The 72,089-nt window shown below is 41.1% G+C and overlaps 1 long non-coding RNA gene across 1 annotated transcript; it reads right to left on the reverse strand.

The window, feature by feature from the left end:
- Positions 1-469: 469 nt before the first annotated feature.
- On the reverse strand, positions 470-51,649 carry LOC114561027 (uncharacterized). The gene is made up of 2 exons (XR_003693294.1): positions 51,445-51,649; positions 470-751 (listed from the first exon to the last, which is right to left on the reverse strand). It is a non-coding gene; the product is annotated as an uncharacterized LOC114561027 (long non-coding RNA).
- Between the last annotated feature and the right edge of the window lie 20,440 nt (positions 51,650-72,089).

The following is a 72,089-nucleotide window of genomic DNA, read 5'->3' on the forward strand; positions in this document are numbered from 1 at the left end:
CTCTTTTTCTAAAATGCTTGTTGTTATATTGGAAATGTTATAGTTCTGGCTTTCGACAGCCACTTTCCCTTTTAGAATGCTTAATTTGCTCTCTGTGATTAATTCATTACTTCTGTTGTTCCTAGTGCTCTTTCTGTAACAAAACTTTTTATTCTGATTAAACTTGTGTTGATGTTCCTGTGCACCCGAGAGTTATGTTGGACCTGCTCGGAAGAGAGTGGAACGGCAAATAAAAATCTTTTGGACCAGAGTACAAAAATAACACATTTACTGAGGGCCCCTGAGTAAGGCATTAGAGCAATGAAAACAATATGAGTGGGTGTGTCTATATTTGATATCACCTCTACAGCTATGTGCATTGTGCAAGGTATTTGGTCCCTGGTTTTCAAGGTTTCCATTAGTGACCTGAAGGTAAAGCTTCTGCCTCAATATAGACATGTTCTCATAAACCAGCAGACACAACTTAGCCTCTGATTTTTACTTTTTTATTCACTAAACACACAGGTCTTAACCGCGGTTCTGGACTTCTTGACTGTCAAGAAGGAGGGCATTAAGTGGAGGAACTCCTGGCCACTGGAGCTGAAGCCCGAGGCACAGCTGGAATAACGGAGCGGTAGGCCTAGTCTTCATCACAGCAAGAGTCAAGGTTCCTCCTAGGTTCTTTGATGTGGGCGGCTCTGAATAAGCAGGTGGGTGGACTGGAAATATGTTCATTGAACAGCACTGGAATGACTACAGCAACTACTTTGATCTGAAAGAGAGAGAGAGAGAGAGAGAGAGAGAGAGGAAAGAGACATACTGTAGGAAGAGTGGGACTGAGGAAAGAAAATTTTCTTGATCATTAAAACATTTTCATTTTGTTTTGGCGAATTTTCCAGTAGTTATTGCTTGTAATTATTTTAAAGGATTGTAATGCCTTAAATAATCATCATCATTGTGGATTATTCTTCCCTCTTTCCATGTTTACTCTAATAACCAATCAATAATTCAAGACAAAGGATGAAAAGTAACTTTGATAGATTGTCCACATCCAAAATCCCTTGGTTTTCTGCCATTTAAAAATGGACAGTATAACCACTTTGCACATCTTCCCATAACTGTGACACAAATTGAAATCTGAGTCTTTCTCTGCACACTGCACATTAAGGCAGGTTTGTGTAGATATACACCAAATATGTGAATGTAGAGTACAGAAAGAAAGCAAAAAGGCTTCCACTGACTAACTACTGCTCCCTATTTCGTTGCAATCTTCCATCTGATATCCAAGTTTTGCCAAGTTCTAAGTCCCCTGCTCTGTAAAACACAACTAGTGCTCAAGCATCATGTGATGGAAAACTGTGAGAAAGTTAGACTATGAAGTAAGGCAGCAGGATTCGTTGGGTCAATTTATGGATCACTTTAAATCAAATCAAATCAAATTAAAATGTTTAGGAAATCGCAAAGAATAAAAATGCATGTGTGCAGAAATATTTTACAAATTTCATTAGCCATTTGCAAAATTATTTCCCTATGGCACTATTGTTTAAGGGCATTGGTAAGCCTTTGGATGTGTTATACAGTGGGCTCAAGGTGAGAAACAAATGCTCACCAAATTGCACTTAAGTAATGCATGAGTGAAGCATTTTGACCCTTTTTTCAGCTTTCCATCTGGAAATGAGTAGTGTGTTACCACATTACAAATTGCAAATATAGCATAACTCTGTAGGTGTACTGTAAATGATTCTCGTGGTAGTATTTACCAGTTTCTATGAATAGTGTTACAGATAATACTTGGTGCTGGGAGAGGAATGGGAGTATGGAACTGCTGTGGCAGGAAAGTTTGTACAGAGTGTGATGTGTATGCCATTGATGATTGACTTGGATTTTTATTAACCAATGACACACAAACATGACAATATACTAATAGTGTGGAGGAAGTAAATCCATCTGGCAGAAAGTCATCTGTCAGAGATTTCAGTTTCAGATTTTCTTCCCCAGCAGCCCTTCATGCAGTCTATAAGAAGGTGTCCACTACAGACAAACAACTACCCCGACAAAATCTATACCAAAATATAAAACAAATCAACGTATTGTCATGAACGGGTTCGTATGATATTGTACCAAAACCTATGCACAACAATTCATAGGACATCTTAAGAAATTACGGCCACCGTGCCAGTCCGGTGACGAAGTTTAGCTAACCGGCCACATGACTCTTAAGTTAAGTGAGTGTTACAGTTTAGTTCAGCCGACAAAACGGGACTGTGAACCGGGTAGGCTACCAGGCACCCCAAGGTGACGGTCGTTTCAGCAGCCGTTACAGTTATGTTTAGGCACCAAAACAACTAATTAAAATTAGAAAAAGGTTGTGGTTTGGCTTAAAACAGTGGTTCCCAACCTTTGTTCCTTGGCGACCCCCTACTCATGTCCAAGAAAAGCTCAGCCCCGAAACCGAAGTTCAGGTAACTCTCGAGATAGAGCCTTACTTTCTTTTTGGATACAGAGCAGTTATCAGGACATTTACGTTTCTCCGCCATGTTTCATTCATAATTCAGTGATGCCGTGGCAGCAGGAAAATCGAGGATGCTAGCAGCTAACAGCTAGCAGCTAACAGCTGACCTGATGACAGCAGGGTCCCAGGTTAAGAGGTCCCGGAAGTTTGGCCTACTAACTAGCCTGCCTACAATTTTAAGCGAGAACAAAAATGTATAGTTTTCATACAGACTTTTGTATATATTATATATTCTAGTGTATTTTCATAATTTGTTTAACGTACAAATATGCCTCTCCGTGAACCATCACCTTATCGTGGTGGAGAGGTTTGTGTGTCTCTGTGAACCTGAGGGCTGTGTTGTCTGGAGCTTTGTGCTCCTGGTAGGGTCTCCCAAGGCAAAGTGGTCTCAGGTGAGGGGCCAGACAAAGAATGGTTCAAAAACCCCAATGAAAAAGCTAGGCAGAGATGGAGTGACCCTGCCCGGAGGAAGCCCGGGGCCCCCGTCTGGAGCCAGGCCCAGATGGCGGGCTCGTCGGCGAGCGCCTGGTGGCCGGGTTTGCCACGGAGCCCGGCCGGGCACAGCCCGAACAAGCTACGTGGCTCCCATCTCTCCAGCCCATGGGCCCACCACCTGTGGGAGGAACCGTTGGGGTCGGGTGCGATGCCACATGGGTGGCAGTGAAGGTCAGGGGCCTCGACGGACCAGACCCGGGCGGCAGACGCTGGCTCTGGGGACGTGGAATGTCACCTCTCTGTGGCGGAAGGAGCCGGAACTGGTGCGGGAGGTGGAGCGCTACCGGTTACATCTGGTGGGGCTTACCTCTACGCACAGTCTTGGTTCTGGAACCATACTCCTGGATAGGGGTTGGACTCTTTTCTTCTCCGGAGTTGCCCAGGGTGTGAGGCGCCGGGCGGGTGTGGGGATACTCACAAGCCCCCGGCTGAGCGCCGCTGTGTTGGAGTTTACCCCGGTGGACGAGAGGGTCGCCTCCCTACGCCTGCGGGTTGTGGGGGGGAAAACTCTGACTGTTGTTTGTGCATATGCACCAAGCAGGAGTTCGGAGTATTCGGCCTTCTTGGAGACCTTGACTGGAGTCCTGTATGGGGCTCCAGTGGGGGACTCCATTGTTCTGCTGGATGACTTCAACACACACATGGGCAATGATGGAGACACCTGGAGAGGCGTGATTGGGAGGAACGGCCTCCCTGATCTAAACCAGAGTGGTTGTTTGTTGACTTCTGTGCTAGTCATGGATTGTCTATAACGAACACCATGTTCGAACATAGGGATGCTCATAAGTGTACCTGGTACCAGAGCACCCTAGGCCGAAGGTCAATGATCGATTTCATAATCGTTTCATCTGATCTGAGGCCGTATGTTTTGGACACTCGGGTGAAGAGAGGGGCAGAGCTGTCAACCGATCACCATCTGGTGGTGAGTTGGGTCAGAGGGTGGGGGAAGACTCTGGACAGACCTGGTAAGCCAAAAGCGTGTAGTGCGGGTAAATTGGGAACGTCTGGAGGAGGCCCTGTCCGACAGACTTTCAACTCACACCTCCGGGCGGAGCTTTTCGGCATCCCTGTGGAGGCTGGGGGCATTGAACCCGAGTGGACAATGTTCAAAGTTTCCATTGCTGAAGCTGCGGCAAGGAGCTGTGGTCTTAGTGTCTTAGGTGCCTCAAGGGGCGGTAACCCACGAACACCGTGGTGGACACCGGTGGTCAGGGAAGCCGTCCGACTGAAGAAGGAGTCTTTCCGGGATATGTTATCCCGGAGGACTCCGGAGGCAGTTGCAGGGTACCGAAGGGCCCGAAGGGCTGCAGCCTCTGCCGTGAAAGAGGCAAAGCAGCGGATGTGGGAGAAGTTTGGAAAAGACATGGAGAAGGACTTTCGGTCAGCACCAAAGTGCTTCTGGAAAACTGTTCGCCACCTCAGGAGGGGGAAGCGGGGAACCATCCAAGCTGTGTACAGTAAGGATGGGACCTGTTGACCTCAACTGAGGAGGTAATAGGGCGATGGAAGGAGCACTTTGAGGAACTCCTGAATCCGACTAATACGCCCTCTATGTTAGAGGCAGAGCTGGAGGATAATGGGGGATTGTCGTCGATTTCCCAGGCGGAAGTCACTGATGTAGTCAAACAACTACACAGTGGCAAAGCCCCGGGGATTGATGAGATCCGTCCAGAAATGCTCAAGGCACTGGGTGTGGAGGGGCTGTCCTGGTTGACACGCCTCTTCAACATTGCGTGGAAGTCTGGGACGGTGCCAAAGGAGTGGCAAACTGGGGTGGTGGTTCCCCTTTTAAAAAGGGGGAACCACCAATTATAGGGGTATCACACTTCTCAGCCTCCCTGGTAAAGTCTACTCCAAGGTGCTGGAAAGGAGGGTTCGGCCGATAGTCAAACCTCGGGTTGAGGAGGAACAATGCGGATTCCGTCCTGGTCGTGGAACAACGGACCAGCTCTTCACTCTCGCAAGGATCCTGGAGGGAGCCTGGGAGTATGCCCAACCGGTCTACATGTGTTTTGTGGAGTTGGAGAAGGCGTATGACCGGGTCCCCCGGGAGATGCTGTGGGAGGTGCTGCGGGAGTATGGGGTGAGGGGGTCTCTACTCAGGGCCATCCAATCTCTGTATGACCAAAGTGAGAGTGTCCGGGTTCTCGGTAGTAAGTCGGACTCGTTTCAGGTGAGGGTTGGCCTCCGCCAGGGCTGCGCTTTGTCACCAATCCTGTTTGTAATATTTATGGACAGGATATCGAGGCGTAGTCGGGGTGGGGAGGGGTTGCAGTTTGGTGGGCTGGGGATCTCATCGCTGCTCTTTGCAGATGATGTGGTCCTGATGGCATCATTGGCCTGCGACCTTCAGCACTCACTGGATCGGTTCGCAACCGAGTGTGAAGCGGTTGGGATGAGGATCAGCACCTCTAAATCTGAGGCCATGGTTCTCAGCAGGAAACCGATGGAATGCCTTCTCCAGGTAGGGAATGAGTCCTTACCCCAAGTGAAGGAGTTCAAGTACCTTGGGGTTTTGTTCATGAGTGAGGGACAATGGAGCGGGAGATTGGTCGGAGAATCGGGCGCAGCGGGTGCGGTATTGCATTCAATCTATCGCACGTTGTGGACGAAAAGAGAGCTGAGCCAGAAGGCAAAGCTCTCGAACTACCGGTCAGTTTTCGTTCCTACCCTCACCTATGGTCATGAAGGCTGGGTCATGACCGAAAGAACGAGATCCAGGGTACAAGCGGCTGAAATGGGTTTCCTCAGGAGGGTGGCTGGCGTCTCCCTTAGAGATAGGGTGAGAAGCTCAGTCATCCGTGAGGAGCTCGGAGTAGAGCCGCTGCTCCTTTGCGTCGAAAGGAGCCAGTTGAGGTGGTTCGGACATCTGGTAAGGATGCCCCCTGGGCGCCTCCCTAGGGAGGTGTTCCAGGCACGTCCAGCTGGGAGGAGGCCTCGGGGAAGACCCAGGACTAGGTGGAGGGATTATATCTCCAACCTGGCCTGGGAACGCCTCGGGATCCCCCAGTCGGAGCTGGTTAATGTTGCTCGGGAAAGGGAAGTTTGGGGTCCCCTGCTGGAGCTGCTCCCCCCGCGACCCGACACCGGATAAGCGGACGAAGATGGATGGATGGATGGTGCAAATATGTTTTTTTTTTTACCTCAACTTCAAACCAGATAAAGACTTGCGCCCCCTCTGTGATCTTTGTCGCCCCCCTGAGGGGTGCCCGGACCCCAGGTTGGAAACCACTGGCTTAAAACACCGGTCCCCTTAAGGAACACAAACAACCGTTTCCTGGGTGAAAGTCTTTTGTTTTCCACTTCTTCCGCTGCATGAAAGCCCTGTGTTTTAGGATCCAATTATCCACCCAGACCTCCTCCCTATGTGGATCTTTAGGGTCTTATGCAGCTGCAGTCAATTTGGGGCATACAGTAATAAATACGTGAAATAAAAACGAACTACAGTGCATTACTTTTTGTAGCATTATGTACGAATGGTTCATGAGAACAGCCTGAACAAATCAATTATATGTATATAAAATAGCTAGTTCAGTTGAATTCAGTTTAACTGAAAACTGACTGACAGAGAGAAAGAAACACGAGGAGAGGCTAAATGTGACTGACATGGAAACAGGGAGGGAGACAGATAAAGACAGAGAGAGAAGGGGGTGTCTGGCAATGCCTGCATCGCCTGAGCTCCAATTAGAGTAATGCAGAATAGAGGAGAAGGTGCATATGTGTGTGTGTGTGTGTGTGTGTGTATATATATATATATATATATATATATATATATATATATATATATATATATATATATATATATATATATATATATGTGTGTGTGTGTGTGTGTGTGTGTGTGTGTGTGTGTGTGTGTGTGTTTGGGGGAGATCAGGTGGAAATGAGGTCAAACTCTCCTCCTTGAGATATTTACAACCCAGCATTAAAGCTCTGACCAAAGAATTGACGCCGGCGTCAGCCCAGACAAAAAAATCAAAAGCCCCAAAACATCCTCCTGATTTGAGGCCTGCTGACTTGACATAATGAAAAAGCCTGTCTCTGTCCCTTTCCCAAAGTCAGAGAGCAGCAGAGCCCGGATCCATCATTACCTGAGAGGAGGAAGATAATAAGAAGCCTCATCTGCCCTTTACCCATCCTCCGGATCATTATCATAATTCTGTATTAATCAGCACCCGCCTCCGCTACTCAGCCACAGAGATCTAAAAATGGCCCAAAACTTTGACTTTGTCTCCTCCTGCTCCCAGAGCGGGAGATGTAAAGATTTTGGGGACGAAGTAGATGCTGAAATATCCCAAAGATTGTGATCCCACTCCTGCTATAAAAAGGGAAGCCTTTGGTGTGGGGATGGAGTTGTGTTCTAATGAGGCTCGTTACACAGCGATCTGTCCCTGCCAGACTAGAGGTGGCATCACAGAGCGGCAGCCAGCCTGCTAAAACACTCCTGCTGCTCTCGGTTTGTTCAGCCAGGCTCCATCACAGCCAGCCCAGTGCTACACTTTGTGGCTGTACATCCACAGTTTCAATTATTCATCGGCCTACAGCACCTTGCAGCACCACATCAGCTGCTGTTAACACTCAACATCTCTCATTTTTAAAACCAATTTTTTTTGTTGAACCCTGTAGTTAACCCCTTTGCAATTGTAAAAATGCTTGAAAATCTTTCAATCCAGTCAGTGACTCACCGCTGCTATGCACAGTTATATTTTACACCATTATACATTTTCAATCACTGCAGTGTAGCAGTGCCTCTAATGCAGATGTTTAAGCACCGTCTAATTATACAATCAGCATCAGTGATACCTTATCACAGAAAATGCCAAAATTTATATAATAGTGAGGAGTTTTATCTTTCAAATGACATACTTACTAGAGAACACATACACACATACACAATGAGATATAGCATAGTACCTGTCCATTGGCAAGTGCTATTCTTTTTAGGGTTGATTTATGGCCCCAAAGCCAAGGTTTATGAAACTAACATCTCCTTTAAATGTTGATGTGTAATATATATATATATATATATATATATATATATATATATATATATATATATATATATATATAGGGCCGGACTCGATTAAAAAAATAAAAAAATTAATCTAATTAATTACAGGCTTTGTAATTAATTAATCAAAATTAATCGCATTTTAATTCCATAACTATTTGACCTAAGAACAGTGAGAAGTAATTTTTTTCACATGGATTTTTAGTATACCATTGAATAATGACTGAATACATAAGCTTAAGCAACACAATATTGTTTATTTTTGTTCAACCAAGTCCAGCATTGCACCTGTGCAATTTTTGCCATTAAGTGTAGCAATAGCATATTTAGAAATATAGTACATTTCAGAAATTCAGGTAGCCTATAGGTAGGTAGACCTTCTGTAAACTATGTTTTTTTTAAGTAAAACACAATACTTTCAAGTACATTCAGACTTAGTTACCCTGGTCCTTAAACCAGTCATCTGGTGGAGTGTAGGTTGGGTGTGGGTCCTTGTACTCGGAGTCGGGCTAACGTCCACGCTAGCTGCTAAATGTTTAGCGTTGAGGTGATACTTGAGGCTCGATGTGCTGCGGTGATATGCGAATTCCTTGTTGCATAGCTTGCACACAACCATGCTCTAATCAACGCTTCCATCCGTTTTATAACAAAATGTCCCATCCGCGGGGCCAACCAAAGCGGTATCGTCAGCTTCTTTGTTCATGTTCACTGTGGTTTGTTGTTGTCTGAAGCATTGACATATAACACTAGTTGGTGCTCCAGTATAATCGGTCCGCCGAAACTCATCCAGTGAGAAATGTCCCGCGGTGCAAAAATAAGTGTGATTAAAATGCGTAAAAAATGTTTAACGTGTTATTTTTTGTGTAATTAATTAACGCATTAAAGTCTGTAATTAATTAATCTTAATTAACGCGTTAAAGTCCCGGCTCTAATATATATATATATATATATATAGTGAGTAAAATTTCCATTCCATTTAAGATACAGTAATCATATTAAGTGACTGAGCGAATTTGAGTAATAAAGTATCTTATAAATAGCTGATGATCCAAACTGTCGCAAGCCTGAGTCAATAATTGGAACATTGTTTGCTATTCATAGTATAGTATAAGACACATTTTAGTTATAGATGGATATGTCAGAGATATACGGCATAGTGCATCTCTCATGCCATATATTATCTCTTTCCCATACTTCTGTGTAGCCCCTTTTAGACATGAAATTCATTGCATCGCTGGCTTCATTTATCTGTTTAAGTAATGGCGTTTTGTCATTCACACATAGGTAATGTAAATGTTCCTCGCCTCTTTATTCACACATGACAGGGCCATTACAGCAGGAGCCACAATGCTCTCATAATATTTAGCATCTGATGGGAGAGAGGGAGCGGTGGCATTGCTGGACAACATCCGGGAGTTGGATAGTAATGATCAAGAAAAGTGTATTTACTCGATAGGGATATTTGTAATTGAGGCCTTAATTATTGCCCTGCTTATGGTGTGAATCTCTTAAGTGTTGAGAACAATTTCATCATTTTAATTCTATTTTGTAATGTCCGACAGTGCTGTCTGATGGTTAATGTGGTTGTGCTTTTTCTTTTCTTATTCCCCCACACATTTTTAAAGACTGATCTGACATGACAAGAATATCTCATCATCAGCTTCAAGGTACCCTGTGGAGTTTCGGACCAATAGCAGAGCTATAAAGTAATGTTATTATGGATTATTTCTCATTTTGTTGGTATTGTGCATGTGCACAAGCACGTGGGTGTCACAAGTCACATCCTGCCGTCAGTTTCACTGTTCAGGTGTTCGACAGTTGCCAGCAGTAACGCGTAAAGACACAAAGCAGAAGAAGACCACTATTAAGCAAACACACACAATTTAAAATATTTAAAACAAAATCAGCTTCACAAAGGTTTAATGAGGAAGGAAATGTACTCAACGTTTCTAACAGCACAAGGAGACACATGCAATGCATCATGGTGAGAAACACTGACTGTAAACACTTATTTATTTACAAGAACACACAGCGGGGTACCTTTAAAATCATCTCATCTCTTTGTACATACAGTAATGGATGATAATTAAGTTACATTTACTCCAGTGCTCCTAATAAGACAAACTAGTTATGCATTTAATCTTTATTTATGCATATTTAACCTATGTTATGTTAATCTAATGGCAAAATTGTCAAAAGTCTTCATTAAGTAATTGCCATCATGACTTTTACATAAAAAGGTGACTCAGGCGCTAATTTGGTCTAGCATCACTTAAGCTATTCATTCTTGTCAGTAAGATCATCATGCGTCATATCAATTCTGTTAAGACTATCTTGTAGTTTCTAACCAGTTATTTTATTTGGCAAACTGCAACAAACTTGGACCTCCTGTTTACCTCAGTTGATATTTAGTCTTTGAACTGTGCACTCTCTAATTCAGAATTGATTGGTCTGTTTGAGTTGCAATCCCTTGTTTTCTGTTTCTTCACAGCTCTACCACCCCAGACATGGCAGGTTAGTTTACAGTATTTTCCAAAGAGAAACTGTGCTAATAACACCTTGTTACTCCAATTGGCAAAACCACAGTTGGGAATACATTAGTCTCACATTGCCAGACCTGTCTCCACAGCGCTGTGTCAGCACTGGAGTATGGTCTGGGTACACCACTTATCTATCTGAGATAGCGGGGAAAAAATACTTTGGCTTGTTTGTGTTTCTTTAAACCAATCACAACCATCCAGTTCAGAAATCTTTAGAGGGGCAGCTCAATTGGGACCATGGAACAGTAAATGTGTGTGCTGTTTGGTTCAGAGCCTCTGTCTAGCTTTGGGTCCTCAATCATTTATGGGCCTGACCTACCACTTCCCAGGTACAATGTGTCCAAACACTGAACTGAAGACGTTGGGGCTATGAGACCTTGCTCATCTTAACAGTAGTGTTGCAAAAGTATGTTTTGACCAATGCATGCATCAGAAAGGTGAAGTCACTGTTTTATTTGCCTAGTGTTTGAAAAAAAAAAGAAAAGAAAGAAATCACATAATCAACATCATCAATATTTAACATTAAACATTTTTCTGCAAAACATCTGTAGCCTAACATACATATCAGATGAGTAGAATAAAGAACCTGTCAAAGTACTATACATACTTTAGTAAGACATGATACACAGCAATGTAACATGTTCATTCAATCACAGTATTAGTCCAGTCCAGTGTGTGCAGCAGATCCACACTGGAGTGAAGTGCAGCAGTCTGTACTGGAGTTTTCTCATGGCAAATCCCAGACCAATATTATAAGGTGGACCAAAATATCACTTCTCTGTTCAAGACCTGGGTTCAAAAGCAGCTTTCATACTACACCAAATATACTGAGCTCTTAATGTGTCAATATATCCCACGTTAAAGGAACACGCCGACTTATTGGAAATTTAGCTTATTCACCGTAACCCCCAGAGTAAGACAAGTCGATGCATACCCTTCTCATCTCCGTGCATGCTGTAACGCTGTCTGATGGTTCCAGCATTAGCTTAGCCCAGCACAGATCCTGCAGGTTCCAACTAGCCTACTGCTCCCAATTGTGACAAAAGTGACAAAATAACGCCAACATATTTGTTCCATGTTGTGATTTGTAGAGTCACAGCGTGTACAAAAAACAACGTAACATGAGACACAGCCATCTTCTAACAGTAAACAAACCGGGAACTATATTCTCAGACAGGCTTCCTGCGAGCATATCACTCCGCCCAAGTACTATATTCTTCCGCCTGAGAATATAGTTCCTGGTTTGTTTACAGTTAGAAGATGGCGGTGTCTCATGTTACATTGTTTTTTGTACACGCTGTGACTCTATAAATCACAAAATGTAAATAGGAACATGTTGGCGTTATTTTGTCACTTACTCGGAGCAGTAGGATTACTGGAACCATTCACCTGCATGTTCTGTGATGGGCTGATGCCGCTGGAGCCGTCAGACAGCATTACAGCACGCACGGAGATGAGAAGGGTATGTATCGACTTGTCTAACTCTGGGGGTTACGGTGAATAAGCTAAATTCCCAATAAGTCGGCGTGTTCCTTTAAGCTATGAAGCTTCTACAGTTACAAAGCGAACAAGATGGCAGACAGATTTCCTAGTTGTATGATGCCCAATAAATTTGTCCATCCTATTCCCCAAACACTAAACCAGAGGATTAAACATTCAACAATTATTCATAGACATAGACACAGTGCAGTCATTGGGAACTCAAACCTCCAACACAGCATAAGATGTGTGTGTGTGGAACCAACCGGCACATCCAAAACCAGAGCGTTGTTGTTGGCCTCCATTGGTTCCTCTGTTGACACCTGCTAATTGTCTTGCCATCCACTGGTTCGCAATGACTGACAAGAAAATGTACAGTAATCCCCTGATACCACAGCAGGTTGGAGCTATTCCTTTTGACTTGTGTCTCAGCCAATAAGTCTATTCACACTGTGACTAACTTCCACCGAGATGGGCTCAGGAACTGACTGTCCTTTCAGAGGTCAAAAAGAGCAAGCAGAAGAGAATAACATAGCACTGGAGCAAAACTCCTCCGGAGTTGGCTGAGAGACGCTGGGTGGGTGTGGGGATACTCACAAGCCTGCCGCTGAGCGCCGCTGTGTTGGAGTTCTCCCCAAGGAACGAGAGGCACACCTCAATGCAACTACGAGTTGCTGAGAGGAAGGCTCGGACTGTTGTTTGTGCCTACGCACTCCTTAAGAGTTAGGGTTATTTGCTAATTTAATTTACTTTCAGCAAAATGTTTAATATTTGAAAAATAAAACACTGTCTCAAAATGATGAAATAAGCTTACACAGAGTTCAATAATTTGACCCAATTTCAGCTTGGACTCTGTTAGTTGCTGTTTGCCGCATTGTAATGTTTACTCTTTTCTTGTATTGTGTTGTGTGATTAACTCTTGAGTGTTGAACCTGAAGTGGGTCTTGCAATTTAGGTTAAAAGGAGAATGCTGTATGCACTGCAACACAAACACATATTGGGCAAAAACATAATTTGTACATTCATACAGAATGTACATGTTCATTCTAATGGTATGCATGTTTATCTGAACCTTAACATATCTAATATGTCAACCCGCTTGTCTTTGCTATTTATTCTGTTATCTCTGTGTGCATGAATATACAGAAAGCTGTAGCCTGTGTGTGACATTTTATTAACACTGTAAAACACATACATGGACACACTTAGCTGGAAGCTGAGAGGTGATGATAAAGGTGGAAGTGAGAGGTTATAGAGAACAGGATTTACCAGCAGTCCGACGATTACCCCCACCATCACCCCTCTAACACACACACACACACACACACACACACACACACACACACACACACCTCTTTTAATCACGCCCACAACCCCATCTGTACTGACAAACACATAAATAGATGCCAGCTATATGTGTGTTAGTTCATGTGAATTCCTCCATTCCTGTATGTGTGTGTTGGGCCAGATTTATATATGTGTGTGTCAGGGTGTTGCACAGTACAGTACATGCTGAGGCTCCGGCTGATGTGCACCTCCTCAAAGTTCTAACAGCGTTAGGACAACAGAGATGCCATGTAGAGACCACAAAAGTAGTGATTGGGTTGGGTTGCTTACAGTCACGGAGCTGTAGCAGCAAGATCGGGAGAAATCCAGACACGCCGGTAACACCATGAGCCCATCATACACGTCTCTCCCCAGCACAATATCCTGTCAAATTTTGCAGGTGGTTAGACTGGGTAACCCCAGCCCGATCTGCCGGCAATTTGATTTCTCCCTGCAGCTCAGGCTGGAAACCTGTATGTATCTATTCTGCTTCTGTTACAATTTTGCGGGAACCAATCACAAGCTTTTCCACCTGGCGCACTATTGGCGGGTTTAACACGATGACGATAGAGAAGCGACCAAGCAGCTTCTTGTTTACATTCAACATGGCGGCCACCGAAGCGCAGCAACCGGTTGATGCCGCTGTCGCTGCTACATCACCCGGCTCGTTGGTCTGATTGGTTGAAGGACTATCCAATTGCGATACTACTCTAGTGGACAAAGGAGTCTTCAGCCATGCTAGTTGCTCTGTGAGGTTGAATTTAGATAGGCCTACAGCTTTCCCTTGAGCTAAATGCTAACATTGGCATGCTAACATGCTCCTAATACATTTTAGATACAGCGGTCCTATGAGCTAAATCCTAACATTGGCACATTAGATAAGGGTGACCAGATTTCCCGGAGCTAAAACCGGGACACTTTGTGCGTGACCGTAGTGCTCGTGCACGCACACGCTTTTTAACGTGAACATGTGCCAGCCCAGGTCAGACACAGACGGTTACTTCATTATTTTTGATCGTAGGCTCCTCATCTAATAATAGGTGTTTTTTCCTGTAAAATTAACAAAATTGCAGCAACAGCCTTTTTCAGTTTTAGTGTGAGATTTATGTTGAGAAGTGTTATTTATTCCAATAACACCAAAAGAACTAACATGATTTATTGAAAATTTTGAGCATTAAACACTTTCCTGCATTCTAATGAATTTTTATGCACCCATTTCTACCTTTTTCTGAATCAATGTAAGATGCAAATATCTTTATGTGAAGAGAAACATAGATTACAATCCAAATATAAAAACATTATGGAATATATTGAAGTAAGGCTCTCAGGCATTCTGTATTGCTTTCAACTATTTATTCTCCTTTGGATCGACTTTTCTAATTATATCAGAGTCAGCACACATGTAGCCTATCATCATTTACTCTTCCCTCCTGTTTGGCGTCTTTTGTTGGGGAAGTAACCTCCTTAAATGTGCATATGACAATTATTCACCTCAATGATACATTAATTCATTTTAATTTATTAATAAACCCCTGGACAGTAATATTTCAGATGTTTGAGCAAGATTTCTGCTCATGTTCAAAAGTTTGTGAACATTCAAAATATATGTGTTGTCTGTGATTTGGAGGAGTTGTGATATTTTGTGAAAAATAAAGTTATAATAGGCTATTACAAGAATAAAGTCACTTTATTTCAGAAAATAATCTATACCTGCACCATAGTCTGCTGTGCATTACGTGATTGCTCTGCTGATACGGTAGATCTCAGACCTTCTGACAGACACAGAGCCCCGTTTGGGTCTCTGGTCTCTGAATGAGACAAAGAGTTTAGCTATGGAAGTGGCTGTACGCTGCTCTACGTCGGAGGTGGAAACCAGAAACTACTGCAGAAATACAAGGAGCACAAACGCGACACATCTGCCGCAGCATGCCCACAGCGGAGCGCATCCATGAACCAGAAACTGCACAGCTGTTTACAGTGAGAGTGGACACTAAGCGACCCACAGGTCTGCTTCAGAGCTCCGTGTGTCTGAGTCTGAACCGTAGACTGGAAACGTCACATCACAGGAACTTCAAACTAAATCATTAGTATTGCGCTCCTAAACTTTGTGTTGATGGCATCAATGTATTACACTGATTTGGCTATGATTCCTCTGAAAACTTCACCCGGATTTCACAGCTTTCCTCACGTACAGACGGTTGCTAGGTGCTAGCAACAAATACAGCATGGTGGGACCCCGCACGTAGTTGCCCGTTCTATTTGCCTCGGAAAAATAAACTGGACAAAGTTACATTCGGTCTTTCAAGTCAGAACGGGTGTGTGCAGGTTAAAGATCACTGCCTGGATGTGTAAGGCGAGCGTATTGTGTCACTTCCGGTGTTCCTGTGTTAACAAACGCTAGTTTGCTGCTCCGGCAAAAACTTACTGAACTCTGCTTTACTGTTTTAATTTGCGGCTATTTGCCTGGATTGCATTTGAATTACAATTGTTTTACTCAAGCACTTATACTTAGCTTCACTTACAGTGACTGACTCGCTGAATTTACAATTGTTAAAACGCTGTTAGCTACTTTAGCTTAGCCATTAGCAATGGCTAATTCCTCTCCTGCTCTTTCTTGCTCTGTGTGTCAAATGTTTAGCTATTCCTCTGCCTCCTTTAGTGATAACGATACATGTAATAAATGTAGTATATTCGCTGCTCTGGAGGCAAGGCTTAGTGAGTTTGAGTCATGGCTCCGTACCATGGAATCAGAATCGTATGCTTCCGTAGCTAGCCAGCACCATGTAGTTAATGCGGACCACCATACTGTAGCTTCTGTAGCTTCTTTAACTTCTGCTAGCTGTCCCCCGTCAGACCCCGAGCAGCCGGGCGAGTGGGTGACTGTCCGAGGGAAGCGTAGCGTTAGAGGGAAGCGTAGCGTAGCGTTAGAGAGAAGCGTAGCGTTAGAGGGAAGCGTAGCGTCAGAGGGAAGCGTAGCGTTAGAGGGAAGCGTAGCGTAGCGTTAGAGAGAAGCGTAGCGTTAGATCTAGACCAGGGAGTGCACATGATGACAGTCGCTCTAAACCGGAGCGTCTTTGCCTCTGTAACAGTTTCTCCCTACTCAGTGATACACCTGCTGAGAAGCCAGCTCTGGTTATTGGGAGCTCTATACTGCGATATGTGAAGCCGGCGGCCCCGGCGGCTACAGTACCTACGGTCATATGTGTCCCCGGGGCTAGAGCGGGCGATATAGAAACCCACCTAGAGCTGCTGGCTAAAAAGAACCGTAAATACAGTAAGATCATACTTCACGTAGGGGGTAATGGTCGTATATCAGAGATCACTAAATTGAATGTTGAGTCACTTTGTGCATACGCAAAGACAATGTCGGACTCAGTAGTTTTCTCTGGACCCCTGCCAAACCTGACCAATGATGAAATGTACAGCCGTACGTCATCCTTCCACCGATGGTTGTCGGGGGGGTGCCCAGCTAATGATGTGGGCTATGTGAATAACTGGGGGGCGTTCTGGGGAAAGCCTGGTCTGATGGAGAGAGACGGCATTCATCCCACCTGGGACGGAGCCGCTCTCATATCAAAAAATCTGACCGAGTTTATCAGACATAAACCATGACAACCCAAGTTTGATATTAGTAATCAGGGGTGCAGTACTACGCGCCCCCCTGTGCTTCCGTTGGAGCAGTCACCCACTCATAGTCTAATAAGCACGGTGTCTGTCCCCCGACTCAGATCGGTTAAATCAAAGGTAAACAACAGATGCGCTATACTTAACAACCTAATTGGAATTAAAACAACTGCAACGATAGAACAAAATAGGAAAATTAGATGTGGACTATTAAATATTAGATCTCTGTCTTCTAAAGCATTATTGGTAAACGATTTTATATCAGATAATAACATTGATTTATTTTGTCTTACTGAAACCTGACTGGGCCATGAAGACTATGTTAGTCTAAATGAAGCCACTCCTCCCAGTCATATTAATACTCAAATTCCTAGAGGCTCAGGCCGAGTTGCAGCCATCTTTGATGCAAGCCTGTTAATTACTCCTAAACCTAAATTAAATTATAACTCCTTTGAAAGTCTTGTTCTTAATCTTCAACATCCAAAATGGAAAACATTACAGCCAATTATATTCGTTGTTATTTACAGGGCTCCAGGTCCGTATTCTGAATTATCTGAATTCTCAGAGTTTTTATCATGTGTAGTCCTTAAATCAGACCAAGTACTTATTGTAGGTGATTTTAATATCCATGTGGACGTTGACAATGATAGCCTTAGTACTGCTTTCAACTCATTATTGGATTCAATCGGTTTCAGTCAGAGTGTGCACAAGGCGACGCACTGTTTTAACCACACCCTCGACCTTGTGCTGGCATATGGTATTGAAATTGAGGATTTAATAATATTTCCGCAGAATTCGGTATTATCAGATCATTCTTTAATCACTTTCGAATTCTTACTACCTGATTATATTAAATTAGATAAAAGCTTCTACACCAGATGCCTATCTGACAGTGCTATAGCTAAATTTAAAGAAGATATTCCAACAGCATTTGACTCAATGTCATGCCTTAACATAACAGAGGACCTCTATGTTAACCTCAGTCCCTCTCAAATTGATACATTTGTAGACGGTGCTACGACTTGCCTACGGACGACCTTAGACTCCGTTGCTCCCCTGAAAAAGAAGATGATGAAGCAAAGGAAATTAGCACCTTGCTATAACTCCCAAACTCGCAAATTAAAACAAATATCGCGAAACCTCGAATGTAAGTGGCGTTCCACAAAAGTGGAAGAATCCCGTTTGGATTGGCAAGAAAGTCTCAAAACCTATAGGAAGGCCCTAAGAAAGGCCAGATCAGACTATTACTCATTACTAATAGAAGAAAACAAGAACAACCCAAGGTTTCTTTTCAGCACTGTAGCCAGGCTGACAGATAGCCACAGCTCTACTGAGCCATCTATTCCTCTAGCTCTGAGTAGTGATGACTTCATGAGCTTCTTTAATGATAAAATTACAACAATTAGAAATAAAGTCCGTCACCTTTTGCCCTCAACTTCTAACGGTTCACCTTTAAACGCAGAGTCGCTAGAAATAACGACTAGTCTCGACATATACTTAGACTGCTTTTATCCTATAGACCTTCAACAATTAATGTTAAAGATATCCTCAGCTAAGCCATCTACCGGTCTCTTAGACCCCATCCCAACGAGATTACTGATTAATGTTAATGATAAATCCTCCAAGTACGCTAAAGTTAGCCATGGGGTTCCTCAAGGCTCAGTGCTTGGACCAATTCTATTCTCCTTATATATGCTTCCTCTAGGCAATATTATTAGGAAACACTCAATTAACTTTCACTGTTATGCGGATGACACCCAATTATACTTGTAAATCAAACCAGTCAGCTAGCTAAATTTCAAGCGTGCATTAAAGATATAAAATCCTGGATGACCTATAATTTTCTGATGTTAAACCCTAACAAAACTGAAGTTATTGTACTGGGACCTAAACAGAACCTCATTATCTAAAGACATAGCTACTCTGGATGGTATTGCCCTGGCCTCCAGCACTACTGTCAGAAATGTAGTTATTTTTGATCAGGATATATCCTTTAATGCCAATCTAAAACAAACCTCAAGAACAGCCTTTTTTCATCTTCGTAACATTGCCAAAATTAGGAATATCCTGTCTCAAAACGACTCTGAAAAACTAGTCCATGCATTTGTTACGTCCAGGCTGGACTATTGTAATTCCCTACTGTCAGGTTGCTCAAATAAGTCCCTTAAGACACTCCAGCTGATCCAGAATGCTGCAGCACGTGTTCTCACAAGAACTAAGAAAAGAGATCATATTTCTCCTGTATTAGCTTCTCTGCACTGGCTTCCTGTTGAATCCAGGATTGAGTTGAAAATCCTTCTCTTGACCTACAAAGCTCTAAATGGTCTAGCACCATCATATCTAGAAGAGCTCCTAATACCTTATTGTCCCACTAGAGCACTGCGCTCCCAGAATGCAGAGTTACTGGTGGTACCTAGAGTCTCTAAAACTAGAATGGGAGCCAGAGCCTTCAGTTATCAGGCTCCTCTCCTATGGAACCAGCTCCCGATCTGGGTTCGGGGGGCAGAAACTGTAATCGCTTTCAAGAATGAACTTAAAACTCTTCTATTTGATAAAGCTTATAGTTAGGGAGTGAGGAGTTGCAGTGTTCACCTAACTGGCCCACCTGCTTCTCTTCATAATTGTTAGATTAATAATACATAAAGTAGAGGGAGGCAGGCCAGCCAAGCCCGATCCGGCAAGGGGAGAGTTCTAAGCCCGAAAAAGCTTCCTCTCCTTATGACCTGTCTCTCTTAGTTACGCTGTTATAGTTACGCTGTTATAGTTCTAGACTGCCGGGGAACTTCCTTCCTTCCTTTGACACACTGAGCTGCTCTCTCCTGTCCCTTTCTATTACTATTACTATTTGTGTGTATCCCGTCCCAGAAATGCAATGTTACTAATCCTAACTTCTGGGGAGTTTGCTCCCCGGAGTCCTTATGTTTTTTCCCCCAGCGTATTTCCCTGGAGAACGTTGGCACCAAGATCCTGGTTCCAGCTGTCGCCGTGGTCCTGCTGCACTCCCTGCTGAGCTCAGCGGTGCCCTGCAATGTCATGCTGCTTCCTGCTGAACCCTGCTGCTTCCTGTTAAACCCTGCAGCTTCCCGCTACATCCAGTCACTGTTCCATTATTAATGTGACTATTATTGCCACTGTTCATCACACCCCCAACCGGCCCGTCAGACACCGCCTACCAAGAGCCTGGGTCTGTCCGAGGTTTCTTCCCAAGAGCGAGTTTTTCCTCGCCACTGTCGCACTGCTTGCTCTTGAGGGAATTACCGTAATTGTTGGGGCTTTGTAAATTATAGTGTGGTCTGGACCTACTCTATCTGTAAAGTGTCTCGAGATAACCTATGTTATGATTTGATACTATAAATAAAATTGAATTGAATTCGGGACTACACTCACAACATTCGGGGCTGAAGACCCGGCAAAATCGGCTGACGCCGCTCCTTGTGTAAACCGGGACATTTTAGCGTCCCGACAGGCTTTTGTTGGGACTCGGGACAAGCAATTCATAATCGGGACTGTCCCGGTCAAACCGGGATGTCTGGTCACCCTACATTAGATACATCTGTCCTTTGAACTCTAATAGTTGTTAAGATATTTCACCAAAAATGACAATATTATGATGCCACTTGAGGAAAAGTTAAGAGATATGGGGCCCTATTTTAACAATCTAAGGGCACGGCGTAATGCGCCGGGCGCAGGTGCGTTTAGGGCGTGTACAAATCCACTTTTGTTAGTTTAACGGCGGAAAAAAGGGTCTGTGTGCCAAGCGCATAGTTCAAAAGGGTTGTACTTAGTGTCTTCATTAATCATAGGTGTGTTTTGGGCGTAACATGCAATAAACCAATCAGAGGTCATCTCCCATTCTCTTTAAAAGCCAGGCGCGTTTGGACCTTGGTGCATTGCTATTATGATGGAGGATTTGCTAACCAGGAAGGAGAGATTTTCAGGAGACGAAACTGAACTGAAGCTGATCAAATATGGCACGAGCACTACACCACCAAAACTCCATAATACTATTTTTTAGCTGCTGCGCGTCCCTGTGTGTGTGTAACAAGCATAGTGTGCACGTGCATTTTACTAATATGCTGTTAAAATAATGAATTGCTGCATTATTGATTTTAGAACAGGTTTATTTGGTCAATGGTGCAATCACTTTCCGCTGCCTGAAGATAGCAATGCGCCAAGAATGCACCTGAACACAACTCACTGTGAGACCAGCACGCCCATGGGTGCACAGTGCATTTGCTATTTAAATGACTTGGGCGCTGGTCGGGAAATTGACAATTTTCAGTCCGGACTAAAGTAGTGGAGCAACCAACCAACTGACATTGCCATCCCTGGAGCCACGCTGTTAGCATGGCTGATAATATAATCTATTCCATGCAGCTGACCAGTGAACATGGTCTTAATACACCAAAATGCTGACTTAACTGTCATAATCCTGTCTAACAGCTGTCCACACAACATAAATTTGTTGGCTTAGTGGAATTGGAGAGACTTAAGTGCATTACACAGAGCAAATTTACTAAGTTATCTGGGTAAAACCTAGAACTTTGTTTTGTTTTTTCCTCCAAACTCATCTGGAACATCAGAAAACCAACAGCTCAAGAGGTGCATTCGCTCCTCTTGAGAGAGAGAGAGAGAGAGAGAGAGAGAGCACATTCACACAGTACAGGCTTGGTTCACACAATTGAAATATTGAAAGGTTGCCTTAAAAAGTGAGTTTTCAATTGTGATGTCAAAACTTCTTTTTTTAATTCTATATCTTGGCAGTGCATACCTGTACTACACTCCTCCATGGCTGGGAATTCAAACCCACTCAATTTGCTGAGGCTAATAACAAACACTGTTGCATGGGATAGCAGGAAACATGGCTGCTGCATGTGAGAAGTTACAGTATCTTAGGAGTAAACATTTGATTTGCAATGTCCCATTCCATTATCTGCTGGTCATTTCTACACATAATCCCAGGCATTTTGGTTAGATGTTAAAGTTTGAGCAGCTGCAGATTGATTGCTCCAGAGGTGAAGACAGTAAGAAATGCTACAGTACATTATATGAAATATTTTCTGCCCCACGTTTAGCATGTTTGTGTGTTCTCTCATCAGTAACTGGAAGTCTCCATTGAAGTCAAGACCCAGATCAGTCCTAGCCATGACACCAACAAATGACATGTTCTAAAAAATGTCAAGACCACTATTGAAAAGACACTTAACTTTTAAACTATTCCATTGACGCAAATGCTGGTTTGGCAGTAACTAGACAGTGGCAACACTTTAGGGTTTGAACTTCTCTCTTCTCAGTATGAATGCCTCAGAGGAAACATCTTTTATAGTTTTTCTCAAAAAATAGTTTTTAAAGAATGTTTGGTGAATGAAGCCCAATGTCCTAAAGTGTGTGCCGTTATCCCCATTTGAACATTGATTGTCGTATCTCCCCTACTCTCGGGCGCTAACGAGTGTGGCTGTTTTGAACAAAAGGCTTTTGCCTTCAGACACAGTTGGACGACACGTTGTGCTAAGTGGTTCGTTTCGGGCACACTGACACCTTTATGCAAATAGAATGATTTAGGGAGACAAGCACAGAATTATTACAAGATAACATTATATATTATAATTTATTAATAGCTACTATACTGTGAAAAAGTTGGTTCTTGTAGCTTTTAATCAGTCTCCTTTAGAATTTTACCATTATACTGAACGCATCGAGTTGAATAAAAACAAGTCCTCCAACAACCTTTAAGCTTTTATCCCATTCTGAATATAAAGCTGTTCTACACTCATAAATAATGCAGGATGTGTAAAGCAGATGCATTACGTAGAGCTCTATTGTTCAGTCACTCTGTTAAATGAATAGGCGTCGCTAAGAGCCATTACCTGAAAGCAAAGCCTTCCCTGATGTCTTCTCTTCCCCTGTGCATTAGTTGACCAGAGTTGTTGTGTTGGGAAGGCAGGGGCTCTGGCCTGGTTTGACGGTCTAATGTTCATGGGAGACATGAACGTGACAGTGGTCTGTGGGTTATAAGTACTTGTTCATAGACAATATTGTGAGCCTGCTTGCCCTTTTCCTTTGAATACAGAATTAATTATTCATCCGCCGATAGGAAGTAAAGAGTGCGGAGGAGGTGTTTTTGTACACAATACATTCGGAAATCTTTTCAGATGTCAGGAAAGCTGAAATGAAGCAATCATGATAAATGGGAACAGTGGAAACAGACAAAGGAGCATCTTTATTTTAAATGAAAATGTCCTTGTATTACTGACTCCGGGAACCACATTTAAGCCAGCTACGGAAATTAAAAATGCAGAGTGTAAGAATTCATGCCATCATTTCCCCAATCGTCCTTCTATAACACTACTCAGTATCAGATCAGTCACCTGTTGGCTGTGTACCCCATCATTTATTTCACCAGAAGCCACCGGCAGTCCTCCCCCTAATTTTTTTGTGCTGTGGCACCACAGAGCCATTTATGTCCAGGGGTCAGACTATCTCTATAAATCTGTTCACTATCAAAACACACAATCACCCTGTCCTGTGACGTCAATGCTCAGAGAGGCTTGAATCACATCCTTAAATCCTAAACCATCACAACTTAATTTAAAAAGTTCTTTATTCATCAAAAAACAATTAAAATGCCTATCATATGGGGTTGTAATAAGTGTGTCGGGATGGATTTCATTGTTTACCCATTTTGTTTCCCAAAGCGAGATGTGAGATAATTTGAGTTTATAAATGTTACCTGATTTCACATGCGTTGTAATCAGCAACAACCTTTTCTTTTACTGGGACCTAGTCCAGCAAAAACCCTTATCCTGTCTTCATTTCACAATAGCTTAATAGTTTTGACTGCAGGAGAAAACCTACAAAAGTACTACAGATTCATGTGCAGGTGTTTTGACAGCGGCGATGTTGTGTGTTGTTTGGGGTCCTTGCCGCTACGGGACAGGTCGGCATTGCGGGTTGGGCGTGTGGCTCGGCTTGGGTTGCTTTCTTTTGGCTGGGGGGTGCTGCCGGGCAGCGCTTTTTCTGCTTGCAAGTTCCATTTTCACTTTCTCACAGCCTACTTCATTGAATAGTCCACCTACATTACGTCGACCAGCGTAGCGCGCGCAGTGCAAGCATAGGGGTCGGTGGAAAAAAATTCTAAGGTTCGACCAAAACCGAACCACATCAAAAAGCCCAATATTTGGCCAAATCTGAACCCAAACCCTGGATTCAGTGCATCCCTAGTCACTACATGCGACACCTTTCACGTTACATGTAGTGATTTTTTCAGGCTTTAGAGGCAGTTAATCACGACTGGAGTCAACTAGTGCTGAGATCGCATGAATAAACTGATCATGAATTAATGAAATGCTCAGCAATTGTCTGTCATATTTGCCAGTTACAATCTTGACTTGTTTGTCTTGGCCCCCCATTTGTCTTGGCCCTCCATGATTGTTGCTCTCACAGTCCACCAGCATGCAAACTGCAGCGCCATCCTGGAACACTGCGGACGCCAGGAACCGGTTGTAGGAAAGGAGGGGCAGCTGCTTACATGGCTGGAAGGATATCAGATGTAAGATCACTGAGACCAAGGGAGGTGAAGAAGGATAGAGAAGACAAGGAGGAGGAGGGGGGGTGTGTGTGTGTGTGTGTGTGTGTGTGTAATGGTGGTGGTAGGGTGCCAGAGAAATTGCACAGCGAGGTGCTGAAGAGGACTATAAATACAAACCTGCTGCCAGCACGGTGGGCAACCTCCAGCCAGGTCGGAGTCGTTGCCATAGCAGTAAATGCCATTTATCTAATGTATTGGCCTATTACCACCTCTCCTTTATGTGTTCCTGCTGAGGGATCCCCTGCAGTCTCACAGCAGGGCCACCAACGCACAATTGATTGGGGAGTTGTTCTATTTCTGCAAGCAGACCCTCACTCATGCTTCTGCCTCTTTCTCTTCCTTTATCCCACCCCTCCCTCTATCTGCCTATTCTTTTCCCTCCCTCTCTCTCTCTATCGGTCTTCTTCTGCCTGCTCCTCTTTATCTCTCTGCCTGCCTCCCTCTGTCCCTTCGCCTTTTTTCAGCCTCTGTCTCTTTACTCTCTGAGGACTGGCTACAGGCGCATCTAATTCAAACTGATATTAAAAGGCACAAGGCCAGCAAACCATTTCTCTGTAGACATACCATGAGCCCATGTTTTTCCACGCCGTTTATTTTCTGTCGTTTGGTCCCTTCGATCTCCTCTTTAAAGGGCTCCTCTGGGCTTCACTCGCCCAGCAAGTCCGAACAGAGTTTATATGTTACATTTGACGCTGACAAATTTGGCAGAGTAGCCATGAGTACGTGAGCACCCGTTCATGAGATATCCGGTTCTGTGATAAGTACCCCAGATATTGGCATACAAAAGCACTTCTGCAACAACAAAGGCAGAAGCCTGCCTTAAAAGTAATTTTAATCTTTCATAAGCTAGGCCAAGAATAAAACAAGCAATTATGAATTCTCAGAAGCCCAATTATTTAAGAACAATGCAAGGGGGATGGGAAGCATAATGTAGTGGTGCATTAAGCACTCATGTTTATTCCATTTTAAGTCAGCCAGTATCACTTTCTTAATGTAATTATTGCAAATAACCAATCTCTATCCCCCTCTGGCTTTACCAAACCACTAATGCTATTCCGCACCCCCCACAAAAATGCATATCAGCATGTTTTGTCTAATCACAAAGTCATTTGTGAAGCTCAAATGCAGTATAATGCATATGAGGAGATGTTTAAGGCCTCGAGGTCCTGTTACAGTTCAATATTAATACGATAATTTGATCAAGTTAACGCCATTGCAGACATTTCGTGGTTGAAAAATTTACAGTGCATATGGCTTGTAGTTGGTTTACCAGAAGCCTTTTGGAAATGCAGTAAGCTGCAAACTTTGTAATGGACAACGCAGCAAAAGAGCAGCCTTAACTACGTATGTATTATTGGGTTAGATGACAAACATTCTTTCTTATAAAAGCATTTAAAATAAAATAAAAATGTGCTAATGGACAGTTTCATATTCCTTTGAATTTTGCCAACTGTACTTAAGTACATTTTTCACGTATCTGTACTTTACTTAAGTAGACTCAATAGTAGGGCTGAACGATTAATTGCATTTGCGATAATATATATATATATATATATATGCATATGTTTTGTTCGCGAGTGAGGGGACAATGGAGCGGGAGATTGGTCGGAGAATCGGCGCAGCGGGTGCGGTATTACATTCAATCTATCGCACCGTTGTGACGAAAAGAGAGCTGAGCCAGAAGGCAAAGCTCTCGATCTACCGGTCAGTTTTCCTTCCTACCCTCACCTATGGTCATGAAGGCTGGGTCATGACCGAAAGAACGAGATCCAGGGTACAAGCGGCTGAAATGGGTTTCCTCAGGAGGGTGGCTGGCGTCTCCCTTAGAGATAGGGTGAGAAGCTCAGTCATCCGTGAGGAGCTCGGAGTAGAGCCGCTGCTCCTTTGCGTCGAAAAGAGCCAGTTGAGGTGGTTCGGGCATCTGGTAAGGATGCCCCCTGGGCGCCTCCCTAGGGAGGTGTTCCAGGCACGTCCAGCTGGGAGGAGGCCTCGGGGAAGACCCAGGACTAGGTGGAGGGATTATATCTCCAACCTGGCCTGGGAACGCCTCGGGATCCCCCAGTCGGAGCTGGTTAATGTTGCTCGGGAAAGGGAAGTTTGGGGTCCCCTGCTGGAGCTGCTCCCCCCGCGACCCGACACCGGATAAGCGGACGAAGATGGAAGATGGATGGATGGTATGTATATGTATGTATGTGTTTTTAATTATTTAACTGTCTAGTGTGTAATTGTGTGTTTTTCATACTATACAATGATTTATTGTTTGTCTTTGTTGAATAATACAGAAGACAAAGAGCTTAAAAAAATAATCGAATATCGAATCGCAATCGCAATATTTGGGGAAAAAATCGCAATTAGATTATTTTCAAAAATCGTTCAGCCCTACTCAATAGTGCATAGCCTACTTTTGACTTTTACTTGGTTACATTTTGCAGCAATTATCTATATTTCTACTCCACTACATTTCTACAATGTTCCGCTACATTTTCTGATCAGTTTCCCCCCCTGCCAAAACGTCTTCCTGACCGTCACACGTTTGTCTCACCAGTGAAGTTTGGTTGCCATAGATACTGTATATATGGGTTGCCATAGATACTGTATATATGGGGCTACGCTGATCCAAGCCGGTGTTCTGTCGATTTATGCTACCTATCGAGATGTGCTACTTAGCGGTTCTGCGCATGCGCACGACCCACAAGCATGGTCTGATTCCCCGCCCATAAATCTATGCAACCTTGCGGTCGGACATACGGCCAATACTGTGGTTAATAGAGTAATATCTAATAAATAATTTATTCATTGTACCTTTTGATAGGGTATATTTGTCTATCAGAATACGCTACCACTGAAATATTCAATAAATATAATTTAATAGAATATCAAAATATGCTCCTTATCTCCTGACAGTGCACATGGAGTGAGTAGTGGTGCAATATATAATGATTCTGTTGGGGGAGCATTATTTGATAGGGTTTATTTGTCTATCAGAATATGCTACCACTGAAATATTCAATAAAGATATAATGGAGTATCAAAATATTCTCAAATAAACATAAGATGTCAATACTGTTAGAGTTATACCTCTATGGGATTCAGCCTGCCTGCACATTTGGAAATATGCAGGCAAATATATCACATAAGGAAGCACATTTCGATAGGGCAGCGCGACTCAATAGACTCTACTATCGATTTACGCTACGGTAGCATTTTTCGACAAGGCAGCATAGATCGTCAGAACACCGGCTCCGGTGCTGCAGAGCCCGGGCGCAGCGCCACTGACCCTCGGTAATACAGCCTCCGGTAAAAGTGAAAATGAAAACGTTTGTTTTTATTATTCCCGTTTTTAAATCAAAGTTGCTATATATATTTCTCTCCACAGCGTTGTTTACTCCTCCGCCAGGCTGCGTAAGACGCGTTCATATCTTATTTATTTGGCTGGACCTCTTCACATCTCCCCATGTCTGCTGCTTCACACACTTTATTTGCTTACTTGCACGGTTAAAGAAAATAAAATACATCCATGAATAAAACCAACCGCATTCCGATTCTAACAACACAATTCCGTTTTATGCTGGTTAGGATAGGAACTTCTTTTAAAAGCCAGGCCTTGTTTACTAAAGTAAATATGTCTCTGGTTATTTGTACTTTTATTTAAGTACTGAGATTCAGTACTTCCTTCACCGCAGCTCCGACAATCTCCGAAAACCTGTCTGCCAGGAGGTGAACAGGAAGTGTCATGTCCTTATATGGGAATTTGCGGGGCGTTTTCTTATGCTAATTAGGAACAACTGGCACGCGCTTTCAGTTACGAAGACGTGGGATTCATCAATCCTAAGAACACAGATGCGAACAATTCTGCTGTTTAAGAACTCGTCATGAATCAGACATAGAATTTTCTTAGGAACCTTCTTAAGAACATATTTAAGAGAAAACTTAGGAAGATATTGGTGAATAAGGACCTGTGTTCACAGGCAGTCATATAATTCCTTTTATATGCAGTGGGCACAGTAAGAGTTGCCACCTATTTGCCATTGTTTATATGCACCAGCCTGACAGTCGGTCAGTACCAGTTTGTACTGAGAGCAAGAAAACTTTAAAAGACAGGAGAAACTAGTCTACTTGTATAACGTGATGTTGAAAAAACTAAGATTAGATTTTGGCACAGACTCCATCTGGGGATACTGACCACCAGTCTGATTGTTAATGTTTGACTTCTTAATGCTGGCGTTTGGATATCAACATCTGGAGTTTGCACAGGTGCAGCTAATTTGATTAAGTAGAGAATTGCTGATTAATTATTGCTTGCTGCCAGGCTTACTTGATATAATGTGAACCAGACTGATCTTATGTAATCATATTATTAAAGGGGTGTGGGACGATACATAAATGGATAGGAGCAAAAAGGACTGCCACAGAATGAATGAATGAATTTTAAAAAGAGAGAAAATAGTAATATATTGGCATGCACACAGGAATAGGTTATGCAGTTAGCTGGTTACTTTGGATTTAAAATGTACAGTAATCATTACTCTTATATACACATTTATCATATTTCTTGGACTAAGGCTGTCTCATTTTAAGTGAATTAGTGATAAGAGTCTGCAGCCTTTTTGTTGGAACATTTGGACTGACAGTGTACAGTGAGAGGACAGGCTGTGTAGTGTGAAGCACAGTGTGCACGTGTCTGGATTTTACAAATGCTCCACTCTTCAACCATAGAAACTGACTCATTTTGATTGATTTATTTTAGTTTTTGTTAAAAAATGCCACCATAAGTTGTTTGTTCAAGCAGCAATTACGACATATAGTTACATTTATAGTGCCGGCGCCCTCTAGTGACTGTAGTAATTATGATGGAAGCAAAGCAGGAATTAATGAGGTAGGTTGGGGTGATGGATGCAGGGGCGGGGCTAGAAGGGGGGCACGGGGGTGGCAACGCCCCCCCAAGCCACCCCCCAATCTATTGGGCTAGAGTGCTGTCAATCTGACAACTGGGATTTCCATTGGATCAGAGTACTGTCATTTGGCTGCCTGTTCCGCCAATTTTCCCAGCCTTTGTCACATGACCAATTAACGTTTCCATGACGACTATCCAAAATTATGATAACATGGGACCAGCCCTGAAATAGTTTTTTAAAATAGTGGCCTATAGAAAATGTGTATTGTATTCAGATATACAATTTGTTTAAAATGAAACTAATAAGGAATGTGATGTTTATTTAGCATCATTACATTGTGTTGTTCTATCCTATACAATATTTCCTTTATTTCTAAGCAGATTTTCTATGCTGTATTATGATGAAATGTTCCCCTGCCCCCCACTGACTGATTATTGGTCCCCCACTGTGCCACCCCAGTTTAAAAATCCTGGAATCGCCCCTGGATGGATGAGTCAGAAAAAACAGGACTTTCACTCAGGAGACGGGGGTTTGTGTCCTGTTTGAAGACAAAAGTAAACGGCGAGGTTTTTGGTTTTTTTTACTTTACGGAACAAACGGAATAACTTCACGTTCTGCATCAAGTGCGTTACCGGAAGTGAAACATAACAAATGGACTGATTGTACCCAAACCACAATCTTTTTCTAAACTTAACCAAGTAGTTTTTGTGCCTAGACATAACCAAACTGCAACCGTTAACGACATGTTTAAAACCACTCCTGTGGGTCGGATTTCCTGCCACCGCTAGGGCGCTAGCTTATGAAACGCTCTTGTGGGTCATGTTAGAGGATAGGAATAAATGACCAATATCTTTGTATGGTTTGGAGGACCTGTTGAAGTATTTGTATCCCACCACAATACTGTCAGTTAAATATAGTGATGGTCAAGAGATCAGGTTCTATAGCAGAAAAGCGGTTGTGTTAAACTTTCTCAGGCGTTTTCACTCTGCCAGCTGACTTCTGCTCAGGTTGAAGTTAGGTGGAGCTATGCTGGAATTACCTGAAGTCACCAAACCTAGATTGATCAAGGTGTAGCTATTCCACCCAAAACAAGTGTCACAATGCTAATGGGTTGGTCAAATGGATTTCAGTCTGTGCAATTCCTACGCAGTCCTCTCAGGCACAATATTGAACATTACTTGTGTGGGCTGACCATAGGTGCAGAAGGTCTTTACTGCACAAAGCCAATAATACGCAGGTCACTTAAGTGCATGTAAACAGTGAATAGTGTAGTTTTCTTGTCACAAAGGCAAAATAAATAAAACAAATGGCAAGATCAATCTTTTTTCCAACAAGAAAAATAAATTGGGAAGAATGAGAAAGTTGCTCGGTTCAATGCTAAAGAGAGGCAAGTGCAGTAGCACGACAGCAGAAAACATTTCTTTGATACCCAATAAGATCACAGTACAGATTAGGTGAGCACAGGAGGCATTTAAACTGAGCTTTAGTCTGAGAAAGTGATGAATGGGCAGTGGTGGAAAGTAGCTAAGTACATTTACTCAAGTACTCTACTTGAGTACAATTTTGAAGTACTTGTGCTTTACTTGATTATTTCAATTTTCTGCTACTTCTATTCCACTATAATTCAGAGGCAAATATTGCACTTTTTACTCCACTGCATATATCTGATAACTTTAGTTACTTTGCATGTTCAGATTAATAATAAATTGATATAACAAAAACATGATGATGTGTTATTATAGATTGAGACTTTTTTTGATCCCCAGGGCGACATTCCCAAGCTACCCAGTATATTCAGTAGTTAAAATTAGCCCCACCTTAACCAGCTGTAACATTACAGTGATGTACCCATGACTGCATCCATAATTATAATCCAATAATATAATATACATTATAAGTACTTTCACTTAACGCAAATTGTGAACGTTTTCTTGTAACAGAGTATTTCTACACTGTGGTATTACTACTTTCACTTAAGTAAAAGACCGGAGTACTTCTGTCGCTTTCGGTGACTGTGTTCATACTAACTTGATGACGCCAATTGGAAAGAATATTTCCTATATCTGGTATTTTACAAAGTAGGCTATTGCTGTATACAATTCATTGATTGTAATCATCGTGCATATTACTGATTTTTACCAATTTCCATGGAAAGTCCAGCTAGTGACACTGTGTGTGTGCTTACCTTCTATCTATACCCATCTGGCAGTCAAGATCCTGATTCTTCTTCCCCTGATCTGGTATTTTGTGCTTACAGTAGGGAAACAGCAACTTGGAAAATGTACAGATCACATAAATCACATTGTATCATGTCTTTTCAAATGCAAACCATATGCAGTATGTTCTTGTATCTTAAAGGGTAACTACTGTTTTTTTTCAATCTATGTTCCTATGTGTTTGTGTCTAAGTGACTGATGGGAACAACAATCTGACATTAGTCCAGTATTAAGTAAGATCGCTGCAGTCGGCAGTGGAGAAACAAGCTACAATGTAAGTTAATAGGACAATTGTCCAGCTTGTATTTACCTTCACAAAAGTGCTCGTTTTGCCGCTGACAGACTCAGATTATTATTCTAAGTATCTGACAACATTATGGATTGTTGTTCCCATCAGTCACTTAGACACTAAAACATAGGAAAATAGGGTCCAGGTTGAAAAAAACAGTAGTTACCCTTTAAAGCAACTGCATCATAAACTATATGAAATCAACTATATCAACTCATTCATTGAAATTCTTTGATATAAATCCTGAATGTGAAAGTTAGAAGTAAAGCAGTAGTTAGTTACCCTTAGTGAAATTGTCTTTTGTCAAAATGAAGGGTTTATTTTTGTCACCTTGTTTGATGGAGTCGAGCAGCTGCCTGTGAATAGTGAATTATCGCTCCACTCTGTCGTTCGGCTCGGTCTTCATATTGATACATCAAAGAGTCCCAGCATGTTTCAGGAACATTTAAGGTTTTAGATGTAGCACTGCTAATTATTCCTGACAGTAAACATAGCACATTCATATGTTAATGATGTTCCTATTTTTCCTCATAAACTCTCCTGTGTCATTCGTTTGGCTGAGAAATGAAGATCGGCTGAATGGAAAATGACCTGCGCAGACCGTCGTTCTTACTGTAGACTGTAGATTTAAATAGTCATTCACCAGATTTCTTCAACATGTTTCTCTCTACATTCCACCATAATTGGCAACCTGTTTTTAATTTGCATCAAGTCTCTACATGGCCCCTTCAAGGAACAGACTTCTTGGTTTTTGATTTATATTCTATTTTTTTCTGACTGCTCACATTCGAGACAATGTCTGTGAAAAACAGTCAATTTATTCATCTACAAGGAGCAAAGTAACAATCACTTTGACTTTAAAACTGGAGTGAATGTCTGTTGAGAAACAGTGGAAGCAGTTTTGCCATCAAACAGGAAGTGAAGATGAAGGTTTGGTCTTATTAGACCCAATACTATAACCTCTAAAATCATACACAGTGTATGGGTGTTGATATTGTCCCAACTGAAAACTAAAGAAACGGTTTTATTTCCTACAGTATATACAGATATGAGGATCCTGTGAGGAGGGGGAATAATCAATGACTTGTTTACTGACTAAATGCTCCCTTGCTTCCTATTTAACCTTCATTTAGCTACATTTAAATAAAAATCATTGTGCACTTTATCTTTAAAAGGTCCTGTCAGGGTTTATACTAATGTTCTAAGTTATGCATTGAGATACTGTATTTAACAGTATCAGTGTCCAGTATGCTGTCAATGCAGGAATATTTTTGTGTGTGTTTTGGGTGCATGCACAAAGGAGACCCGGTCACTAACCTCTGGGTGACAAACACTTAAGAGGTCCTTCAAACTAAATAATAAAAAAAAAACGAAACATATGACCATTTTGTGATCTTCTATGGTTAAGGTCTGGCTAAGCGAGATTTTCCTCAAAAGAAAAACAGCAGCATCAGCTGTTTCAGTATATGGCAAATAACAGCATATGTTAAGGTTCACTTTAAAAAAACCTTCTAGCTTCTGTCCATCAGGAGAAAGTCCACTAAGGGAGGAGGTTAGGGAGGACTAGGAAGAGGTTTCTTTTCAGAATCAGAAATGGCTTTTTATAAGTATGTTTAAACAAAAACAAGGAATTTGACTTGCTAATGATTACAATAAACAAACAGTGCGGTACAATAAATATGTACAATAGAATTTATAAAAATAAAAATGCCATGATGATGATTGTTCCCTAACCTTAAAGTAAATAATTTTTTTTTAACATGACAACAAAGGCCCTCTTATCTTAACCAAGTCATTTTAGTGCCTAATCTAATCAGTCCTTGCAGCTTTGTCAGATCAGAAAACATTTTTATTTTAACAGTAATTTGTGACACTGTTAGTTGAAAACTATGATCTCCTATATTAACGTCACACATGACTAATCTAACTCATCTCTGTCAGAGAACTCAATTTCGGGCGACATTATTACATACACATAATTAGTTGTTTTGCTCTCAAAACAGCCATCTGTTGGTTTATCTGCACAGCCAGTACAGGAAAAGGTGAAGGCTGTGATATTACATGAGAAAATGATGCCAACACTCTACTCCCCATCCACATAATGTTGCCTGTTGGATTACTATGCCTGCAGCCACCTCACATCCCCCTTCATACTAAGTTAAGCAAATGCACATTTCTTCCAAGCAATTCTCTCAAAACAGCATTAGTTTGTCAGCATTTTGATGCTCTCTTCAGGCTGGGATTAAACGGAGGGATTAGATGTTACATTCAATTGCTGTGACTTTAACTGTGATTTACCCTCAGGTTAAAATTAAGAGCTTTATCATGTGTTTCACCAGAGCCCTAATTTGTTTCTTTTTTTTTTCCAGCTTTCCCATCTATGCTTTGCACTATCGATCTATTGATATTGCTCATATGACGTGTTAGGAAATGACAGGAGTTACTAATGTAGAAGCCCTGCGTTTCATGGCAAGCTTCTTGCACTGCCTCTGAGAAAAAAAAATTCTGAAATATTAAATACGTTTTCATTTTTTAGCCACAGAGAGGTACTTACTGTCAGGCCAGGCCTTACAAGAAGCAGTTTGCAATATTTGGGTTTAACGTTCCAAATTTGATTCAGCCTAGAAAATCTGATAAGGAACAGGCTGCAGTGACGGATATCTGTCTCTCCCAGTACTTGAGTACCCTGCCACCCCTATCAGCAATATGAAGAGCATAAACATGATAAAAGACTCCCATCTGCCATCTGCTGCTGTGATACCACATTATGATCTACACATAATGTCATGTCAAATGCCTCCAAAATGCACACATTAGAGTGGAACTTGAAACAGATTTGGCCCATATGGAATTAAACTATTATTTAGTATTGATTGATATAACTGTCCCATCTCCTAACACGTTTCTTAACCCCCGTCTGGATCAATCATACCTGTGCTGTAACCAGCGACAGGTGTTGCTCTGGGCCAGTGAGCTCTGCAGTTGCCAGTTTGGTTTCTTCTTAACCTTCCTGCAATTTATTCAATGAAATAAGCCGGTGCCCTTTACAGTGACAGTGTAATATCCATCCATGCAGAACTCTGCTCATACTTACAGATTAACACAGATGGCTTCAAGCAGTAAACAAAAAAGAAACAGTCTTTTCCTTTCACTCTGAATAAAAAAGGATGCTGCTTTAAGAACCATCTGGCTGATTGGAAGCTGCTGATGATGACTAAGGAATAAATTCTGGTAACCAATCACTAATCAGTGTGCATTGATTGTTCGCCTGATATCATGTTTGTCAATGGAAATTGAATTGAGAACAGCTTTTAAATTGGCGTGATTTTAGCCAAAACAAAAATCATCCAGAAGCGGTTTGTCAACATTTTAGCCTTTCTAATGGCCACAAATGTTTGAGGCTATTGTCTGTCCCTGTCATCTGTACACATACGGGAATGGGTATCAGCCTGCAATGTATGTGCTGCTGAGGAGCTTTCTTTAATGGTCCACTAACAGCCATATGCTGGTTCATCTATCATCTGCAACCCTACCTGAGTGTCCTGACAGCCTCCAGAGTGACGCTGCTGTTTAACCTGCAGACCTGCTGTTAAAAACCTCGAGCGGACGTAATTAGAAGCTCTGATTGCCTCTTCTTCTTCTACTTCACCTGTCTTCCTCCTGATTCACCTGCAAAACCTTTGCTTCCTCAAACCTCTATTAAAAGGATAAAGCTGGCAGTATTCTATATTTTTGATATCGTCAACAAACCCCACGAATAGACCGAGGATTATTTGGGACAGTTGTAGTGTCCCACGCCCTGCTAATTTTTGCATCCAAAAAACGTGACACATTGCATTGTGGGATTGTTAGCAGAAAGTAGTGTCCATGCCCAGGCTGTTCTCATGAACCATTCGTACATATAGCTACAAAAATAAATGCACTGTAATTTGTATATATTCCACGTATTAATTGCTGCATGCAATACCTTGACTGCTGCTGTATAAGAGAGTTGTGGTCTGCATAGGGAGGACGTTATCACGGATGGGTGGGTCATACAACATATGGCTTTCAAGCAGGGGAGCGGAGTTTGTGTCCTGGGAAAATCACAAAACTTTCACCTAGGAAATGTGCGTTTGTGTTCTGGGACTACTACTTAAGGGAGCCGGTGTTTTAATCTAAACCACAATCTTTTTTCTAATCGTAGCAAGTCGTTTTGGTGCCTAAACCTAACTATCCCCTCGGCACGACGAGCACCGTTGGTCGGCTAAACTTAACAGCAACAGCCTCTGAAACGACGGGTCCCTCATAGTGCACTGTAGTCGACTCACAGTAACATTTTCTCTGCTAAATTTAACTGTACAGACCGCTCAACATAACTGTCACGTGACCAGCTGGCAGTCAATGTAGTTTCGTAGGATATCATACACATTGTTGTGCATAGGTTTTAGTACAATATCATATGAACCTATTGATGAGAATGCGTTGCCATGCCAATTTTTACGGGCACTATGTAATACATACATTTTTACATGAATCTAGAAACTCAAATAAAATTGCAGATAGTAAATAATTTCCCAGAATTGCTGGGCAATGTAGTTTTCAGCAAACATTACATGACAGGAGTCCATCGTGCATTTGTTGGGGCCAATTTTCAGCTGCAGATTAATCCACATTTGGTGTCCTGGCAGTATTTATGGCAACAGGACGGAAAATGTGGGATTGACTCAAGATAAACTACTAGAGATGCACCGATTGACCGGCTGGTGTCCGGAATTGGCCGATTTTCACGTGATTGTCCATTACCAGCAACCTGCCGGTCAGTTTAACATATGCAGATTTTATTTTTAGAAAATAAATATTTGTGTGTGCTGTAAAGTGGTTAGAAAATATGAAATTGGAATCGGCTAAAATCGATATCTGCTGTTCAAACTCAATGAAGAATCGGAATCAGCCTAGAAAGTTCTAATCGGTGCATCTCTATAAGCTACAGTACAGTGCCCATGTTCACAGTAATAAGAAAACCTGTCAACCAGTGCAGCGGCTCATTGATCAGTCTTTAGTAAAAAAAATATTCTTCTTTTGGACATTCTATAAAATTAGATGCATTTCATACACAAAAGATAAAAACACTAAGCAACTGTCATGTTACTATAATATGTGTATTTTCAACTCCTCTCTGCTGCATGTCGAGGTAAGGTAGTTAATTAGATAATTGTTAAGATCGTTATCTAATATAACATCACCTACAGAAACATATCAAAACAAAAACATTAGGGTAAATACATCACCGTAACACAGAGACAATAACATTAAGCTTGTAAAAATTAAAGAACAAAAGTAATCGCCAAAGATCAAAATAAGCCATTTAGGAGGAACAAGCTAGCAAATTAATTAAAGCCTCACCCTTGTCTTCTGGGCTGCACAGTGGCTTCACGTCGCCCCTGCTAATTCATACAATCAATTACTTTGATCTAACACTTAGGTTTGTCACTTTTGATACCCATAAATGCTGAATCACTGTCGCAGTGCTCAGGGACCATGAGCCCTGACCATCTTACTATTACTTGCTTGTATTGTTCTGGATCCACCAGTTTATTCTACATTATTTAAGGAATGTTGCTTTGGATAAGGGCTTTAGCTTAATGTGAATGTAAAAATTTGGGAATGCAGTTAAGTTTTGGCACGGTGGGGCCTGATACCAAAACAAGTGACATACTCAGTGGATTTAAATGCAAGCCCCAATTTAGTGTGCATGTAATTGCTGTGATTATGTGGTGATTACGTTATGTAGATTACACACCTGTTTTGGGCCCCCCACAGGCAATTCCTATTTGACTGAGAGACGGAAATGATTGACATTGATTCCGGTTTAGTTAAGCTTTCTTTGTAACACCCTCACGGATTGGCATTCTGAGTCTGTAGGATGTTTGATAACTACAATAATAAAACCTTCAGAGGAGGGATCAGTAGGTGCTTTCTTATCCTGATTTTAAATCGTACTATTAGAGACATGAGTTGGTATTTAGATTTTATGCATTTCGCTGTTACCCAGATTGAATTGCAGTGAGGGCAAAACAGAATAAGCTTCAATTTTAAGAGCACAAATATTACAAATAGTAAGAAACGCAGGACATTAAGTAGCCTGACAATATTCCTGGGACAGATGTTCTATGAATATATAAAGAATCAGAGCAAAGGAGAAAAGGTAGTTAGGCTATTTCTTCAGTGAGTTAGATTAAGGAGGAAGATGTGGGTGGGGGTATATGAGATGCAGTGTGGTGATTCACTGGTTTGCTGACCCAGTTTGGAAGAACTTCAGCATGTGTTTCAACAATTCACCCTGACAACCAACAATATGACCAGCTCCAAACTGGTCATACCGTAGAGTTTGGCTGTCAGCGCTGCAAGTGTAATAATGTTCTCTGTCTCCGGGTTATGATGGATGGAGCAAGGCCTGGTTTTGGCACACAAACACACAGACAAGATTAACAGGTCCTGAAAACACCAGTTTCCAGGTAGTAACAGTGTTGTCAGTCCAATAAGAATTACTTTTACAGTCACGCTGTGTGTGCTGCGGCAGCAGCACACACAGCATAACAGCACAATGTTGCTGATGGTGTATTGCCTATACTGGTTATCAACTCAACTATGTACAGCTGCACACAGCAGTTAGCTGGGCCTCTAGTCCACAGCTGCAACTTTCAAGGCTACATGATGGGGAGTATGAAGTGCTGGTCAGGCCAGAACTGCGAAATTCATTCGCATGTCCTCATTATAATAGGCTATGCTGGAATTGCTGGAATTTTGCTAACATAGTGGCAGCTTGCAGGGCAAGCTCAGTCTCTAACCGAGCAATAGGATGCTAGAGATGTTTCAATCAACTTTTTTTTGGACCCCAATACGAGTCCTTTAATGTTGAGTATCTGCCGATACCTCGTCCAGTCCGATACTTAGTTACATGACACAGCCGCCCAGTGCACACTAAAGCTACAACCTGAAAGATACAACTCCATAAAGCCCATCCCTCTCTCCTCCCACACCCGTGCCTACAACCTATTAATCAAATAATTATTAATTTCTTATACTGCACTGTAACTTTTATTCTTGTATATTCTTATTTTAGCCTGTTGTATTTTCATGACCATTTATAATTGCTCTTTAAATGTTTTATGTAAAGCACTTTAAATTGCCTTGTTCTTGAAAGGTGCTATAGAAATAAAGTTGCCGAGACAACTTATAACCTCAAGGAAAAATACTGCCAGCGCTCATGGGACGATAACTCATCACACCGCTAGTATACATTCAAATACAAACATAGCAGCAGCAGAACACATGCAGTGTTTAAATATGATCAAATATGTATCTGACACCAGTGTTGTAGTCGAGTCACCAACTGTCGAGTCCAAGTCACCAAAGAAGAGTCTGAGTCGAGTCACAAGTTCAAACAATATCGACTTGAGTTGGACTCAAGTTTTAGTGCAGGACTTGAGTACTCCATCACCGCCTTTTACACATAAAAGTATCCTATGTCCTTTCATGAATTTCATGAATGCTCAAATACGATTTCATAAATCCTCAAGTCCAAGTCAGTGTGGTAGCGAGTCACAAGTCCAGAGAAAAGCAACTCAACCTCATGTCCGAGTCCAGGACTCGACTACTCCATCTACTGTCTGACACACTGAAGGTATTTAATATCATTAATATGATATCAATGAAAAGATCAACTGAAAGGTTCCAACTGCTGAAATTGACAGGACGTCATCAGCTGGAGAGAAGACGCATCACTGTGTTGGAGTTGTTGGAATTACAAACATGCGATTGTACAGTCGTGCTACAGAGTGAAGTTTCTTCCCTCACACATGATCTTTGGCGGAGTACAGACACCAGTTCATGGCAAGAACCAAAACCCGACAACAGCCAAGTTTTATTTTGGCCCATCGTCAAGCTACTCACAGAATTAACATTAATCAGCAACAGTTGATAGGACTGCCGCCGGTGACATTGGCAACGGTCAGTCTTGGTTAGAGAAAATGAAGCTGCTGCCTGAATGTTTTGTACAGCACTTTTTGCTAGTAAGAGTGGAGCAGAAATAATAGATTCAGTAACAGATTTGTTTGTGTCAAAGCTCACTGAATCCATGCATTTTGTCAAACCCAAACAAATGTTCACAAAAAGCTGGCACTATAGAGCCCGACTGTCTAAAAGAGAGCAGCTTAGCGACAGCAGGCTGAGGGGGACAAACACATTAGAGTGTGGTAAAAGGATCAACATTCATTAGGTTTATTTTAGCCAATACCAATCCTTAGAATCATCTCAGAAGATCTCTAGTTAACACAGTTCATCAATGAATATTTATTTAATAGACCCTCCCACTTTGCCATTTGTCAACAGCGAGAATTTGTGCGTTAATTTCATTGAGTTTAAACTTGTCTTGTTTTACTGATGATGGCAATTCAACTAAAGTGCAAACATTTTGTTCAGAACTGTCAACTGTTTTAAATGCAGGTGTGACCCAGCTTTTGGGGGCAGCCTCACCATTGTCAATTTTCAAATGATGTCAGAGAGTATAACTAATAAATGCAAATGAGAGAAAAAGAGGGTTTAGTCAAAACCCCTAACCAAAAGAGGAAGTTCACAGATGAAAATAAATGATTCAAGGTTAACATGTCCTAGAAATTGAGTATTTTTTAAAAGGACTAAGCATTAGCTAGCATAACATGTTAGCAAGCAAGCACAGGCCTTATTAGTTTGATGAGAAGTCAGTCTGGGTAAGGGGAAGGAACCACGTCTTTGGTGAGTAAGAGGATTTAGCAGAAGCCCGGCTCATAAACAAACATAGGTCCACTGGGCAAGCAGCTCAAAACGACCAATATTTACGTTTGCTGTATGCCGGCAACCTTTCGTGCCTGTAGTAATTATTGCGAGAGCAAACAAGAACTTAAGGTGACAAAGTATAAGAGCAACAACTTCCCCGTAAGGAGGCAGGAACAAATACAGGACAGTTACATCCCTCATTTTATTAGTTCTACGTGACTCATTTTAAAGCTATAGTGTGTAGTTTCTGTCTCCCCCATGAGGAATTCTAAGTCATAACAACAACACTGTCGGCGCGTCCACATGATACAAGCCTTATGTGATCACACACAGCCCCTCCTCCAGAAGAGGTCTTTATCTTCACTCAAGTTTCTGCGCTGGAAAGTCACCGGACGCCCCAACCTCCTGAACATAGTCCTACTGAGAACTCCAGAGAGAGTTGTGTGGAGCTGATAGTCTTAATGAGCTTTGTAGCAACTCATTTGGCAACGGCTTGAATGTAACGGACGTTTATTAATATCAAATAGTTACGCACTAAAGCTTCAAGCCAATCCCTGAGGATTTGTTGCCTAAACATATCTAGTTCTATTCACAATGTTAACTACATGTCTACAACTGTGCCGGTTACGTTAAATAGAATAGTCACATGATTAAAACGTCCACTGTGCAGCAGTAAATGAAAATGGTAATTTATGTTGTTTTGGGAGTCATTGGAAATCAACCTAGTCTGTCGTATAGGTTTGAGGGCGTTTTGCAACAAATACATGTTGAGAACCTTAAAGTTGAGGTTTCAAAATAAACATAATTTATCAACTTTTTATTTACTGGAAAATATCCACTCTCCAAGGACCAAAGAAAGAATTAAAAGAAAGGAAAGAAAGAAAGAAAAAAGGACAATAGAGAGATTAGAATGGACCAAATTACAGATATGTTAGCATAGAAAAAGAGATGGGAGTTCAGGGGAATTGCAGAGCGCCGTTTACTCTCTCTGCCATAAGGGCAGGATGAAATATTGAACCAGATATTTTGCATGGCCAACAGGCTTTCATCAGTGCAGAATCTGTTCCCTTTAATGAGGCCAGAGCTAGTCCTCCGTGGTGCCATGAAGACAGGAACACAAGAAGGATAGAACTGTAGTCTGCTGTTGCTCTTTGCAGGCAAGTTATTGCTGCTGACTTTGTGGATGAGGGAAAAGCAAGTGAGAGATCTCACCACAATTGGCGAGTTCAGTTTCTTTCCAAAATGGAAGCATTTGTTAGCATAATTTACTCCTGATTATGATCAAACCCACTCACTAGCTTAATTCCTTTCGTTTCACATTTCCCCACCACAACAAAAACACCACCAAATATGCAGCTATTGTAATGGGGTGTTGGATATACTACACCTGTCCACCCCCGGCCCTCACCTCTTACCACTCTTGAATATGAGAATGGGCATTGTTATTTTCTTTGCTGAAAAAGCGTTTGCAGCCAACATAATCACGTCTGATTACAGGCAAAGAGCAGCCAGGGCTGCTAGCGAGGGGATAGGACATTTGCATAATGTCCCAAAGCATGTAGCACAGGTAAAGAGAAGTCATTTAAAATGGACAGAGCTGCAGTTCACACCTTTGGAGTGCTGGATACTGTGGTTGCAGGCTGCATGGCAAGGAAGATGGATGAGGCCTCATTAAGAACTTGCCTGTTATATACGCTGGTTAACACAATAAATGAACCATTTTCTTTCATAATGCAGACAATAATGCTTTGTCCAAATTCTCCCCCTTAAACCCTCCCCTTATTTCTGAGTTGGCTTTTGTTTGGAGTATCCCTTTAGAAAAAAATAGTAGTCATAACTGGTGGTGGGGAAAAAACTCCCCTTTATAAGCCAACAAAACAGAAACTATCCTATGTTTCAAGTGGTTTACATAATCATAAAAGAGAACACAGATTAGCAGTACTAGCACAAAATTGTTCTAGAGACTCACCAAAGTCACTCAGATATATCAGCAGGGAATCATGAATGTCTGAACCATCTAGTAGATGTTGAGATATGTCACCAGCTTAGTGAAAACGTTTACTTGCTGGTAGCACTAGAGTTAAAGTATATATTACAGTCTTGCGAGAGAAAACTCAGGTTGGACAGCTGTCTGGATTTACCCTGCAACACAAAGAAGCGGAAGGAAACGGAAAAGACATGCATCCGGCGGAATTTCCTGCAGCACTGGAGGAATCCCAGAAGTGAAACGCGAAGGATATAGACTAATGTTCACACCGACCACAAAGCGAATATTCATGTTGCGTTACTCGTGCAAGTTTGATCGCGGGATGATATTGGTATGATTTGTGTTTACCCGCAATGCTGTAGAGCTGTAGGCACCATCTGTTTCTTGTCTTCATCAATATGGCCAAAATAACCACTATTTCTGCTTTGTACCGGTTGTGGAAGTCCCAGACACGTTGGAAATCAAAAACAGCGTCATGGTTGGATCCCTAACATCAGGAGAAGCTCACAGCTCAGTGAACTTCGCTGCCAGGAAGTATAGCGTTAGGTCTGGATGATAGCTGCTTCCAGCGCTAATTGAGGTACAGATTTTGCTTTTAGTTGCAATAAACAGATCAAAAGTAAGCCAAAATGACTACAGCACGATGCCCATTTGTAAAAAAGTCTGAATGCATAGGGTACTTTGTCTGCTCTATCAGCAAGACGACAAGCAAACAACATTTTCTGAATGGAGTTTTGATCGATCAGGGCTATGCTAACAGCGTAGCTGCTCCATCAACAATACCAGGTAGTCCAACTTCCTCGCTTACTTTTCTCAAATCTCCTTGAAACCAAGAACGACATTGCTATCCCTAGAACAATGTCACTATGGCTAAAACATACAGTGGTGCTCATAAGTTTATGAACCCATGCTAAAGTTGACTAAAAAGAGGAATAAAAAAAAAAGATCTTTTGGAAATGGATCTTAATACCTTAATTAAAAAAATGAGGAAACCTTTAACCTTTAAGGACACCAATTTTATTAGTGAATTAATAACGTATCGTAAATAAATAAAATGTTCTTCCTTAAAATACAGGGGGCATAAGTCAGTACACCCCTGTGTTAAATTCCCATAGAGGCAGGCAGATCTTTTAATTTAGGCATTAAGATCAATTTCCAAATGATGATTTTTTTATTCCTCTTTTTGGTCACCTTTAGCATGGGTTCATAAACTTATGAGCACCACTGTATAAGACAATATGGCAGTGGTCAAGGAGCTGCTTGTGATTTTTGATATGTATGGGCAACAGTATATAAAGTCCAGTGGAGAAAAATGAGGATTTTATGTGAAGGATGCTCTCTGTGAGCGACACACAAAAGCAATAGTGAGCTGATTTATACAGGATGAATGCTGGAGAAATTAAAGTAGAGGTACTGTGGGGTATGTACTGAAAATTCTGACTAGAATGCAGTGTCAGCCATATGTAAAAAGAAATAAAAATAAAAAATTATAAGTGAAAAGAAAAGTAAGTAAAACAATAGCAGGGAAGAACTTCTGGCTTAATAGTACTGCACAACAATTGATGGTTTGATATCTCAACTGAATCAAAAAAGAAACCCAGGCATCATGGGGCCATTAGTATACAATCTTCCTTTCTGTTCTTCAGCCCTGTGGCACTAACAACTTTCAGGATTTGTGAGTGCAATAAAGAGACCATAGATTCAAGGTAATTTGCTCCACAATGAGGTGAGACCCAGAGCGCTCGCGGAAGGCTTGCTACAATGCCATTGCAGTTAACCTGTTCATCGGTCAAAACAAACAAGCCTCACTGTCAACTTATATCAGTGCTTTATTTCATAACCTTGGCGCAGAAATGAGAACCTCTGAGTGGTTTATAGGGGGGGCCGCGTTGAATGCTGGGAGATGCGGTAGCCCCCCTGAGCAGCAATCGCCCTGATCTACAGCAATCTATTGATCCAGCAAGCTTGTCCAATCAATACAAGAGAAGAGAAAAGGGGAAACAACATTAGAGGAGAAAATAGCCTATTTAAGGAGTCTGAGGAGTGGGAGAGGGTGCATACACATTTTGATAGGACAAGTGCTGTATGTGGATTCTGCACGCACATATAGGGCTAGATGAAAGAAAATGCAATTTTCCACAGAGACCAATAGAAAAGCTCTGTATTATTTCCTTAGGAGTGTCAGGAATGTAATGAGAAAACTAGCAGAGGGGAAAAAAAAAAGCAATGGAAGGGCTGGTCGGGATGAGATATGAGTTTAGGCAATGAAGCATTGCAGGCACGCTGCGATTGAGTCGTCCGAGTTAGGTGGACATTCCAAGATACGTTACTGCACCAATTAGAACAAGTCTGGTCTTTCAGCTCTGCGTACAGAGCTCTTCATATTGGGCAACAGGCTAACCAAGTGCATAAAAAGATTATAATTGTAACATCACAAGTTTGACCCACGGAACAACCAGTGTTTCCATAAACAGTGTTCTGTCAGAGTATTCCTAGTCTATATCCACGACCTTCCACTTCCAGGATTGCCCCGTTGCCACCAGAAATTACGCCGTATTTCCTTATTTTCGGCCAGATTTACATCACCTACGCTTTCTTTGTGTTGGAATTCTAACCTCTGGTGGATTTGTGAGGACTATGGTTAACTGCTCCTCAGATCTCTGCAGGGTAAATCCAGACAGCTAGCTAGACTATCTGTCCAATCTGAGTTTTCTGTTGCACGACTAAAACTACTTTTGAACGTACACATGTTCCACCAAAACAAGTTCCTTCCTGAGACTATTTAGCAGAGGCACCGGGGCTCCGTGCTGCCCCTAGTGCCGCCCAAGAGTGATTGGTTTAAAGAAATACCAATAAACCAGAGCATGTTTTTCTCCCATACAGGAATGTTGTGTGGACTAGTCAGACCCTCCTCCGCAGCGCTGTGGAGGAGGGTCTGGCAACACCAGACTAGAGTAACCTTAAGCTACAAACCGATCCCCTTCTTCTTCATTCACTGTCCATTTCTCTGGAAAGGAGCATTGCATCATGCTTAAATTGTAACAGACAGATGTTGAAGATGGATGAGATATTAAACCAATGTAAAATTCCCCTGCATCCAATGACAGGGCAATCAGATGTAGGATGGATGAGCTGTAGAGCACACGGTCATTAATAATAGTGATAGAACGATATCGGCCGGCAGATATATCGGGCCGATATTTGCGTTTTTACGTGTATCGGCCTATACGCGGCTGCTGCATTCGCCGATAGTTTTTTCCCAGCATTATTTACAGACAGGCGTCCACAGGCTGCTCTGTGTTGTTGGAGACGCTGTAGTTCACGTGCAGACCATGCACTGCCCCTCCCCCACAGCAGAGTTCTAGGCAGTCTTAAAATTACAACTCAAGCACTTTATTTCAATGGCTACTTTTCAGGTTTATTGTTTTCTTAAATTATTTAAATGTGTTGACAAAGGACATTTTGTGATGACATGATTATATCGGTCTTATAATATGTCAGCAAGCAATGCATCATCAAGGCTGTGTTGTAGATGTTGATGAAAGCCTTTTACCCATATGCAGTGCACCCATCCATATGATGCACATTGCACACATAATTTGGGTGATATGAATGTAAGATGATTGCAGAAGTGACACTGATCTGTGTTTTTGTTTATTATTTTTAAAGAAATGGCAGAGCAGATTCCAAAAACAAATTCAGTGTGGCAGGGTTTACATTTTTATGATGTAAAATTGAGGGAGCAAAAGCAGTATCGGCTCCACATATCAGCTCACAAAAACTGGCAGCCCGTATCGGTCATCGGCTAAGGCTGATGGAAAAAAAATTGGTATCGGCATTGGCACTAAAAAAATCCATATTGGTTGATCCATAATTAATAAAGCTTTAAATATGTGCAGACACTAGTGTTTCTACATGCAGGATATACTTGTTAGATTGTATATAAAAAAGGATAAACAGAGTTTAAAAGTTTTTCTTCCAAAAGGTTTAAATCACATTAAAGCACGGACAAAAACAAAAGTGTACCATGTAGTTGCAACTGCATTTAAGAAAAATAAAAAAAAAAAAATGATCTCAGTATGGGTCAATAATAAAACATGTAAGGTTTATTCAGTCTGCATATGAAATCTTCAAAAATATTAAGAACATCAGCATCGCCACCATGGAGAAAAAGTAGGTTAGATTTATTTTCCCTAGACACTGTTGTGCTTTTAATTGTCAACTTCATCCTGACAGCAGTTTTTAAAACCTTAACCAGACCTTTTTTGGCTAATTGGCTGTGACAACTCTCTTAGGTAACATTAAAGGAGGTAAGACTTTGATTAAAAAGGGAGACACCTTTCTATTACCAAACACCGGCATCACTGTCCTCATAATGTCTCATCTTACAGAATTGCCAAAAGATAAGACAATTAAGTTTAGCAAAGACAATGTTTAAGGTGCAAAAGTCTGAACAACTTGAAAGCATCTAAACTCACTTTCAACTCACTGTATAGCTGTATATTTTATAATTTGTGGAATACTTTTTTTAGCATGCTAGCCGATAATACTTGACCCTGCCTACATTAATTCCTGTCCCATCTACTTTTTTTAGTAAATTTCACTTTGGGAAATTGGGTCTCTGACTGCACCATTAAGGCCCCGACACAACTAACCTGGCTAAAAGTAGCATCTGGAATCACTGCCATCGAGAGCAAACACATCTGGAAACAGAACTATCATAGTTTATTAGCACTGTTGCAACATCCACTTTTTTCTACCCTTTTCAGCCAGAAAACTTCTCCACATACAAATTTATGAGACGATTTTACAAGTAAGTCTTTTAAATAAGCTGTGTGAAGTTATGGTCCTGTTAATCTCTATAAACAGATATCTGCATATAAATGCAGAATCTGTAGGCGACGGGACAAGATTTTTGTGTTCTGGTTTCCGTTTGTAGTCCGAGAAGTATTATAATAACTCCATTCATGTAGCATCTTTAAAAACTGAGTTAACAATGTCCTTTGACAGACAAAGCAAGGCCAAAGCAGTATATGCAGAGGTCAATATAATAGAGAGCCATTCATTCAACCTTTATTTATACTCGAGAGATCATCATAAACGACATTATGTCAATTACAAAGACAAACACAAAAAAAAAGGAAGAAACACCATCATAAGAACATAGAAAGCCACTAAAACTTTCAGAATTGGAAAAACAATTTGATAAACAAATTAGAACAACCATGTAAAAGAAAATACAATTATGTAAAGCAATTGCAAGTAGATGTTTGGTTTGGTTTCTAAAATCAGATTCCTAAATTGTCTAAAAAGGCACAAGTGGGTTGATTTTGAGAATGTGTAGTATTTTGTTCCACGAGTCAGGTGCACTAAAATTGAAAGTTTTTCCAAGTTCAGGCCGAGCTTGCAACAATAGCAAGACAAAATTTGGACAAATAAAAACAAGAAGACAGAAGACGCAAAACAGTAGAGAGGAGACAATGATAAATTACGTTTGAGTGGGCTTCGGTTGCATGCAGGTAAACAGTCCGTGTGGAGAGCAACAGCGGCAGAATGCATTGGCCGAAATGCAATCTCAGACGCAATCAGCTATCACCAGACAACGGTCATCCGTTTTCTCACTATTCCCCTGCTTTAAATGTGTTTTTCAATAGTCATGCAGCTCAGTAGTACAAATAACAAGTCTAAAAAGACTTGTCTCCTCTAAATCCTGAATAATTGAAGTAGATATATAATTAACACGGCAATGCTTAAATCAAAACAAAGAATTCTCTCTAGACGTCACACCAATGCTGTTCACCCGAGAATCTGTGAAACTGGCACACTAAGGCAACGCACTATAAAATCCAATCCAACATGCTTTCTGTCTAGGAGGTCATTGTCAGTTCCAATTTTTCTATGTTCCTTTCTCTGTAGCGAGCAGCAGCCTGTGTAGGAAAGCGGGTTTCTCTATCTGCATCACATAAAGTAGTGTTATCTGCTAGATCTAAGTATCAAAGTCAGATGCTAGAGAGTTCAGGGCTGGCAAATAGACTTTATTTCAAAATGAATTACATAAAAAATAAATCAACCCTCATTCAATAACAGGAAATTAACCAAACTACTTTTCTGAAGGACAGTTACTTAAGTCCTTGGTAGGCAACATTATAATAATACTATGTTTATTAGACCAATATTAATTGAAAAATTACTATGATGCATATTATTTAGGAGAACTATTTGCATCACTGCTAGCTTGGAAGGACACATACACAGATGTTTACAATTATGGATTATCATTAGGATTAGCAGCATTAGTCAGGTAATGCACTTTAACGTTTGTGCAGTTCATTTTACTTGCCATCCTGTTAGCACCACTGTGACACACACACACACACACACACACACACACACACACACACACACACACACACACACACACACACACACACACACACACACACACACACACACACACACACACACACACACACACACACACACACACACACACACACACACACAAAATAATGTTCCAATTCCACCCTGCCCAACAGTGTTAGTCATTTTTCATAATTCATTGAATGTTTAAACTCTTTAAAACCTTCTTCTCTATTTGACATTTTTACCCTCTTATACGAAATAATACTGAGCCAGAAAATGTCTTCCATAAAAGCTTAAAATATTACATATGACTCTACAGCAATTAGCTCTCATTCTCTGATGAGGGCCTCTTTATTTTACATTGTCTGGGACAGAGGAGATGCAAAGCAGGCCATTGTATGAGGAGCTCATTAAGCTACTAAGAGTTTCGCTCCATCTAAATCATGCGGCTGACGCGTCTAATAGGGTCCAAATAAAGTCAGCTCATTTATGAAGCAGTTAACGTGTTCAGCAGAACTCCAGTTGTAGGCCTGTTTTTATGGCTATTATGCTATTCAAGACAGTGTTTCTCATTTTTCAACAGTCTACAGGGAAAATCCTCATCACTGCAGTTGGAGTCTGTGGAATTGAGCACATCTCAACAAGAGTAGGGGAAAATATTGGCGGCAACTATTTGTTTGGAGGATAAGGCATTAAATGCATTTGCATAATCTGAGCAGTGCTGCAGCTGTCCCGCCACAACATCAACTCATACGGCTCTAATTTTACTCTTATCATTTCTCTGCTGAAAGAGGAGCAGCAGAAATCATCCATTCATCCCTTTTACATTTATTAGCATGACTGCATCCACTGAGTCTCTGAGCTGCCACTGTTCATGTAGAGAGTGTGTCTTCTGGGAGAGATATCATATGTTGTTTTATGAGTGTGTTAAAAACTAGTGGCCATGAAAAACCACAGACATACTGTTAAGACAACCTTTTAGATAGGGTGAGACAAGGCCCTCAGGAGTGCTTGTGTTTTCACAGAGGTGTCCTTACATCATAGAGACATAAAACACCATCTTCCAGATATGAGACACTTACTGATGCAAGGTGTACAAGGGCTAAAGAGAAAAGGGATCTTGGTGACCACAGGACTGCATATTTTATTTGTACAGTTGTCAGGTTCAATAAAAACAGCAATGATCCTGCAGAAATGAGGTGGGAGAAGTACTCAGATCTTTTACTTAAGTAAAAGTAGCAATACCACAGTGTAGAAATACCCAGTTACAAGTACAAGATCTGCATTTAAAGTATTATCATTAGTATTAGCAGACTATACCTAAAGTAAAAGGAATAATTATGCAGATTTGAATATTTTCTTGGATAATAACTGGATTAATTTATGTGTGAACATTAATTAATTGTTACAGCTGGTAAAGGTGGGGTTAATTGTATGTACTTTATATACTGCTGGGTGGCTTAACCTATAATATTACATCATCATTTATCAGTTGATTATATTTTGGAGTAATAATTAGAAAGTAACTAGTAACTAAAGCTGTCAGATAAATGTAAGAGTTAAATTGCCTCCAAAATGTAGTAGAGTACCGTACTATAAAGCAGCATAAAATCGAAGTACCTCAAATTGTATGTAACCGTGCATTTGTTCTTTGTGTTATACATGGATATCTGGAAATGTACAATTGATGAAAAGGCAAGTAATGTGTTCACAAAGACAAACACAGCAGTCATGACAGAAAATGATGGCCACAGCCCTGAGATACTGTTAGTGTACCAAGGGCTTGTGGCTGACACATAAACAAACTGCATACTTGCATGACCAGCAGACACAGAGCAACATGAGAAGCCCATTGGGATTGAAAATCTGGCTGTTGGAGCCAATATGGGTACTCCAGTGATTTAGCATCAAACTATCAGACTCATGATAGACAGATTTAACAAAGGATTCGAAGCAGCAGAACCAGAGATGTCTTTGTTATTCCACGCATTTGTCTTCTTTATCAAAACACTCGGCCCCTACATAACCCACAATGCAACTCGACCCCCAAAAGTGGGCCATGCTATTAGCTAGCCAGGTTTTAAGCCTAGTTACTATTATAATTTCAGCGCTACTGTAACACTAAGTCCTGGTAAAAAAATTTTTAAAAAGCAATTAATTTGGTTGCCTTTAAAGCCCTCCTGACAATAAACAAATGTATGCTTCGACACAAATTATTAAGAAAACAACACCCCCCTTCAAGTAAATTCAACTGTAATATCCACATGTCCAAAAGGTTTGTCCAACTCAAAAAAGGTCCTCCTTAACAAGACTGCATAATCAAACTCAAAAGAATCAAACTCACCCAAAGTAGTATTGGGAAATGGTAATCCGGCCTTGGCTTCACTTCTGGTCCCCGGCTCCATAGTTACAGTCCTACAATCACACTGATTTCCTTGACACGTATACACATAAAAAGGAGCTAAATGCTTTTTCCCTTCTCAACAGAAGGCTGCCCAGTTACTCCACCTCCACAAATGTGTACTTTCTCGCCACCCCAAACAATTCTCTTCCCCTTGTTCCCCAGACCACGCCCCCTTACACCTGTGATCCTTAAGGAAACAGATCACCTGACCAGTGTTGGCTAAGTGAGATTATGCATGGAAAAACAAGTTACATGGGTGACATAGATAGATAGATAGATAGATAGATAGATAGATAGATAGTGCATGATGGTGGACTGGTTACAACTGCCGTACTGTTAATCACCACTTTGTTGGAGTAGACACAGTTTCAGAGACAATCTGAAGTCATTTTATCTCATATTTCATCACATTTGATTTTTCCTCAACAAAGTAACATAAACCTGACCCTGACATGGGGTGTGATGATGTTTCTTCTTTCTAGCTCACTTGGTAATATCTAGAAAGTTGGGGTCAACAAACAGTAGTGTGGAATTTCTATGTCACTCAATTGAAAAACATTATTGAAATGGGTTCATGTACCCTGTAGGGAAATGGAATCATCACACTCCAAGGCTTTTTCATTTATTTTAAGAAAAAAAATATTTTCAAGACATACAATAAGATTCAACTTATTCTTTAGTAACCCCCACACCACCCCCATGCAACTTCACACTCCATAGAGCCCCAGCCCAGAGGACCCAGCGCTCCATCCTCATCCATCATCCTGAAGTGGGGGAAGAGGGAGATTCACGTGTCCTTAGGGCGGGAGCCATGGCAAGGGCTGTCAGCCAATGGTGATTGATAGGCGGGGTTATGACAGGGTACCTGGGCCAATGCACACAGCTCATCCAGGGAGCACGTTGGCTCCTCAACACCAGCTGGGCACTGCTATTCCCTCTACAGTACTGGCAGTCTGTAGCAGAAGATGTAGCAAGGTGGTCAAGGCTCCGATAGGGACAGCCTGGGGGGTGAAAGTTCTCTGTCAGAAGACTGATTCTTGTCAACAGCAGTGTAGTTTCAAGGCAGCAGAAGTGGGAGAGTCGTGCAGACACCCACCACTGGGAGGATGACACATAAAAACACAGACACTGACGCTGCTGTTGCAATACAGTAACTAAGCAACAGGAAACCTCACACACTGACCACTGACACCACATAGTAATAGAAATATGGGTTAGCATCTCACTCCCTCTCTCTCTTTGTTCTTTCTGTCTCTTTTTCCCAATTTTTTCCGTCAGACCAGGCACACATGACTATTTCAGACTCAAAAACAGCTGAACTGAGCCTCCGCTGCAGCTTTCTCTTCCTCCACCTACTCCTTCTCTGCAACAGTATTATACGCCTCCTCTTTCTTCTGTATTCTGTACCTCCCTCTCTTCTTTCTCTGTAGTGGTCTACATCCCATCTTGCTCTACAGAGACTAACAGCACCTCCTGCACTGTTTTCCTCCTCCTTTGGCCTCTACAACCCTCTTCTCCTTCCCTGCACCACCACCTTGTCCTCCTTCTCTACAGTGCCCTGCCCCTCTTCGTCCATCTTCATAGAATTCACCTTCACCCCTCCTTCGAGACTCAGCAGAGCAGGTGTGCATTTCACACGCTATTTGTTTCCCTGTTATGTCATTCTACCGAGCTCCAGCGGTCATCATTAATAACCCCAGTCCCTCTCACTGCGTGTTCCTGTGTCTCCGGGCTGATGTTTCCTCCAGCCTGTTGGCAGCGCTGCCAGGCTCAGAGCCTCCGGAGCACAGGGAGATGGAGGAGTTAGATTAGTCCACACACACACACACAAGCTAAATTCAGGCAGACAGCAGGCTGCACACAGCAACACAAAAAAGCAAAGCGGGCTCTCTGAATACTAAAGGATATGATGATGATGATGATGATGATGATCTCACATAAAGAACACAATGAATTACTATTAAAGGTTGTTGAATTCATTATGTGAGTTGTAATAGGCTGCTACTTAATAATAAATTGGTCTGCAAGTATTAAATAAAATGATTTCATGTCAGCCAACATGATCAATACTGGTCATGTTTCATGCTGTCTGGAGACAAATACACCTTATGGGAATAGCCAGTGATATGACTGTAATATGTCATATTTCTCTAATCAAAGGTCGATTTATAGCAAATAGTGTCAATCCTAGTCTTTGCTAACCACAGATTATTGTTGACAGCTAAAGTTAGCTAAATTTGCGATTCAAGTTATATCCAGTGTTGTGCCGATGCTCTGCCATGCGAAAGCCCTACTGTTTATGTCCTGATTTATATAGTCTATACTATAGATAGATAGTTTATATATTTTAGCCAAACCCACAACCTCTTGTCTGTCGATTTGCGCTGCGCGTTGCATAGAAAACATTTTAAGACAGTTCAACTCTGGCAGCGTGCGGGCATGTGCGTTTCACAGTGCTGTGCCCCCCGTCAGGTTGCCCATACTTCCCTACCTCCCCTCTATTCAGCACATAATGCACATAAATAATATGTAAATGTTAACAATGTGACACATTGGCTTAGTGGCTAGTATTGTGGCCTCATTGCATGCAGTAGGAGGGTTGTTTTAAGGGTCTTTTGCTTGTCGGCCTGACATCACAGCTGTTTTAGAAGCCAATCATGGTCCAGTATGCAATTTACACAATGTGTGATGTGAACATTTAAAGTCCTCACTTCACTTACACTAAGAATGGTCTTTCTTTCTTTTGTATCTTGTGTTCAGCAGGTAAACTTGTGAAATGAAAAATTTAGTATTTTAGTATTGTTTTAAAAAATGCCAGGAAGGATCTTTAGGCTGCGACGCTTAGGCCGGCTACACACTGGCTGCGTGGCGTGAGCGTGGCGTTTCTGTTGCGTGTCAGTTGTGTGGCGGCTGTGTGGATTTTTCTATGTCTTTACACACCAGAAACGTCTCTGACGCAACGCTGCTGCTGCTGCTGTTTCCCATTGATAAAATGAAATACCATGTTAAACATAAATATAAACTGATCTGATTACAGCAAAGACAACATCAAAATAGGCTACAGAATATTTCGTTTTGTATTGACAGGTGCAATATTTGAAAATCAATTTTTCTTTTATTACATTTATAACTGCATTTATGTCAAAACCTCGAGACTTTCAAACATCAACATGTCATTTATTAATATGTATTAGTGTAAACATCTTTTCCTATTCTATTTTGCCTGGAAACGCTTCCAACACGCTTGCGTGTCGTGTGAAAAATAGGCGTCGGTCCTATTTCTAACATGCACACGTTTTCGGCGCGGCTTGAGCCGCGTGTGAGACATGCATGTCACGCAGGGAGTGTGCACGCTCTAACCTGTTACCATGGGCGCCGAAATAAAAACGGACACGCCACGCAGCTGACACGCTCACGCCACGCATCCAGTGTGTAGCCGGGCTTACAAATCTCTTAGGAAACTTACTTTTATCTCTTGTCTCCCTTTTTCAATAGCAAAGAGCAAAACATTAAGGTAAAATTAGCAGGCATCTCATTTGTAACTGGTGCTGACTGGTTAAAATGACCAACATTACCAGGTAAAGTCTCTTATTAAAGAGTAACTCAACACCCCCTGAAAATCTCAGCCAACATAAGCTGGTTACATATAATTGATTTTGTTATATAAACTTTAGTTACTTGCAAATTAATTAGATCCAACAAGGCACTGGATATTGGATTCAATAAAATCCAACTCCAAATCGAGAGAAGACGATGTAATTCTCCCCTGGATTTGAATATGTATGTGTTTTTATCTGTGTTAGCCCCATAATGGACTGACAGGTCATCAAGGTTGTTTCTATTTTCTCTAAACAATGTGCACTGGGACAGTCTGGAGTCAATAGTGTGGGCTAACACTGCGACTTGCTGCCAAACTTTGATTGTCTCTTTGTCTAATATAATCTCCTGCGCTGGGCAACTGTTCCCCTACGGCCACGGCAACAAATACAATCAACAGCCCTAAATAGTCAATTTAAGGTACCATATATTCACTTGTGGCAATTCTGCACCTCCTACACAAGGACATTAGTTCAAGAGAGGCTTTTGTGATGCTCTGTTCTATTACATCACAACATTTTCTAACTTTAAAAGGAAGGAAAGTGCTTATCTGATTGGTTGTGACTGAAGCCAGAGGCACAGATAATGTATTTCTCTAAATCCAACCTAATTTCCAGCTACGCTGTTTGCCGCTGGCCTCAAAATTACTAAAACTTAGCCGCCACACCCTGAGCACTCACATCCTGTGCCACTGATTCACAGAAACAGAGCCCACAGTAAGATCCTGAGGAAATGTGTTCCTCTTTTTATCATCTGTTTTATGACAGCAGCCTTTCTTCACAGTTAAACTGTGCTCAGACAAAGTAATGCGTTCTTTCTTTCTTTCTTCCTTCCTTCCTTCATTTTTTCTTCCACTCCCTGAAACCTTCCTCCTTTTCGTCCTGCTCCTTTTACTTCCTCTATCCAACTAATGCTCCACTGGAAGTCTGCTTCCCTCCTTCTTTTTCTCTTAGTTGTCTTTCTCCACCTCTTTATCCATTCCTTCCTTCCCTCCTCCCTATATGCTCTCAGTCTGGTTCAGTGAGGTCATAAGGGGGTCTGTGTCCCTTGGCCTCTGTGAGGCAGTGTCCGGTTGGTGTAATTATGATGGATGGAGTAATTTCCGGAGGCGCCTTTTGCCAAGAGGGTAGAACCCACTATGCTTTCCCTCAGCTTTAATGACTTTTTAATAGAGCTCACTCCCAAACCTGGGTGAGTGTCAGAGAGAGTCACCAACAAATCACTGCTGTTAAAGCAGGTAATGGCACAGCAGGACATTGGTGGTCCAGGCTCTTTAAAAGCACCTGCCCTGTACCCTTAGGGAACAGCAGCTCTCTGTATATGTGTGTTGGGCTTCCCTTTACTGGGTCCACACGCAGTTGGACTCCTCAACTTTAGAACAACCTGTCTGAGGCTTAGGCTGACAAGTCCATTAAAGGACTGTTTTTAAATGAAATTTAAAGCAGTGCTTTCTTAGTTAGCATCTGCAACTAACCACTATTGAGTATTGTACTTTACAATTCTCAGGTCCTGTGGTAATCAATGCAGTTTTATAGAAAAGGGCTTCATAAAAAGACTCTGCTGATGAACGCTGTAGAAAACCAGAGGGCAATGTCTCTTATCTATATTTGGCCCAGTGCTTAGTTTTATAGATATCTGCAGTTATGAATGAAGAACTGGATGGGAGCTTAAGAGTGAACAAACCTGCATTTTTATATTGTACACAAGTCCTCCAAATCAAACAAAATATGTTGTTTGTCCATGCCCTCTAGAATGACACGTAGAAACTTTTTTTTGATCTGACGCCCCTATTGGCAGGACAACGCCATTTGCCTGTGCCTTAAAACTAACTAAACAACTAACTAACTAACTAACTAACTATAACTAACATAACACTAACTTTTCTGTCATTAGAGTACACACATCAGGTCATTTGTCATCCAATGCAATCACAATTCGACAATCACTAGTATCATGAAATCACAACATACACTAATATTGAGATAATATTAGATCTTGTCACTAACACTTTCTCATAGAAAGGGCAATAGATAAAGTGTTCAGGATATGAGAGCTCTTAGCTTTTGTACAGTAGAGGCAACGTCCCAGGTGTCTCTACCTTGTTGCATACTGATAAATTCCCTCAATATAAATGTAAAAATGTCAATGTGCTGCAGCAACACTAAGTGAGATGACCTTGTGTTGCTTCAGCAACAGTGAATCTGCCACCAGCTTCAATACTGGCAGGTGATGTTCTTCCTGAGCAGCAGCCGGAGCTCTCTTGTTTTTTTACTGGAGTAAGTAAGCTGACACACTTTCCTCCCCAGATAACAACAGTTTATTTCATCCTATTGTCTTTGCCAGTTCTTTCAGAAAGAGTGGTAGACCTAAATTAAAATGTAAAATAACATTAGAGGTCAAAATAAGTCAAATAAAACATTCCAAATGTGATCAAACTTTGAATAAAATATAAATTGCCTCCTGAATTGTATTTATCTATTCTTTTCAATTGTATTACCATTACCACAGTTACTCTGTCCAAAGCACTGCAGTGGGGTCCACTTGTTTACTTGTGTAGTTAAGTGCCCTTCACTATATTTGTCCCACTATCAGTTGTAATGCACAGGCTTTGGGCAACAGCCCTGCCTGTGTGGTCTTTAGTAAAGGGAGCTCTTTGTACTTCCGGCCTTCATTCTGCCTGGTGAGGTTTGTGTAGCCATGGTTGACCACAGATTACAGATGGGGGATTAGTGTACATTTTTTTTTTATTTTAGGCCTAGTCCACATGTACATGGGTATTTTAAAAACGGGGTTTTTCCCTCTTTCGTTCTCAAAAGAAATCCCATCCACACAAGCAGCTAAAAAGATCTCCGTCCAAATGAAAAGACTAAAACACATTGAAGCACTGCCGAGAGCATGCCAAATCAACAGGCGGCGTTATAACTCTTACCCTAAAAGAAGAAGAAGAAAATGTTGGCCAATCAGAAGCCTTAAAAAAAATTACTAGTGTTCACCAGTGTTGGGCAAGTTACTTCCAAAATGTCATACATTATAGAATACTAGTTAACGTCATTTGAGAGTAATTACTAGTTATATTACAATATTACTGTCTGAATTAATTGTAATGCTTTACGGTACTTTTGCGTTACTTTCACCAAAATACCCGCGCAAGTATGACTTGACAGGTAGCTTGTGGATTTCACAACGGGAACAACAAAGTCTCATCTTTATCCAATTTAATACATCATAATTTATTTATTCTTAATATTTTGTAATTTTAATCTGAATCTGCAAAGTAACTAAAGTTCTAAAATAAGTATTGAAGTAAAACCTACAATACTTGACTCTGAATTGTAGCAAAGTAGAAGTATAAAGTAGGAGAAAATGGAAATGCTCAATTAAAAGTACCTTATGATTGGGTTGAAGTATGGTATAATTACTCTTTTACAGATTTTATTTCACTGCTGCCAAAAAGTTTTGCTGTGTCAGTGAATTCTTAAAGAAACAAAACACCACTTAATTTCGGGTTAAAATGTGTTTTAACTTGCGTTACTGAGATTGTAATGGATATAATATTACTGGAATTGTATTAGTAATGCATTATATTACTGCCTTACAGCATATATGTAACTGCTTTACATTTGAAACGCGTTAATCTATTAATACCTTTGGGTATATTACACATTTTAACTTACTTGTCAGAGGGTCATTAGTCTTCAGCAGTAAGGTTTCAAAAATGAGTGATGAAAATCAATTGTGGAAAAAATATTAATTTCAACTAGTGCTACTGCCTGAATGCTTGTAGCAGCTGGTCAGCAAACTGTCTTGGGCCTTCCACCTCATCTTAACATCAGCCCCTTTCCTCCTCACCACCACAGTGCTGAGCTGTGGACTTGTGGCCCATAAAGAGGTTTAGGCGCAAACAAACAGCCCATTTAGTAGCATCTCCCTTCCATTTAGGCCATCATTATGGCCCTCAAGGCCCTGGCTCAGCACTGAATTATGAATTAAGTTGTCAGGAGAGCCTCTGCTTATGAGCTGAGGGGGTCATTTAAATTTAATTTGAAAAGGGATTCTGTTAAGAACGTATGCTCAGCAACCTGCTGTGGAACTTCTTCATCAGAGTGAAGAGGGGTAAGTACTGAGAAGGGCAAATGAAATAAAAATGGCTGGAAGAGCATTGACTAGCTATAATAATGCATAGTGCATGATGGGATGAAAGTTACAAGACAATGACATCACTAGAAAGTGTATTTGAAATCATTATCAAAGGCGGGGTAAACGCCTGGAGTTGATCTTTTTCGTAGCCAGGCTGTTTTCTGCACGCATAGATCTCACATGTGGTGGTTCACCTCGGAGCATATAAAGTTCTGCTGAGTTGATAAATAAAAAAATTGCAATAACACTTAAAAATTGCAACTAATATAAAATAGATGCAACTGTTACTCATAAAATAAGTTCTAATGGATCTTTGTAATCTTGTAGGGTCTCAGCAATTTCTTTTCCCCAACAAGTCTCTAATACCCCTCTTTCTCAGCATGTATGTGTGGGGGTTTTAAACACCTGTTAAAAACAGCTGATGGACTCCTTACCCATTGCCATTAGACGAGTATGTATGTCTGTTGTTGTTTTTTTTCTTCTGGTGGGTCACGTTCAACCTCATGAACACACTATAAACTTTTAACTTTAGCTTTCTGATACAGTGCACAAAACTGCAAACTCTGCTGTACATTCACTTGACATCTTCGCTAAACTCTCTTCTGCTCAGACTGATCGTTCTGCATTCACCGCCAAACACACACACACACACACACACACACACACACACACACACACACACACACACACACACACACGTCACACACGACGTACTGGCTCTGCTATTCTCTAAAAGAGATAACGCTACTCTCAACATAGGATTAGTAAACAGTAGAAAGCAACAATTATTATAATATAATATAATATATAAGAATTATATTGTATTGTAACTTAATTTCCGATGTTGTGTACCTCACTATAGCAATTTTGTGTTTGCTTTTATTTCTGTATATTCATTGTGCTTATAGGGTGAGGGTGTTTATGTTGTGTATGTGTTGTCATATTGGTGAAGATCTTTTCTTTATTTGCTTGTGTTTTGACTATTTGATTGTGCTATGACATACATAAGTTGCATTTGGCTCCGGCAGCCACCACACATTTGACAATGTTGTGCAGAAAACTTGCAGGATTATGAAAAAATTGTCAAATCCAGTCAAAAACAAAAAAATGCAGGTTGGATTTGTATTTATCTTTGTGATCACATAACTTTCAGATCACTCTCAACTATTAGCTGCTTTATAAAAGTTCTCTCTCATGCCATCATTCACAACAAATCACACATTACTTCTCATGACACTGATGACCTCACTCTGCCTTATTGACTCAGATGTGACTAAAGGTGGAAGCAACCTACAGAGTTTAAATACATGAAGTTCGTGTCTGGTTCAAATATGTCACAAGAAAGAAGTTGGAGTAGTTCAACAGGCAGGCAGTAAAAAAAAAAAAAAAAAAAAGGGTCTTCTACATCAACTGCCACCATGCGCACAATAAGCCACACAGTCTAACATAGTCCATCAGGCCTTCCTATCAAAACCACTGTGTCTTTTATCATTGCAGAAATGTTCAGCAGCACTTTGAAGGAAAGATACAGATGACTCCTCGTCAGGGGAGTTGTGTGCCGTGCTGTTTGCGGTCTCTGTTAACGATGACAGCGCCATCTTACATGATTCTCAGTGCCACCGTCCCTACTAACAACCTTCCGGACCAGACCTCGACTTCCCTACCTTTCTGCCAGATGTTTGGTCCTGCTGCAGCAGCTGTTGTCCCTCCGATCCCAGGGGACGTCGGACGGGAGCTGCTGCCAAAGCAGAGCCATTCAGGAATCCCTCAGGGACCGTTGATCGTCATCAGAAAGGTCTTTGGAAGGGGACTCGCCCCTTCACGGGCTGCTGCCAACAAATTATCCACACCATACAATGAACACACTGCATGTGAAGGTTTCCTTTTTATATTTATAATTATTTAAAGGCCACTCATCTGATTGGTTTCATTGATTTGGGGTTGGCAGTTATTCTACGTTTGCAGCACCTTGATCACATTAAAATCAAACACATCTGTCTCCTCTCTAAATTATACACAGTGTTGAACCAGTGAACTTGTTCCAGCCTTCCCTTCCATATGCTACCAGTGACCTGGAGGTGTGATGATGCTCCAGTCCACCTCTAGTTGGTGGTGAACCCTCCTGCTGTCCATTCACACTCTCCCCCAACCCCCAACACCACATTTGTCATCTACCCATCCCAGCTCCCTCCCCCAGCCAATCAGACAGCCTGAAACAGGGGAAGGGAGGAGGTGGTGCTGTGATGGGGTGACAGTAATGGAGGGAGTTGAGGTCAGTGAAGGGCCCCCTTCCTCATTTCCTGTTCCTTTGCATGTGTGTCACCTTAAGTGTTCCTGACAAACCAATTTAAACAAAAGGTGACAACCATCTTACCGCAATTTGTAAAGCAGGATGTGACCTTAACCCTCCTGCTGTCCATTCACACCTGAGTTCAATTCCCCAACCCCAACACCACATTTGTCATCAAGGCATCCCATCCAGTAAGGTCCCCAGAAGATCCCTACCCCCCACCTGACCCAAAGAAATTCAGTCTGTTTTGAGATCTATCAGTCTGGAAAGGGTTATAAAGCCATTTGAAGACATGGAACAGTGGTGAACCTTCCCAGGAGTGGCCGGCCGCCCAAAATTACCCCAAGCGCGCAGCGACTCATCAAGAGGTCACAAAAGACCCCACAACAACGTCCAAAGAACTGCAGGCCTCACTTGCCCAGTTAAGGTTAAGGTTCAGCCTCATGCCACCACCATCAGGAAAAGACTGGGCAAAAATGGCCTGCATGGCAGAGTTCAAGGAGAAAACCACTGCTGAGGAACATCAAAGGCTCAATTTCTCCAGAACACATCTTGATGATCCCCAAGACTTTTGGGACAACATCCGATGAGTCAAAAGTGGAACTCTTTGGAAGGGTGTGTCCAAGTATAGGAGGAACACTGCATTTCATAAAAAGAACATTATACCAACTGTAAAATATGGTGGTGGCAGTGTGATGGTGGGGCTGTTTTGCTGCTTCAGGACCTGGAAGACAGTGATAAAAGGAACTATGAATTCTGCTGTCTACCAAGGATCCTGAAGGAGAATGTGACCATCTGTTCGTGTACTCAAGCTGAAACGTGGGTTCTGCAGGACAATGTGTGTGTGAAGAAAAACAAAATGAAGTGTGTGTGTGTGATGTGTGTGTGTGTGTGTGTGTGTGTGTGTGTGTGTGTGTGTGTGTGTAGGTTTGGGGGAGGGGCCATGATGGTTTGGATTTGTTTTCACCTTTAATGATAAACAGGGATTTACAAATTGCATTTTGTGTTTACTTGTGTTGTCCTTGACTAAAATTGGTTTGATGTTCCGAAAAAGTGTGACAAAAAAGGAACAGGAAAAAATGCAAACACTTTTTACACCACACACATATATATATATATATATATATATATATATATATATATATATATATATATATATATATATATATATATATATATATATATATATATATATATATATATATATATATATATATATATATATATATATATATATATATATACTGTATAAACTGTATGCAGAGTTTACAAAATCACAGAAAAAGAAATGCAAGAAAAAAGAAACAATCTATGATATATTCATAATAAAAAATGATGAGACACAGCTTTGGATGGAGGGATGGGAAGGAGGAAGGCGAGAAGGAAGGATAGACGGAGGTGTGGAGGACTAAAGCTTCCTCCTGCAGAGTGGAGATTGGGACAGGAGGAAGCAGGAGGAGCGTCTGCCATCTCCAACTGTTCCATCCCAACAACATCACACACAATCTCTCACTCTGTCCTAATACATGCAGATTCACTCCAGTTGGACTTACACAAAACAGGAACAGCCAAAAGTGAATTATGAAACATTTAGTTTGAAGATTGAATGCGTTGCTAAACATATCCCGCATCACAGTACAATAACTGTTGCATAAATATCTACCTCTCATAAATTCACATTCACACATAAATTCACACATTTTTCAACATTAAGCTTACCCATTCAAAGAATATGCACTTCATGGTCCAAGAAAAAAAATTACATTTAACACTGATATTAGCCTGAAAATGTTTTCTCTACGGAGCACTATCATTAGAGTGCTGCGGCTTCTGCCTCGGTAGATGCTAGATTGTAGTTACCAAACGTGGTTACCGACGGTAACTGGCATACTGCACAAGCGTCAACACACAGATGGTTATTTGAACCCTGCTACAACTCAATGTTATAGTGATTAAATATGAGGCCAAACAGCAATGATCTGATTAATAAATCATTATACATGAAGACCTGACTCATTGTATAAGTAATGAGCTGTTACCAAACCCTGTCTATTAAGCCAAACCTAACCTTAACCCTTCATAGCCAGCTAGTGTAGCTAGTTGTTTTGACACTTGGGCAGTATGCAAGCTACATTCGGTAACCACGTTCGCTGACTAGGTTCTAGCATCTACCCTCTGCCTCTTCACCTACTTACGTACAGTAGCAAAAGTGTGGCTACCAGGATGTAACTTGGCCACAAAAAGTGGCCACTGTAGCCATAACAGGATCATTGAATGTGCCTTCATTTACCAAGACTCTTAGTGTTAGTTAGGAGTACAGCTACTTTAAAGATTGTTCTAAAGTTTATGTAGGGATGTGATTTCCAATGAAGCAGCTAGAGCTTCAGTGTCTCACTCAAATATGCATCAAATATTGTGGAGGCGGGTTTGGAGGATGAAACAGCTGGGACTCACCTCTAACCCAAATCAACCACAGATTTTACATCCAGGATCTGCTTATGATTGGAGATGAAGATCTTCATCCAGCCAGTGGAAAGACAGAAATCCCATCTCTGTGAAGGGACAGACATGAACGAGGGCAGGGTCGGCGCAAAATACAGCATTTACAGCCTGCCCCATTTTGTTTATTGAAATATTAAGATTTACAAACAAACATGGCTGCATAAAACTCGTTATAACAAAGTGGGATACAAGGAAAATATAGCCAGATGGAGCAGCACTTAATACAAACAGGAAATATACATGTAGTCTTAGTAACAAAAGTAAGGATGGTTATTAAGGGAGAAGAGACATTCAAACATTCAAACAAAGAGGAAAAAAAAAAAAAAAAAGGGATTCCAGTCATTGTTCAGCTATTAATCTCAGTTGGGAAGTGTTTTAGGGTATCATATATGTTTTGTGCTTTAGGACTTTTCAGAGTTTTTAAGGATTTCAAGTACATTTTAAATTCATTTAAAAAAACAACAAATTTGGGAGAGGATTTCATAATTCTACATTTGTGAATAAAGAATTTAGCTAGACATACAATTGTATTAGTACAGAGCTCAACACCCTTGCTTTGCAATATCAATCCAAATGTTATATCGTCACAGGAGAAAGAGGTTGGGAATGAAGACATCTGTTGCTTAACCCACGTATGTATATCACACCAAAATGTCTGTATCACATTAAATGAGAAAAACCTATGGTCCGTAGTTTCAACATCATTTTCACAGAATGTACATTTATTATCATCTATACCAAAGTGAAGTCTCAGTAATTCTTTACAGGGGTAAATGTTGTTCATTACTTTGAAATATGTTTCTTTCACTTTAGGAGAAATAGGGAGTGTTAGATACATTGTTCTTAGTTTAGTGATTGAAACTTTATCAAATTTTTGTAGTATATTATTTTTATTATGCATTTTAGGGTAAAGATAATCAATAAAACAATTTCTAATAAAGTGGTTAGTGCATTTTTTAACCAGAATAGAGAACCCTTGAATTGATAGTGGGGCCAATTGTGGTTGTATCAGATAGTATGCCAAAGTATCTCTTGTTAGAAGGACAAATCCTTGGGGTAGTGCTTTATGTAATTTAGTAAAGTCTGATTTTAAGGGTTTGAAATTATGTTTGATGCAAAACTGTTCATAATTTAAAAATTGTCCGTTGGTATCCATTAAGTCGACCATGGACCATATGCTTCTCCCATACCAATCCTCAAAGAATAGAGATTTCTTGCGGTGCAAAATATATCTATTGTTCCAGAGTACAGATGTGTGGGGTGAGAAGTTATATATGTATAACATTTTCCAATACAAGAGTATTTGTTTGTGAAACTCTGACAATGAAATAGGTAGTTTGTTAACATTACAGTCCGCTCTGAGAAGAAATTCTAATCCTCCAATTTTCTTGAATAAGGTCTTTGGAATACAATACCAAAATGAGTTGCTGTGTTTGATCCAAGATTTTAACCAATTTATTTTTAAGGTTCCATTAAGGCAGTCAAAGTCAATAACTTTTAGTCCTCCATCCTTTGTGTCTTTAACCATATTGCTTTTCTTCATATAATGTGGTCTGTTTCTCCAGATGAAGTTTAGGTTGATTTGGTTGATAGATTTAATCAAATTGTTTGGAATGGCATTGGAGTAGGCTGGATAAGTACATCTTGATAAACACTCCATCTTAGTTAGGTAAATTCGACCTAGTATTGATAGGTCCCTCTGTAGCCATATAGTTAGTCTTGATTTGCATTATTTAATTTTATTTTCTACATTCAGAAGTTGGCTTTGTTTTTGGTCCTTGGAGAGGTAAATCCCCAGGTATTTGATTTGATTTGATGTTTTTCAGTGAAGTGTCGTGTACAGTCAGCAATTCACACTTTTTTAAGTTTAATGTTAGACCTGAGGCTTTGGAGAATTTTTCAATTTTGGCAATAGTTGTTGATATTTGGTATTTATCTTTTAAGAATATTGTTGTGTCATCCGCTAGTTGGCTAATTATTATGTCTGTGCCAAGTACATTACGTTTTTTAATATCATTACAGTTTTTGATATAGATTGCTAGCATTTCTGTAGCTAAGATGAACAGGTATGGTGAGATGGGGCAACCTTAAGGAATACCCACATTAGTCTTGAAGCTTGGGGTGGTACCACTAGGTAATAGGACACAGCTACTAATATCTCAATATAATCCACCAACCCATTTCCTAAATTTGATTCCAAATCCAAAGTGTTCGAGCGCCAAAAGAATAAACGGATGCTCCACGGAGTCGAATGATTTATAGAAGTCTAAAAAAAGAAGGAAACCATCATCTTCTATTTGGTTTCTATACTCAATGATGTCCATTACCAATCTTATATTGTTGTGGATTGACCTTCCTTTTAAGAACCCTGACTGTGTATCTGCAATAATATTTGAAATCCCTGTTTGAAGACGAGAAGCAAAGATGTAAGTTAGGAGTTTGTAGTCTGAATTTCTGAGTGTAATGGGTCTGCTGTTATCTATAATTCTGGGGTCTTTCCCGGGTTTTGGAATTGAGATGATAACTCCATGTCTCATTGTTGGTGGAAGCACACGTTTCGAATATTTCGGTAAAGACTTGTAGCAGCAGGTCTCTTAAATCCATCCAAAACTGTCTGTAAAAGTCACCTGTGAGACCAACGGATCCAGGGGCTTTGTTAAGAGAAAGACGACCAATTACTGCATCAAGTTCTGTAATTGTTACTTGACTGTCACATGTTTGTTTGAGGCCATCCTCTATTTTTGGAATATGTTTTGCTATGTCCTGAAAAAAATTCGGACAGTTCACGCTAGAAAATTTAGAGCTGTAGAGCTGGCTATAGAATTTCCAGATTTCTGAAGAGATCAATTTTTCATCTGTGACTTCATTATTATCAACCATCAGAGAACTGATGTTATTTTTTTCTTGTCTTCTTTTTTCAAGACCAGGTTTGGTTTATTGCAGTACATATTTAACTGATTAATAATGTCTACTTCTTGTTTTTCACTATCTTTTTTAATTGTTTTACTGAATGAGATGGTAAATTGGCGTATTTTATATTTTATGAATTCCCACTTTTTGGTAGCAGTTGTTAGCTCCTCAGAATTGGCATATTCTTTAATTAATAATTTGATTTTTTGGCTGTAGTTATTATTTTTGAGCAGGCTGGAGTTAAACTTCCAATATGTGTGTGAGTGGATGTTGTTGCCATTGGGTTTGATCTGTAGTAGAATAACACTATGATCTGTCAGTGGAGCAGCAGAAATATCAGAGCTAATATCATAAGCTAGCAAATGATTTGCAATCAACCAGTGATCGATTCTGAATTTATAATTGTGGTTTGAGCTAAACCAGGAGTATTTAGATATTTCTGGATTTAAGTGTCTCCAAGTATCAATCAAATTTTGTTTTTCGCAAAAGCTCGTGAATATTGTATTCGGGTGACTTGCAGCGTATCTGCAAGGGTACTTATCAAAAAAATCATCATGAACTAGGTTTAGGTCGCCGCCAATGATAATGTTATCAGTTGAGTGTGTTAATTTGAGATTGTCTAAATGTAAACTAATTTGTTCAAGTAGGTTTCGATTTTCTCTACTAATATTATATCCATAAATGTTGACTAAGATGTATTTCGGTTGTTGGCGAACTCATTCAGGCTTCCTGTTTCTGCTTTGTCGCGCACCGCTGAAAAAAAAAAAAAAGCCATAAACCGGACGTGCCGGCTGGATGTTACATCATTTTGACGTCACGATGTCGCGCGCCACCTTGGATGCATTCTAGTGTAAAAACCCCTTTAGATAGTTGGAGATCTCAACCCCCCCCTCCTCCCCTAATGTTGAACCCAAAGTTACGCCCTTGGCTCTCATGGTACAAATACTGTTCTGAGGTTGTAAAATTGTCTACTGGGGAAGAAGTAGTAGTATAGTGGGTTTTGTTGTCAGTGCAATGAAAACAGAACGCTGATTTCAAAAAGTTTGAATATCTTGCTGGTGAAGCTCCATTGCCAGGCAACTGTCAATCAATCCACACCCACAGTCTAAATAAAGCACATTAGTTGAGTTTATGAGTGTTAATCAATAATAGCTTAGTTTGTTGTTTTTCAAAATTTCTAACTTTGATTTATTATGTCATGAATATTTAATGTTATAAAAAATAAAAATGTAGGGGCTTTAACTTTTAAATTGTGTTGAATCAAAATATCTATTTTCAAACACTGTTATGTAGAGTTGCTCAATTTGCTAATTAAATTATATTTCTAAATGTTTATATATTTTTTTTCTTGTTTAAAGGCCAGCTATTGTTTTGCAATGGCTAGATTTTTGTGATAGCTTTAAGTGCTCTAACCAAGTCCTTCTCTTTCCACCCTGGTAGATTCTTTGTTTGATACCAGCATATTGCTGTAGATAGCAGACTGCTTGTTTGTAGAAAGGAATTGTTTGCAGTGTGGTTGCCAGTGTAAACTGGCTGTGCAGGGGTATATCGTGTACTGCACATGAATGGTGGTTAACAAAAAGGCAAAACGCCCTTGGCAGACTCCTGTTTCAGTGTGTGCAGCTGTGTGACGCAGGATGGGGCTGAAAGTGTGCGTGCTTAGCTGCCTGTCACTGAATGATTAAGGGTAAGAAATATAGTGCTGGTAGCATTGCATGCTGGGAGAGTGGAACTAAGGAGGGTGGTGGTTAAGGCGCTTAAGGTGGTCCGGCTCGGTCGGGATCCAGAAGCCTTGCTCTGAGCTGCACTACTTTACCTGCATGTTTCAGTGCATTATTGTGTTTTACATAAAGAGTCTTAATAAGCTTCTTTATCACACAGTTTGTAAGCTGCCTGCTTACTTCCCTGCCATAAAATCTCATAGATTTGCATAAAATGTCAAAGAAAGTTGCAGTGTGTAAACACAGTAGATGGGGGAGGGCGTGTGGGGCAGTCTTTCATTCTCACTAAAAGTCAGGTTGACTCCAAACAGAGCTGGCCTGTTTACTACAGCTGGCTGCTGTCTTCTGGAGCCAGGCTTTAGTTTATAACAACATATGACACTGACAGGTCCAAGAGGAGAAGTTTGACTCTGTGCTCTTTTGCTCTGAGCCCATTTTTACTGCCCTGCCAAAACCGCTGCCAAACTGTGTCGATTTTAGCTGTGCAGTATATTTTCATAGATATTTATATAAGAATTGTTATACAATATATGAAAATAATTAACAAGTGCATCCACCAACAGTGGTACTGAAGAGGAGATACATTTGGTGAAGGCTGGTACCCCTCATAGTGCCCGATGGTGCCATAAGTGAGTGTACTATTATTAGCACAGGACATCCTAATGGAGCTGAGCCCCTCAGCCTGGCAGTGCCTCACTCAATGCATTGAACTTCAAAGGATCACAAGAATAAGGTTAAAAGAAATTCAGCGGCTGCTTTAAAATCTGTTTGAAATCCCCCAGTGAGAACGAGGCCAGTGTGGATGGGACAGTGCAGCGGGGTGGTAACATCCAACACGTTTCCTGCAGCAGGGCTTGAAACGAGGCCATCAGCCACCTCAAAGCCTCATTCTCGGCATTTACTGTCTCTCTTTTACCCTTTTCAGTGGCAAAAAAAACTGCAAGACCTTTCTTTTGACATTTGTTATCCTGGTGCTATCATGTGCTATCTAATTGGATGAAGTGGTAGAGTGAGGGGCCAGCATCTGGCAGGAAGAGGAGGGGAGATACTTTACAGAAGTGAAGCTGTGATATTTTACTTGCCTGTCACAGCCTGTTCAGGTGTTTTGGCATTGGCAGGTCTTCACCTTTGTACGGTATATGACAGCTGATGTTGACCTTATAAAGGGGAAAACCCCTTTATAAAACAAACCAATAACACTGACTGTACATGTGCAAAGGTGTCTCGCTAATGTCTGTTTGGAGACGGTTGAAAATGTATCAATTGTTCTAGAAAATTAAAATCATAATTTCAGTTTACTGCAAATTCTTGTGTGTAAAAATCTTCACTTGTAAAGTAACTAGTAAATAAAGCTGTAACAGATGAATGTAGTGGAGTAAAAAGTACAATATTTCTCTCTGAAATGTAGTATTAGAAGTAGAAAGTAGCATGAAAAGAAAAGACTCAAGTAAAGTACAAGTACCTCAATTTTGCACTAAAGTACGGTACTTGGTACTTACTTCAATGTACTTGGTTACATTCCAATGATGGTGATGTCATAGTGATGCCATCAGGGTTATCTCAGCTTGGACTCGGAGACTAAAGGTTCATAATGAAAAGCCTGTATTACAAACTAGGGCATGGAGGTGGGCATTCACCAGGCAGGGGGAGTCTAACACAAGATGACAGTGACTTGCATTATGGGAAATGTAGATTACAGTTTCTTTGGAGCTTGACCAACAGTAGGAACTAAACATCTTGGTCTCCGCTGCTTTGTTTTTGACATGTCACTTGCAAGTCCCTTAACTTTATGAAAGTACAATAATATTTTGCTGGACTATGCCTTTAACTGCTAGTGTATTATTAGTGCATTAGTGCATATTAAAAGATTTGGACAAATAACTCTTCCTTTTTAAAACTTGTAAAAAGTACTCATATTACACTTCCATGAAGTTGGGAGGACTCACAAGAGACAAAAAAAGAGACTGTTCAAAATGTCATTAGTTAGTCTACATCCACGACGTTCCACTTCCGGGATTGCTCTGGTGGCAGGAAATTCCGCCGGATGCATGTCTTTTGTCCGTTTCCTTCCTCTGTCTCTGTGTTGGCGTTCTAACCTCCGGTGGATTTGTGAGGACTATGGTTAACCGCTCCGGTGGAGCTTAGCACCGCCCATGACGATTGTGATTGGTTTAAAGAAATGCCATTAAACCAGAGCACATTTTTCTCCCATCCAGGAATGCTGTGTGGAGTAGCCAGACCCTCCTCTGCTCCATAATGCAACTCAATAGCATGTTTTAGTTAGACCCATCCTGATCAGATCATCATTTTCTGAGACGTGACAAAGCTCCTCCAGTGACATGGAGGACATTTTATAACTGTTTTCCCAGTCAAAGTAGGGAACCCTGTTACATTCATTTTGACATGTAGAATTGGTGGAATGCCCCTTTAACATTTATCTATCTTGCATTTACACAGTTATTTCTCAATCAACAGTCCTCTCTTGTTTTCCACTGAGCAGTTCAACAGCAGCAAGTTTGGGTTAAGTGCCATGCTCAAGGGTACCCTGACTGGTTTTCCATGGATGGTGGACAGACAGTTGATCACTTACAACTCCCTGATGGTTTCAGGATTCAGACTGGCAGCCCTCTGATCCCAAGCCCATTTTTCTATCCTCTCAGGCCCTTTCACGCTTTCATCAGACTCCCCTCGGAGATGAAAGCTGCGGCTGTTTCTCTTTTTGTACCTGTGATTACACCTTGATTTGACATCAGGTACCAGAACCGGACGGAGGGCCGCAACAGCCCACTGTCAGCCGCAGAACAGTAAGCCCTTGTTTCTTCGCGCAAACCAAATCGTCTAACAGTTAGAAATGGCATTTATTAGCTCTGCATGACCTTCATATCTCAGCTGACAGAGCGGCGCTGCGTTGCACCACCAATCTCACAACCAGTTCAGGCCACGGGCTTTCAACAAACCCTGAAAATAAAGATGGAAAAATCTAATGCCAATGTCTACAACATTAATAACTCCCTATCCCGGCAGATACAAATAGAAAGAACAGACGCTGGATTGGGAACATCAGAATGCTCTTACCTAAGACGAATTATCGTAGCTATTCCAGGAACATTTGCCTGCTATGATGGATATTTTCAGTATGAGTAAGAGGAAGCCAAGTTGATCAGAACAGCTCTCTCTGCAGTTGCCCTCTGAGGTCACACACAGGCGTAATTACACAGCTTCTCGCAGTGCTCCTGTGTGACTGGTGTGCAAATACTGCCATCTACTGTTAGACTGGGATACCATGTGGACTGGGAGAATGTGCAGGCCCACACAGTTCAGGATTAAGTGTGCACTGCAGCAACAACACTTTGGTTTTCAGTGCTCGGTGTGTACTCATTAACTGCTGCAGTTCTAAACAAAAAAACTAACTAACTTTCAGTTAATAT

The sequence above is a fragment of the Perca flavescens genome, chromosome 1, assembly GCF_004354835.1.
Source record: "Perca flavescens isolate YP-PL-M2 chromosome 1, PFLA_1.0, whole genome shotgun sequence".
Classification (NCBI taxonomy): Eukaryota; Metazoa; Chordata; class Actinopteri; order Perciformes; family Percidae; genus Perca; species Perca flavescens.